General features: G+C 37.9%; 1 protein-coding gene across 1 annotated transcript; it reads right to left on the bottom strand.

Annotated features, from left to right (window-relative positions):
• Positions 1 to 17,130: 17,130 nt before the first annotated feature.
• MCHR2 (melanin concentrating hormone receptor 2) lies at positions 17,131 to 65,819 on the bottom strand. Its single transcript, XM_069852053.1, is given in 7 exon segments — positions 17,131 to 17,215; positions 17,217 to 17,450; positions 18,568 to 18,662; positions 19,788 to 19,912; positions 19,915 to 19,968; positions 19,971 to 20,002; positions 65,653 to 65,819. Coding segments are annotated over 7 exon segments (792 nt in total).
• Between the last annotated feature and the right edge of the window lie 6,270 nt (positions 65,820 to 72,089).

The following is a 72,089-nucleotide window of genomic DNA, read 5'->3' as shown; positions in this document are numbered from 1 at the left end:
AAGCAGGATGCATTTTTAATAGATTTATGCTTTATTGAAATGCAGATTTGTCCAAAGGCATGCCACCAATTTTTAAGCACGTTGGACAAGAAGTTGTAGCAGATCCTGAAATTCCTTCAAGGGGGCTTTTTTCCTCAACATTAACTTTGATTTGGCATTTATTTGATCTAGATCAGTTCACAGTTTAGCTCTCTTTGAAAATCGAAAGGATATTAGCTCTGTATGATGCATATTTTTTACTGTGTGAATAAGGAGACTTCCAGACAAGCTATCGCAATTTGTGCCAGAATGATTTGAAAAAATGTGATCCTCAAGCTTGCTTTCATTTGCAGAATGAGTAGAAGCAGATATATGCAAACGCCTAATGCTCCATGGGTCTCAGCCTGACTGTTGCGGGAGTTTAATTAACTCTGGGAAATATGATGACAGAGAAGTGAACAGAGATCTTGTTTTGCTGATTCTGAGAACGTTAAAGGAAAAACTACTGGCAGAAGAGCAGTAGATATCACCTTGGAGTATATTCTTTAGCTAGCCTGGCTCATCGAGTGACACTTCAATTGTTTGAGCAGTTTCAGCTGCCAAAGAAAATATCAAATAATCAAGGTAAACAAAAGCCTCAGTTATTGTAAGCAGATTCTTTCATTTGGTTGCAGAGATTTAGCACAAGAACTTCCCACTGCTTTCATGGTAGTATTCCTGGTGACTTCTGTGGGAGGAGAAAAGCTCCCAGATGGTTGTTGCTGTATTTGTTTATGCATTACACAGATCTCAATCCTAAGTAGGAACAATTTTAATCTCTTTTTTACATTTAAAGCCTGATTTTTATTGGTTTTCTTTAATTGTTTGATTGACTTATCAGAAAAGAAAATCAGGTATCATCTTTCTAACTTTCACTGCTTGTCCTGCAAGTGATTTTCATACATTATCTATGATATTTACATTAATATATATCAGTCATATAATAATCAACTATTCATACAGTCTGCCAGTTATTGCATGGATTACGAGTTCAACTTCTGATCTCATGGGTAAGAATCTTCATATATAATATTTTACTCTACAAAAATGCTGATTCAACAAAACTAAAAAAGATCTTGCAGGAACTTAATGATGGGGTAAGCGATATCTCAGAGATACTTCTTAAATGTGCTGTTCCAGTTGGAAAAAAAATGCAGCTTTCAGATGTTCCCTTCCTGAGCAGAGGGCCTGCTTTCCCCAAGATTTTCTGTACTGCTTCTGGCAATTTACTTTAGCTAATATTTCAAAAAATTCAGGCCACTAAATGAATTACCTGTAGACAGCTAAAGTTCAAAACTGAAACATCTTGAGTCCGAAAACCAGACATCAAACTAAGTGAACTAGTTTTGAAAATTAGTTCATGAGTCTTTCTGTATATGAAAGTGGAGTATGGACTTAGACATTTCAAAGAAAGGAGCTATAAATATTACTGTAAATTTTTGAATTATTACTGATTTGTTTGTTAATGTTGTTAACAGATTTTTTAAATTATTTAGCTTAGGAGAATAAAAAGAAAAGCAGTTTTGATTGTTTCATAGATATAGATGTTTGTCCTTTTTATTCTGCCTTTGTGTGGCACATATAAAATATTACATTAAAAACTTTGTATGAAGTGAAGGTAGCTGGAGCTCCATAGGTCCTTAATCACTGTTAAAACACTTAATTTTTAATTTTGTGTAGTTCTATGCTTTGCATAAGAACAAGTTTTATTGCTCATAAGCAGTTTTACACTGAGTGGAAAAGATTTTTGCATTTGAAATTATATCATCACAAACACAGGAAGAAGCATAATTTATATTAAAATACAAATGGAGTATTTATTTTGTTTAAACTTTACCCTCTTCCATGCAAAGCCAGAAAAATACACCCAGAGAAAATATTTTACCAATTTTTGTCCTCATATTCTTTCAAGAAGGACAGAGATAGTTCAGATAAAAATGTCATTCTGCTGAAGGATAAAAGATAGTCACATCACTGCTGTTTGCAGTAGTAATAGGCTCATGGAGGTGCTGTTGGCATGTGATGGAGACACAATCGTGGTTCAGTTCTAGCCATGGAGCAGTTCTGGTCCGTTTCTGACCATACTGGTAACATACAGTTCTATGTCCACATGACTAGTGGAGAGTTGGAAGAATTAATCAGTGTGCTTATCATAGTGTGCTACTAAAACCAGAGCAGCATTGAACCACACAGTATGGTGTTAGAAATGCTTCCTGGTCACAGTGTTACAGACACAAATCATAATTTTTTCTTCTGACAGTTTTCTGCCCACCATGTTTTTATAAGAACTCCTAGAACCATATAACTACTATAACTAGAGAAGAGGAACCTGCTGACTGTTTCATCTCCCTATTAAGCTGTCATCAGAAGAAATGGTTCATTAGTTTTTTAAAAAGCAGTTTCATTTTCAAAATGCATTTTCATATCTACAAAATTATGAGACTCCTAATGTTAACACTTTTGCCCCTGGGGGTAAGTTTATGAAGTAAATGCATTATTTTGCTGCAGTTGGTTTCAGTGTAGTAATTTTAGCTTATGGCTTCTCTGTCACATAGCCTGATCGATCCCTTCCCTCAGGCTGTGAAAAAAAAATCTTCTGTAACTTTGTCAAACCAATCTGGAAGCAAAGAGCTTAAGTGTATGCCACATAATAAGTAACAATTTGCTATTTCTTTTTGTTTTGTCAACATTTTCCATTAAAATAATAATTTCAAGTCTATAAAAAAATTGACAAATGTTATTCAGCCAGCTCTTCAGTGCAAAACTCACACTTGCCTAGGTTTTGACATCAAACCTCTCCCTTTTATATTTACAACACTTCACAATGTTTTTTTCTGACACTTGTCCCCTTGAAATGCTGATCTGTTCTGCCAAATAAGTTTTCCAAAAAAGAGTCATTCCAGAAGAACTGATCATGATTAAGTAGTGCTGAGATCTACCACTTGTCACTAATCACTTGCAGAACTGTTTGGTTGAAGCTAAGGGGCATTTGAAAAGTCATAAAACCAGACCAGGTAACACAGTGCCAAGATTTCTGCATTCTCATTTAACTCTCTTTGATTGTTATGGAAAGGCCTCATCATACAGCTATAACTGTGCAAGACGAGATTCCGTATGACTTTTCTTAAAAAAAAAGAAAGTGCCAGAAAATCCTATTCCTACTGAGAGGGCATTCTCAGATTGGCTATTTCTTCCCAAAGGATTTCTGCTCCCGTGCCTTTACTCACAAAGAACAGGGAGATGGGAATTAAAGTTTATTTGCTTGGGATTAGACAATCTTCCCTCAAAGGGAATGTCCTGACCAAAAAGTTGTAGGCTGTTTCTGGTGAGCATGGGTGTAAGGAAGAGAAAATGGAGTTTCAAAAGTAATAAAGTTAGAGACAAAAAGAAAATGAGCACAGGCACCAAATCCGGTGGCTTCAGAACAGGTTAGGCCAATGAATTTCTAAATTTGTTTAACAGAAAATATACTGACAGTTCCAGAAACAGGTGCTAGAATCTAAAGTTTCCCTTCCAATACTGGTTCCGAAACACCTGGCCACACATTTCTCTGTGGCTGAGGGCAGCTTCATGTGTTCCATGCAAGTAGAACTCTCTAGCAGGAGTGTCAGCTGCTTACCTGTCTCCTTTTTTCACATGGAAGTTTCTATGTGCCTCTTCTGTGCATGCCCAGAAGTGCTTGATTCAGTGCAGAATTCACCCCAGGGAAGTTTAGGGCCCTGTCCTGGAGAGCTGGTGGTAAACCTGTCAATTGGATGTTCTTCAAGGGAAATTCAAAGAAAATGAAATTAATCTAGGAGCTAGGGCACACTTTAGTTAGGGGAAGTTGTAGATCAAGTCCCCTCAGATGGAGAGACCATATTTTCCACTTCCTAGTAGGTCACCACCTCTAACAGTGTGCTAATGGGTAAAAGTGTCAGTATTTTAATGGGAGAAAATATTCACTGATAAATATTATGCAAAAATCTTCAAATGTTTCCAAAATGGGACCATCAAATATGATACAGAGAAATACGCCTAAAGATACCCATGCCAGCTCAGGCACACCCTGGTTTTGATAGAAACTGAGTGTGCCTTTTCAGGATGACACTTTTGAGAGTAAATATCTAGATTCCACCTAAATACTTTATTGCATCTTCCAATATCCTGTCTTGGATTTGTGCTCTCAGCTCCATGTTCTCATGAGTATCTAGAAAAATAAATAAAGAACACAACTTTTCCAGGTACCTTTGAGACATCATTTATAAATCCGTCCTCTCTTTTCCTCCTTAATGATCGTATTTTGATGTATTAGTTGTTCTGGACTGGAGGTGAAACACTTGAACAACTTAAAACCAGTCTTTCATTCATAAGCCCTAGAGTCAGTCTGTACACCACCAGTGTGTCTATATCAGTGTTGTCTTGGTAGTAAGGTTCCTTACTGGACCTGTGGCTCATACAGAAAAATGGGCTCAATTTCCAGTACACTTAACAGTGACTCCAAACTGCATAATCTAGGAAGGCAGACTTTTTTTACTACTGCAAATCATGCATCCCCTGATTCTATGATTCTGTGTCCACACGGGGGTTTTGTTAACTTAGCGGGATCACTAGTCCTGCTAGTCAAGCTGTGCAGTGGTGTTGTAGACAGTCAGTACACTAACTGGTTGAAGGTGTCAGAAGTCTTTACTCTTAAAAAGAGGTGGTTATTTTGCCCTTGCAAATTTGGGCATATTTTAAATGTCTTGACCTCCTTTTTTACAGCATATCATGGATTTTCTCTGAGATAAAAACATTTGTCCAGGCTGAATGGTCAAGATGTAAGAGCATTTACCTTGGATTCAAATTGCTAAAATTTCCTTTCTTCCAGACTTGCAATTTTACAGAGAAAAGATACCCTGGCCAATTACCATTAAATGACAGGTTAAAATACTCAAATCTGTCTGATTTATGACAATCCTGTTCTGTAGATTTGGGTACAGATTTCACAAAGCATGATAGCAAATGGACATTGTGAAAAATGGATATGGCAGAAAATGGATATGGCAGACTATGAGAATTAAAAAGGACAAGTGCAAACCGACCTGCACTTTGATCTGGTGGGCTCTGCCAGAGCATTCTGATAGCAGAAGGTAGCCCCAGCTCTGAACAGTTGTTTATTGACTGGTCATTAAGTGGGATGAAATGTAGCTGTGTACAATCTGATGTGCAACATTCTTTGCAGCTGCATGCCAGGTGTTCCTTGAGATGCACAGGGAAATCTGAATGAGGTTTTCCTGTATACTGAATATCCCACTGCCAATAAACATTCTTCTCTTTTTACATGTCTTACAGGTTTGCCATAACAATCTGCTCAAATCTAAATGCTCATTTCAAACTGTCATTGAAATAATTACCAGACTTTTCCAATATTTACTTTCTCATATTTTTTAGGAACACTGAAGTAAGTCTTCTGATCCTTCACAGTGCAGGTCACCTCATATTCTGACAACACTTATTCCATCTGTCACTGAACAGAGTTTGCTTTTCATACGGTCTTTATTAGCATTAGGATTTCTTTTCACTTCACCAGCTTACACTTTTCAACTGGTTGCAAATATTAACACAAATTAGATTTTTAGTGTCTTTCTCTAGTTCATTTTTTTCTTTACCTCATAAATCTGTAATGCTGCGCTTCATCTGCCCCATGGTACAAGTAGCTTGTTTCCCTTCCCAGAAACATACATGCTGGATTTGACCAGCATCACCTGACAAAGGAGAGAACCCTGAAGAACATGCGGGCTCTGAAGCATGTTAAGCAGCTCCACTGAAGTCATATGAGTAACAGTAAGCATATGCTTAGATTCTGCTTTGGGATTGTACCAGTAAGTTCAGCACTTTGAAAGACCAAGTCCAGAGCAGTTCGGTTTACAGCACACAGGCAAAGGGGAACAGTTGAGACACAGCAGAATGCACAAGTTGCGGAGTTAATCTTGACTTCTGCAGGCACTTAGGCACTTACACTTTTTGTAGGGAGCCTGGGTGAAAGAAGGAGGGAGGGCAAGCCTTTTGCTTAACCTGGCTTCCAGGAATGTGGAGTCAGAGAAACCACTGTCATTGTCACTGCTAGAGTCTGGAAGAGGGACCCTAAAAAGTGATCTAGCCCTTAAAACAATCTCCTCTGACTGATGAAGTTCCCTCCCCAACCTAGCAACCAATAAAATTAATGCTGGATCTCACAAAGTGTGGAAGAGGCCAAGAGGTGCTTATAGTTTCTCCCAAAGAGCTGCAGAAAAAGATTTTTACCAGTCCAACAAATAGTTCAGTATTCAGTGCAGTATGGCTAATGCTAATATGCTGCTTTAGTCTGTTAACACAAGACAATTTCATCGGCTAGGCAGACGGAAGACTATCTCTTCTCTTATTCATTGTTGTGATCATGCGATGGGGAGAAAGCAAAGACCAGAAGTGTCTGAAATTCACAAGCTCATTGGGCCTAACATTGGACCTCCAGAAAATGTGGATTGATTTTCAGGTGTGCTATGGTGCTGAAACTACTGCCTGCAATACAATCTGATATTTTGGGTTTAGTCATGTATTTCTTAGTCTAGACATAGGAATAGATCCTGATCAACAGCAGAATCTCTCAGAGGTCACCTTAACTAATAATAAATACTAGTGTAAATAATCAGACACTAAAAATCAAGTTATTTTTTGGTTAGTCACCGACTATAGAAGTGCCTGTGTTTTTCTGAAAAGAAAAATAAAAAAGATTTCTGTGTCCTTTTCTCCAGTTACAGTTCTGTCCATGTAAATTTATGCAAGCATGTAAGAATATACAAAAGGACAATTTTGAATGTACTTCCTAAATTTACATTTCAGTCAATCCATTATGTCAATTAAAATCAATTATTTTATGTTAGACAGTACAGGAGTTAATTTGAACCACTTGATTTTGTATTGAGTAGATTCTTCAATGACATTTGCTTAATCTTTGTTATATTCATGCTGAAATTCCTTTCACAAAGTGGCATGCAATATTTTAAGATCTGCCTTCCCAAGCTTAATTCCAATTCTAGCCTTCAAGGGTCTGACACAGATAAGAAATCAGTTTTTGTTTTGTTAACTAGATTTTTTTCAGGACCCCAAAACATGCTTAAAGAAAAGTCATTGTATGATCGTAACTGCATACTTAGTATAAATTCTCTTTATTACAGTTTATGGTATTCTGATTTCAGTGTTATCAAGATAGCACCCAGATGATAGTAGTGCAGTAAATGGCATAATATTTACTACATATGGGTAGTCAATACATGTTCTACTCCTAAGTAGATGAATCAGTTTTTATTCGTCTAATCAAATGCTGCATTTCTGATCCATATTTCTAATCTGAACAGGCTACTTACACTCCTTTTGTAATCAGTGGAAGAAGAGTAAATGGGTATAATTCATCTTATTCTAATACAGCTGCCTATAATAACATAGATTTTTCCCTCCTTAGCTCTAAAGGTTAGCAGAAGAATGACAAAACCTTATTGCCCATTTCACCACAAATCTTTTACCATAGTATGTTAAATTATGTGTTGGTGAGGCATGAAATGACAGATAGTGGCTTGGTTCAAAGTGCAATGCTGCTTTTCTATACTAGCAATAATGGTAGGAGCAAAAATAATTTCCCAGCGTTACTGACTTTTAGTAGTTTGAATAGACATTTAATACAACAGGGTCATTCCTGTAACAGAGTATGAATTGACTTATGGCCAGGTATTGTATCAGGTTACTCACAAAATATTGCTGAGCTGCAGTTGAGAATAAGCTATATATTTGCACTCATTATTGCTGGTTTAGTCACCCTTTTATAGGGGATAACACCCTGGTTCAACTCTGCTATGTAATGGCAGTCACAAGCTAAGGGTGGCTTTCCCATGGTCCCAAGGGAATCTTAGGAATTGATTTACAAATTCATATCTCCTTGGGAGAAATTAAGTGTTTAAATAGTGTTCAGACATAAAGTAGAAGAGGCAGACTCCCTTGATCACTCAGTTGAGCTCATCATGACAGATCTCACATTAAGATTTTTCACAGACTTACTGAATGCTCATTTCCAGATTGCTCACTATTGTTGCTTGCAGCTTGCACTTATAGCAAATTTCATTACTACTTGTTTCTTTTCCAAGAAACAGATATTTTTTTTCCAACAGAAATTAATTATCAGTTTTTGGGAACCTGTTCTACTGAAACAGAACTGTTGTTGAACCTAGAGGAACTTCTCACTTTATTTATTGGAGTTTTAAGCTAACTTACTGAAAATATTCTAATTTTTTAAGTGTTTTCATTCATGTTGATTTTTCAAGAAAACCACTAAAAACTGATGACACCAAATTGGGCAGGAGCATTTATTTGCTTGAAGGCAGGAAGGCTCTGCAGAGGGACCTGGACAGGTTGGATCGATGGGCCAAGGCCAGCTGTATGGGATTCAAGAATTGGGTTCTTCACTTTGGTCACAACAATCCCAAACAATGCTACAGGCTTGGGAGAGTGGCTTGAAAGCTGCCTGGTGGAAAAGGACCTGGCAGTGCTGGTTAACAGCTGGTTCAGCATGAGCCAGCAGTGTGCCCATGTGGCCAAGAAGACTGACAGATTTCTGGCTTGTACCGAAAATGGTGTGGCTAACGTGAGTAGCTAAGTGATCATCCCCCTGTACTTGGTGCTGGTGAGGACATCGAATACTGTGTTCAGTTTTGGGCCCCTTAGTACAGGAAAGATATTGAGGTGCTGGAGTGTGTTGAGAAGGTGCAATGAAGCTGGTGAAGGGTCTGTAGCACAAGTCTTATGAGGAACTTAAGGTGAGGGAACTGGGATTGTTTCACCTTGAGAAAAGGGAGCTCAGGGGTGACTATATTGCTCTCTACAGTCACCTGAAAGGAGGTTGTAGTGAGGAGGATGTTGGTCTCTTCTTCCAAGTAACAAATGAGGGAATGAGAGCAAACGGCCTGAAGCTGCACCAGGGGAGGTTTGGTTTGGATATTAGGAAAAAATTCTTTACCAAAAGAGTGTCAAAGCATTGGAACAAGCTGCCCAGGGAAGGAGTGAAGTCATCATCTGTGGAAGTGTTAAAAAAATTTGTAGACTTTGCACTTTGGGACATGGTTTAGTAGGCATGGTGGTGTTGGGCTAAGAGTTGGACTGGATGACTTAGAGGTCTTTTCCAACCTTAATCGTGCTATGAGTGAGGCATTAACCACGAGTTTTGCCCATGTGATGGATCCTCCACTGCAGAAGATAAATGCTGAGAAACTTGTTGTAACAATCTCCTTTAAGATGTATGAACTCACAGCATCTAGATCTGCAATGAATTTCTAAAAATGTATTGTGCTGCTTTCGTAGTTATTTAGATGCAGCTCTGATAAATGGCTACTTATCTTACTAGAGGTGAATTAAATGTACTGCCACAGTGATTTATTTTAAAAAGCTCATATTTCAAAATTCACTTGTGAAATACTGAAACTTGGAAAAGGGGTTATTAGGACATTTTCATTTGTGGTTTATGCTGGTGGCAGCTGGGTAAATTCACAAAGTCACCCTATGCTATAGAAATGTAGTGAAAAGGAGGGGTTTCTGCTGGAACAGAGAAGTCACATGAATTTTGCCCAATACATTCTGTCGAAGCTGGTGTTTAAAGTAGTGTAGAGGGCTGAAAGGCACAGTTAATATTCTGCTGATGAACACAGCTCATGCTGCTACAGCTGGTCTAGAGCTGGTAATCACGTTAGTCCAGTTATCTCTAACTGTAACACAAGCCAGAGTGTAGAAAACTGTAGCAAATGTGTTCACAAGCATGTGTGAGGAAATGCCAGCACTGTGTACATTTTTTTCAAACATTGATTATAATTCAACGATTAATTATTTTTCCTACAAAATCAGATGGAAAACCTGCAAGGTTAAATATTTTGTTAATGCTATTTTAGATTTATAAGTATTAGACTTTACAGTCTGAATCCTCACAGGTTTCTTGAGCACCAAAATCCTGAATGAGATATCATTACAAGAAAGTAAATGCATTTGTCTTTCTGTTTGTATAGTTTTACTTCCAAAGCAGGAATATTGCTAAATATAGCTTAATTGTGGGCTTTTTTTAATCCACACAAGCCAGAAGGTGCAGAAAGCAGTGCTGAAGAAAACAGATCCTCCCCTCCTCTCATTTTACTTTGTGCCACTAATACTTTCTGAATTTTAAGACTGTACATACAAAGTTTAGAGAAAATGGCTTATTTCCCAGAAATGCAACTGTTAGTTCTCTTTCCAGCTAAAAGCAAGAGTTTAATTAAATTTTTCTGGTTTGGGACACTTTACCCCAATTTGTTTAAATAAAACAGCTTATGAGTCTATTCAAATCACTTTTGTTCTCTTTTGCCGCTAGTCTAATGAATGGCAGCAGTTAAAAGCATCAGTAATGTAAAAATGGAGAATGCCTCTCCTCAAGTTTATATGAATACATTTGTTAGTAATTATTTTCTCTCTGTTTTTCACTTATTAGTGAAAATGCTTTCAAGGAGACTGTCTCTTTCTTCAAATATCAAAGTATTTAATTTTCCTCTTTCGTCTTATCTGCTCTTGCCTGTCCTTTGCCATGATTTCTGAATCACAGAAAGGGAGAGGGAGGTGAATTTTGGGAGCTGAACCTAAAAAAAGAAAGGGCTGAACTAGATGCATTTCTCTTTGCTGAATTTCAATCTGCTCCCTTTGCAGACCTCAGGGAAGGGTGCCAGCCCTTGGCTTCTTCCCTACCCAGCCCTGCCAAATGCTGATGTTTCTCCTCACCTCCTTATTCCCACCCCAGAAACCCTGCACTACCCCTTGGTGTCTGAAGGAAATGCTAGGAAGGTCTCTCTGCCTGGGATGCAATATTATTTGTCCTCACTTGTGCTCCTCTCCCTACCCCTCAGTGACGTTGCTTTTAATTTCTTGACAATGGACTCTATTTAAAAACTATTTTTCTCTGAGATGTTTGTATGTGAAGGAATTGGAAATCCAGGCTTGCAAGCAAGACTACCGTTTTGATCCCAGATCTGCAGACGGACAAAAGGCTTGAAATAGGGTCAGGCATATCTTTGTTTAAATGTCAACTTTATCCTACCAATTTACTGAAGTGATGGGTGCAGGTTTAAACATCCTCATTCTTCCCAGTTATCTTGTGGCTACAAGGCTGGCCAAAGCCACTGCAAATCTCAGACTATGCAGGAGACAAAACAGAACATCATATCACAAACTGAAGATAAAGTTTTATTGTCTTCAAGGAAAAAGCTAAGAAAATAGCTCTGATATTCTCATTTCTCTGTAGGAGACCAGAAAATAAGCCCATCAAAGTATTCAAACATACTCCTAAATCCAGATGAATTAAATAGTCAGAAGCAGATGCATAAATATTCTGCTGAATCATAGCTGAAACTACAGTATATTTAGAACAGATATATCTGTAATATACAAAGATCTATTTTTTAAGAATGGCTGTGTCCACATAAAAGTAAAAGACATCTCTGCACAGTCTGTAAAATGATTTATTGCCCACAGAGACTATCACTGCTCAAGAAAACAAGGAAGTGCAGAGATGTTATATGAATCCCATGTAGAAAGACTTCTTTAAAATGAATACCTTGTTGAGCAATAATTTCAGAATTTGTCATGATAAAAGGAAAAAAATGACTTTTATCTTAAAGACCTTATTAAAAATATTTTTACTAAAGCTTTTAGTCTTTTTTGCTTTTCAGTACAAATAGCTTAAACAAAACACAAGCATATGATCCCTTATATCCCTCCTTTTACACAGAATATTATATGAAAAAGGCATGTGCATGAAGTTTAAAGCTTAAGCTGAGACTGAAGTTATTTGCCCAAACAGTTCCCACAACTATGGCGTTACTTTCAGAGGTTCTCCTTTTCAGTTTGTAGGGTAGGATACACAATTAAGAAATATGTTCTATTATTAGCATGGCTACCAAAAAGAGAAACAAGTTGTTATTCTTTTATTTAGCATCAGGAACAGGACTGGGTCATTGACAGCAACATGATAAAGTTTCAGTAGTATGAAGTCAATCTGCATAAGGAGAAAACCAGATTATTTTTCGGTATCAGAGCCTTTTTGGTATACATCCTACAGGTCTTGGTGATTAATTCTAATTCCATCCTTTGAAATGGGAAAGTGCAACGGTAACTAGTCATTCCCTCAACTTCATCACCTTCCCTAGAGTAATGGAGAAGGTAGCCACCTACGATACTGTAGTATGGTCCGTGTTAGAAGGCATCATCTACCTACCCACCCACCCTCCCACCCACCAACCTACCTACCTACCTACCTACCTATGTCTCTGTCTGTCTGTCTATCTATCTATCAATCTATCTATCAGTTGAGACAGTACATACTTGGATGTAGTCTGTACCATTTCACGGTATGTGTGCAAAGAACTTGCAGCACAGCAGTGTGTAGAGTGGTAAACACCATATGAACAAAATGAGGACTGGCCAGTCAGTACTGGGTGAGAAGGCAGGAAAGCAATTTTTAAAAAAGGGAACAAAACTCACACAAAAAAGGTGACTTGTGACCTTTTTTGAACAAAATCATTTTAAGAGAGCTTGTGGAGTGTGTTAGTGTGGAGTGTTCGTCCAGTTTTCCAGTGATGCCATAGAAAATGATTTTCTGTTCCACACAGTCCTGCAAAAATGCACCTGAAAGATTAAAAAGTCTGACTAGAGGCATAGTGTGATTGGAACCTAAACGGTTTGAATATTGGAGTCCAGGCACTGGACCTGAGGTAACAGAGCCTTGGATCTGTGGACTCCCTCAAACACAAAGTCCTTTGGCAGTTTATCTACTTCTACTAAAAGACTAGGAATACACTTTCCTTTGTTTTCTGCTTCTTTTGAGGACTCTGAAGACTTCAAGACAGGCTTTCGCAACACCTTTTGAGAATGAAGGAGAACTGGGAGTGTACTTAGCAGAAGCTGCTTGGAAACAGTGTGACCCCAAGCTCTGTCTGTCAAGCAACTCTCAGTTCTAATGTTTAAAATAATAAAAATTTATGTGCAAGACTGATTAAATAATTGCGGAGATTGCCATTGCCGTTGGATCAATACTACATTATGCATAGTTTAGCTGAATTATTGAACAGAAAACACACTTTTAGCTTACAATATACATTTAAGTGTGTGGAAAATTTCCCTACAAATCTTCAAATACACAAATGTGTTGTATGCATAAACAAAGAAGAAATCACTGCTTTACCAACATTGCTGTTGATTTGGATGGGGTTGTTTCCCTTTGAAGAACCACCCAGGTGATGCTGATTTTCTTTCAAGGCAGGAGGGAGCTGATGGGCCACACAAGGCACAGAAGACACTACTGCTCTACAGCAGCTTGGCCATGATAGTTGATCCTGGCTCAAATGCATACATGGCTATAAACTCAGCCCTGAGAAACTCAGCTCTAGGAAATATTTCTGAAGGTGAGAATAGTCTTCCTATCAGATCACCTCTTGAGTGCTAATTATATCCTTGACTATTTCCAAACACTTACTTGTTAGGAACTGTACACAAACACCCTCTCTTTCTGCACACACCTTTAAGTAGAGTATGCCCTGTATTTTCTCCTCCATATGGTAGTAGCATTTGGACTGAAGGTTTGGGCCCCAGTATAGCAAGTAATGTAGTCACGTGCCTACATTGACTTCTGTGAGATTACCTACATGCTTAAAATGCAATAAGTCTGTTAAGTGCTTTTACTGGGCAGGGAATGCTGCATATATCATACCATTACCAACTCCTAAACTATCCAATTTCACTCAGGCATCCAGTTTACTCATTCAGGCAGCATTTTAGACTGGATGCTGGGATTACAGTAGTCATCACAATGTACATAACAGGTGATAGGTTATTAAATCCCAAAGCTTTGACATTTAATTCTCTGGAAGCAGTTTCAGGTCCACAGTGCCCTGGAGTACAGTCAGGACTAGCTTCCTGGTGGTTTGAAAACTCTCAGCTGGAACACTCTGATTTATTGTCTGAATATTCCCCCCACAACCAATCACCATAAGCTCAAATACAATAAAAATTTCAAATGCTGAACTGGGTGGTGGCTGCAGTACAGTGGTAATAGTTCTGATCAAAATTGCTCCATTTTAAACAAGGGTTAAATGCAAAATAAACAATGCAAAACTTATCTGAAGGTATGAGTGTACCACTTATCTGTACGCAGATATGACTCACCAGATTGCAAGTAAATATCTTGAAAGAAAAGCCTTGAAATTGTAGGATTTTTGTAGCTTGTAGTTATGTGTGAAGACGCAGTGGCAAAACTACACAGAAAATACACATCACCAGCAGGGAATGGACACAGTGCTCCGCTTTGAATCCAGCAGTACTTTGCCTTTACACGGACTTCTATCATTTTTCCCTAAACCCACAATAGCATTCTTCCTTCAGATCCAAATTTTCTTCATCACTACTATTTCAACTGAAAGACATACTAAATTACCTCCTTTTCAGGTTTTATAGTTGCTTTAAATTCAGTAGGTCTGCAATATCTTCCTTTTTTCCCCCTATCTGTTGCCTGTTTTTATTTTCCAATGAATTACATAGTCTAGTTGTGTGGGAAACAACATAATCAAGATCAGATTCTCCAAAACATTAAAGGAAAAGAATTATTTCTATCCTGTTTCTCTATGGACTTCCATTAACATAGAGAATTTAGAAACTAGTAAATAAAAAGTTGAATATTTACATACATTTCTTGTAAATATATCTATTTTATTTTTGGATACAGAGAATTAAAGCAATAGTGAGAAAATGAAGTTAACAGTGAACTGTAAATTATTTTATTAGTGCTCCACACAAGAGGACATTCAAAGTCCTGTTGGCCATGTTGTTTTTAGGATAATTTAATGAAGTTGTGCTTCTGTGATTCCGTTTCACTGCTATGACCTCAGAAGCTCAGAAACTTTAAAAGTGAAGGTGTGACAGGAAAAGAGAAAAATGCTAGGGTTATAAAAAAGACTAATTTATCATTGTTTTAAGTGTTAAATGTCATATCCTGAGTTACTATGTAACTGATGTACCTCACTGAACAGGTAAACAAGTTTGAAAAAAAAAAAAAGTCTCCTTTTGGAGGAGAACTTGTATCAAGATGTAACCAAAATGCCAAGCAAGGACATTAAAAAGTGCGGAAAAAAAGGAGGAAAAAAGAGCTGAAACCTGTAAAGTTGCAGTTGTAACTCAGAAGCAAAGGTGATATGCAGACACAGACTGGAACAGTGAGCTAACAAACTGGCACTTAGTAGGCTGTATTTCTGTGATAGTCGATAAGCCATCTTGTGTGCAGACTGTTGAATGAATGAATTATTTTTTAATGACAAGGCCTGTAGGTAGAGATAAGACTTTTAATAGACTAATATATACAGCCGAGAAAAGTAGATAACCTTTTCAGATCTGAACAAATCCTTTCATCTTGACATCTTATGATTTTGTAGCTATCCCATAGGTTTTAATGATTCTACTTCCCCACTCATAAAGTTTGAGTATTTTTCTTTAGACTATATGGTTACAATAACACCATCACAAATGTTTTATGATACATTTTCTATTTAAAGCTTTGGCTCTACACTATGTATAGTGATTTTAAGTCCCTCAAACTCCTTTTTCTGTATGCATGAGACCTGTGGGACTGCCAGTCACCACATGTTGGCAGGAGCAGACAGGGCAGTACCTCAACCCACTGTTTGGGAATGTGTAGCCCAGCCTCCCCTTGGTGAAAACCTTTTCCACTTTGCTGCATCATGTCTCCTGTAGTGGGCTGGCAGATCATGAAGTGGGATGAATAAGCATGTCCTCTGTAGTTCTGTAAATAAATGAATAAAAGGCCCTTTTGGAACTGGACAACAAGACAAGAGCTAACTGCAAGCATGAAAAGGTGTATCTTAAGTCTTTCAGATTCATCAGCTCTCCGAACAACAAAAATACTGTGGTCATAAAACCTCTGGTCCTAGTGAAATATTATCTTCATCCAATGAATTGGTAAGTGAAGTCCTGAGATAAGAGAAAGTGGTCTTCGAAGAGAATATGATGCAGATAAACCCAGACTGTAGTGAACATTTCTCAAGAAATTTCAGCATTTTCTTAAGATTTTTCAACATTTTTTTTTCACCAATTTTCTGTATTAGCTGGCAAGGTCCTAATAATATTGCTTGATTAAATCCTACTACTAGAAACCTTGTGGGTTAAGTAATGACAATAAGCAGACATTCTTTTACCTCTCTTGAAATGAGGGAGTGTGCATCCTGGGCAAGCAACAAGTTCCTCTTGGCACTTGTAGTGAGACCAGCACTGAGTTCTTTCAGGATTGAACACCCTTCTTGGAGCTGTTTTGGAAGTAGGGATTTTGAGAAAAGAGAAGCAAAGACATATCCCTGAAACACACAGTTCTTTTCAAAACTTAGGTTTAATAATTTCCAATGATGTGGACTGTGATTTCAGTTCTTTATTTGCAAGGACAGGTACAAAGGTTAATTCAAAAGTAGTTTTCTTCCAAAAGGGACTTTTATGTTTCTACTCTGCCTTTAATAGCTGCAAAAGCAAGTGACATATGAGACAGCTGTAAATGGGTTAAAAATAAATAGTTACCCTCTTCTGAGTCGTCAGTAACAAAGTCCTGGGGTGCATCATGCACAGCATTGCTAGCTGATTTAGGGAGGTGATTGTCCTGGTGTACTCTGCCCTGGTGTACTTGAGTACAGTGTGCAGTTTTGGGCACCGCAGTGTAAAAGGGATATCAAGGTACTGGAGAGAGTCCAGAGGAGGACCATAAAGTTGGTATAGGATTTAGGTGGGAAGTCATACAAGGAACAGCTAAAGTCACTTCGTGATCAAAAAAAGCACAACGGCACAACAACAAAGAAATTTTGCAGCAAATCTCTCCTCTAGGAGCTCTAACCTTTCAAACAGTGGTGCTGATCGTGGTTCTTGCATCAGCCTGACACTGGTGCAATTCCAGCAACAAAGCCACTTTTGAGTTACACTTTCACAAAGGAAGTGAAGTTGGACCCTTCTACTGAAATCAATAAAATCTACACACAGATAATGCATATTTTTTGGAAGAAGACCTTCCTTTCAAAAACTTTACTTGAGAGTGTTTTTGATGACATTGACATCCCATTCTACCATCCTGACTTCCATGTCTGTGCACTGCTGGAGACACTTGGAAGTTCCCACTATGCAGGATGTAGAGAATGTAGAGGACGCTGCTGCTGGTGTGGCTGAAGCAGATGGAGACACAGTAGCTTATGTAGAAGGTCAGAATTGGCTGAGAAAACTGGAGATTCACAAACTGGATCTCATTGAATGGGCAGTGCCTAATAAACACACTGACCAGAGCAAACACCATCTTAGTGAGGCTCATAGCTTCTTGCCTGTGGATAATAGTGGTGCACCTGCAAAACAAAGAAGGATCCCTATCATGGAAAATCAGGGTGTGAAAATGATGGCATGGGTTGAGTTTACTAATGAATGGCACTTACTTGAGACCAAATTCACCCTCAGTGCAAGCAAAAGCCAGCTCTCTACAAGTTCACTTATTTGCTGTTTGTGCATTACTGTTTCTTCTGCTTAGGCTGAGTTGATCTTTAGCCACACACATATAGGAGTCATTGAGAACTGTTTATGCACATTTGATGAAATGCTGACAATTATTTTTATTTAAAATGCTGATTCATCTTTCTACATGGGAGTTACACAGCTTTGCACTCCTTTAAATCTGTGCCTGTGTTTTTTTACTAGCAACTGAACAGAAATATCGAGGTAAAACATGGTAATCATGAGCTTAAAGAAGACTCAGAGCAAAGGAGTAAATGATCCTCTTGCTTGAGGAATTAAAAACCACACCGGAATGGAAATAAATTTCCTTTTGAATAGAAAGTTTGTACAAGCAGAAATCCAAAGCACTTAGTCCTAGAACAGAAACATGCTGACCAGATACTGCTGTCACGGAAACTGGGAACTTGTCTTGTGTCTGTTTCATGTGTCAATTTTCTTTTACTGCCTGGACTTCCCCAGGCTGTGGACAGTGGTGAGGTATCGTTCTGGGGCCCAGAGTCCCCTTGCCACAGGAGGGCAATGCAGCCTGGAGGCACCCAACCTGCAGCTGCCTGAGGTACAGCAGCTGGTGCCAGACCTGGCACCTACCTTCTTCCATGGTTTCTTAATTGCTGAACTGGAAGCTTGGAGCCATGAGACTCAAATGGTCACGTGCCCTCCTGCAGCCAGAAGTGCAGGTTTGTGTTGTGCCTTTTTGACATCCTCAGATAAACTGAGGACTTCAGTCATAACTTTCTCTGCAATGTTTCCTTCCAAATGGGTTATCTTGCCCCCTCCTCTGAATCCCATCTATAGTCTGTTCCTTGGGAACCGAGTGCAGTGTCTGAAGCACTGAAAGTTATATGATGCAGTGCCTAAATGTTGTTTCAGGACTATTCCTTTTGGTCTTTTACATATAAAACCTTTACAGTATAAGCAAACCACATGAAATAAGAAGCATGAATAATACTTTACCTTCTTGCTTTCTTGTTTTGCTGATATACCTTCCATGTGTAACATAAAATTAAAATGCAACAAACGAAGATCGATGGTAAAGGGAAAAAAAAGTTGTTACAGTAAGACAAACCATCTACCTGAAAAAAAATGCAAAAAGAGCAAACAAGGTGATTACACAAAGACCATCTCATAAATGTAAAGAAAAGATAAATGATATTTTTCATAAAATGGTGTCTGATTTGTGTGTCTTGATTAGAGATACATGAAGCCCATTTAAGATAGCAGCAAGTACTTTTAAGTACTGAAATCTATTTTCAGCACTTTAAATGTAAAAAGTATGTGTCCGGTCTACAGAATAACTCTTGTAGACTACAAGAGGATAATTACAAATAATACCTCTTAGCTTTCCAAATTCTGTATGCGCGTGCTTTTACCAGCATTTGTATAACTAATGAAAATTCTTGCAAGCATTTATGCAGGATGCAGACTGCTTAGTCCCCTGATATTTTGCTAGTTTGATAATAGACCATTGATGACCACATTCTGAGCATAGTTTTTTCAACCAGTCTTGCATCTTTATCATAATCTAATCTACAGCATTTTTCCTAGCTGTTTTGCTGGTACTTTGTTAAAGTTCAAGTTATTTTGCTTCTATTTGCCCAGGGAGGTGGTTGAGTCACCTTCCCTGGAGGTGTTTAAGAATGAGTAGATGAGGTGCTGAGGGACATGGCTTAGTGATTGATAGGAATGGTTGGACTTGATGATCCTGTGGTTCTTTTCCAACCTAGTGATTCTATTATTCTATTTTTTCTTTATCTTCTTGGCCATGAGATACTGTAAAATCACATATGCAATCTGGGGAGAGTTTAATCTATTCTGTGATCTATATCTCCCAAATATGAAAGCCTACCGAGTCAGTAAGGGCAATGAGATGCCATCTGTGAACAACAGTTACCTAAATGCAGCAAGAGAAGATAAGGAGAACCAGAAATCCTTCACTGTTACATTTGCTATGTGGGAGCTGTATTGCTGATCTTAATCACACTGGGGCTGCCTCAATATTACCAACATAATCTGAGATGCAATGGTTTGAATGATACAAGGCTCACCGTAAGCCTTTAATTCTATTCCTTTGTTCATTCATTCCTTCCTTCTTTCCATCCATCCATCTATCTGACCATCTGTCAGGGATGTCAAAGACAAAATCGGTGGTATCCTCAACACCAGCTGTAAAAAATGCTGCTCCAGGCTTTGAAAGCTCGCCAGAGAACATCAGGTGAGGTTAGACCAAAAGCACAGCTATCCAAACCGTCTTTGAACTTTATTACTTTTGAGTAGGTCCACACAGGGAACATCAGAATAGTGACGCTACCCATAAATATAAATTGACTCAAATTGCCTTTGATCTTGTTCTCAGGTTGTTAGGCAAAATGGCTGGACAAGAGCCAGTGACCTGTAAAAGCAGGTAACAGAGCAGTACAATAGAAAACCAATAAAATATTTAGGGCAATACTGTTGACTAAAATGAATATTCTATGGGAAGGAAACTGCATTTTTAAAAAGTTGTCTATTACAACATGCTGGGTGGCTATTCAAGCAATTCCCTTAACATTCAATGTGTTATTGTAACTGATCATGATCACAATGTTATTTAATTAATATGATGAGAGTTTTAAAGAAATTATAGTAGATTAGTATGTAGGAGATAGAATTTAGAAACTCAGACATAGAAGAAGCAAGCAGAGATAAATTCTGAGATTAAGTTATTTCTAAAAAAGTTTAGTGCAGGCAAGACTGCTATTTAAAAAAAATAATATTCTGATATATTTTACATCTAGGATTGGTTTTCTGTTATAGCTTTAATGTAAATGTTTAGTCTCCACAGAACTGAACATACAACTGAAAGAATTCACTAGAAGTAACCTTCAGTTAGCAGCAGCTTCTGATGCAAAAAAAAAATTCAGCTTATTTTTCCTGACCTTTACATTTTGTAAAATATTAGGGTGACCTTTGTCAGATCAAAATAGATGAAAGTGGGCAATCTTTGAACAGAAGACAGACTATTAAATGCAACAATTCACATGTCATAAAAAAGAAGGGGCTTGGTCAAAAAGTGCTAGATGCAGACAGTACGCAATAGGGGCTGAAAATTTCCTATGCTCTGGGTTTTGGTACTGTTAGCGGCTGTCAAACTCACTGTACTCTGTACAGTAGTTTGAAGAGGGATTCAGCATTGCTCTGTGATTGCTTTGAGGTGCTATAATCGCATGAGACAATGAGAAACTAGCATTGGCTGATATCACTTTGGTGCTGCACAGGCCAGCTGCTGCAAACGCAGATGTCATCATCTGGGTCTCATAGTGGAGACCTTGGCAGAGGGGTGATACTCATCACATTGCTGTCAGCCAAGGATGTTATCAGTTATGGTCTCCCCTGACATGTGTTCAGAGGTCTGTCTTTCAGGTCCTAGTCCTGATAGTGGCATCTGAACCTACTGCCACCCAGACTGAAAGCATCCAGGTGACTGGATGCTTATGGTTCTGCCTTGGCCCCAAGTCCACCAGCTTGTTCCCTAGAGCAGAGAAAAAGGAAGGTGGAAGAACCTAGCCTCTAGCAGTGGGAGTTGGCGGGTGGCTGAGGAAACATAATCCTGAAGAGAAATGTGGGAGTTTTATGGAGAAAACTCAGTTCACCCATTTATCAATTCATAATTCTTCGATTAATAACAAGCAATGCAGTCAATGAAAACCCCCGAATGACAACATTTTATACAAAATGGGAGAGATGAAACTTTGGGGCATTAATTTTAAAAAATACCTGTTGTATTTTATGGCCAGCCTCTTCAAAAATGGATCAAAAATTTTGTTCTGTCCTATTCAACTATATCACACATACATTTCTTTTTTCATACAGAATGCTGGAAGAGTTTTAGATAGTAGCGGTGAAACACAGCTCTTTTGTTGGAGTTAGATTGGCTCATTTTCTGTTAAAAAGGTTGAAAACTCTGAATCATGGTCCCAGAAATCTTTTGAAACTGTTTTCTTAATTTTAAATGAGTGATTTACTATCTGCTATGAGAAAGGCAAATTATTAGGAATCTAATAAATAATTGGAAATTATTTTCTTAGTGATTAACTATTAGCAACTTCTCTGCTATACCAAATTCCACCCTGTTGATTTCATGACAGAATATTCAAAACTTGTACAAGTTGAAAGGATAAAACAGAGAAATGTTTAAATACTGGTGAAATTTTCACTGAATTTTAGTGCTTGTAGATTAGAAAAAATGACAGCCTGACAAAATAAAACAGTCCAAGCTAGTGCAATATCAACGTTAAGATGGTTTCTGGTACTGCCTAAGGCACCCTTATGCTAAAGTGTTATCTATACATGGAATCCCACAGTGCTTGGGTTCAGCTATTTAAGAAAGCTGGTTTGGAAAGAACATCTTTTTTGAAGAAGACTTTTTTCCGCCAGAAACTAGTGTTTTCAGTGTGTTCTGAAGAATGTCTATTAAATTGATATTAATGTAAGAGACCAATTCTCTATCACTGTCAAGCTGCACCTTAACTAGAAATGACTATTAATGAACTCTTTATGTTGTTCACAGATTATGTGAGAAAAATGCACAAAAACCCCCGATAATAAAAGCCTGCAAGGAACAGTCTTTATAATAACACGATTCCTTCTTAAAAGTACTCTATGAAAGAAATTGGACTGTGAATTAAATAATCCAGTACTGCTTCCAGTAAATAATTTGAGATATCATTGACTGGGCAGCAATAACTTTTAAAACCCGTGATTCCTTTGCTGTGTTGCTGTATCTGAATGAATACATAGTTGTACTTGTGTATTTCATACTATGCAAATATCTGACACAAATCAGAGGATCTTTGTATGTAGGTGTTGCCTGTATAACCCTGCAATATTGGTCAAGGCCCTGTATTGTTTTTTCACAGATCAGGTTCACAAGCCTGTCAGAACAAGGTGCCTCCAGAGTCTCTGTTGCTTGGTATTTTGACCCTTGGGATGATGAAGACCGTAAGATCAGGATAGATTCATATTTCATGTGACAATAAATTATTTTCAGTCTGTCTTGAATGTGAATATGAAATAGATTTCTTATATTATTCAAGCTTTAGAACAACCGTGTTTGTTTTGCTAAATAAAGTTAAACTAATGATCATTCTTGCTGGAATCAGCAGAAGGTTCTTCTGGCATACGATTGTCTTAAAAAGCTATCTCTAATTTCATGCAGTTAACTCTAAATCCTCCTGATGATCACAGAAAGAACAGAAATTCTCTACATTTGCAATGGTAGAACTGCTCTGTACCACTCTCAGTACAGCTGTTTCTCCTATTTCATTGGCTTCCTCATTGAAATAGCTTCTGATACTGATACTGCTTACAGAATCAGTGTAATTGAGAATAATTTACAGGCTTCCCAGGTTCATAAACTTGTGATTATGCCTGCATTACACAAAATTTGACCTCTTAGTCTCCATGTAAGCATGATATACATTGTACTTGCTTCCATTTTTCAAGTGATGCAAAACCCAACATCCCCATACAAAGCAAGGGAATAATATTACAAGTCTTTTAACTCTTTTTAGAACTGGCTGCAGAGATTTTTCCAAAGAACAAATATTGAAGAAAGATATGATGGACATTGCAAAAAAAAAACCCAAAACATCAGGGAATAAACTGTGAATTAAAGGTAGTATTTGTGTGAAAATGAAAGTGGACAGGATGGAAACAGGGCAGGTGAGGGAAGAACAGTAAGCAAGAAGTGCACCTAACCAGGCCCTCCTCTTCTTGCTGGCTTAAAGGAAGATGATATGATATGATATTTTATGGTGTGCTGTGTTCTCCAAACACCTGTGGATCACCCCTTAGACACGCCTGCTGCCTGTCATTAATGAGAGACTGAACTTTAGCTGGTGCACACATTTTGGGTAACACAAAATTCCTTTATGGTTTCACATACTCTCCTTCTTAGGAAGGTTTCAGTGCAATTTCCATTTTGACTCAATCAGATAAAGCTCACAAGGCTTCTAATCACAGAAACACTGATTACTTAGTCTTTCATTAAGAAATTTGTGTTACATAAATGTTTTCAAGACATGTTCACATGCAAAGAGATTTATTAACAGGGTCTGTAGCTGATGGCATATAGTTGCTGTAAGGAAAAAATCCAAATGAAAGGAGAGACAGTGGAAAGTGAAATCTGTCCTGAGTGGCTGAAAGGAATGAGAGCAGAAAGGGAAAGCTGTCCTGAGTGGCCATCTGGGAAGAGAAACAATGGGAGGTCTCCAGAGATACATCCCTCTCTAGGGCTCTTCTCCAGTGCCATATGAGGTTCCCTCGGTAATGCTTTTTCCACAGTATCAATATAGTTTTCATCAGGACTCACTTCTTACCAGCTGCTCCTTCCTATGGTGCTGTTGGTGCTGCTGAGAACATGCTTTGCAGAGGCTGCATGCTGACTTGCTGCTAAGTTTGGGACATGCATGTTTTTGGGTCTACTAATATCAACCAGAAGTTTTGACCACAGGGTAGGAAAAGGGAGGGGAAGAAGGGGTGATTCTCACGCTAGTGGCAGTCACTTCCCACGAGAACCTACCCTTAAAATGCAGTTGGGTCTGCAGGTGCAGGGCCAAGAGGATAACCGTGCAAGATCCTCAGCGTGGGAACAAGGGAAAAGTACTGCCCCCAAGGCTCCGGGAAAGGATGCCACAGCAGCTTGGGTGACTGGGCGCAGAGCTGCCAGTAGAAAGCCAGCTACAGAGCTTCAGAGAGAGGGCTGTTAACAATGCAAAAGCCTGTGGCTCTTAAAGCACTGTGTGTTATGTAGCTTAAGAGATAATATTGCCTTTGCACAAAGAACCAGAGTCCAGCGCAGCTCAAAATTTGTCAAAAGTGAATGTAACTCATGTTGACAGCAGCTGCAGTCCACTGGCTATCAGACTAATGTAGTCTGGAATAAAACTATGTTAATGGGCATTGAAGGAATTGCATATCCAAAGGAACCCTGTAACGTGGGATGGGTGCTGGATCCACATCATCCAGCTCAAGAAGAGCATATCACTGCCTATGTATTTGCAGTCCTGGCTCTTTTTGCTGCGTGGACGTTGTTTACCTTGATACACATCTCAGTTTTCATAGTTTTCTCACAAAAGTAAAGGGAAGGTTGCTAATAATGCCTTAAAATCTCTCCTGCATATATGCGTATTTCCCTAAGTGTGGTTAGAAGACTTTTCATAGTTTCTGGATCGATTATTTTGCTGGCCATTTTCATATGCTGATATGTGACTAGAAAGAATGATTTCCCTGGGCTTCTAATTCTCATTTTTAATATTCATTTGAGCAAAGGAAAAAAAGTAATTTAACGAACTTAAAGATGAAAAGGAAATTATTAGACTGGATGGAATGGAAACACCACTACAAATTCAATTTAATGTAAATGATTCCTTTTCTTGATAGAAATCAAACTGTTGGTATTCTGACTTAACCTTCCCCAGACGGTAAGATATTAATCTCACCCTAAACACTTGCCAAGCAGCTTTTGTCTCCATTCTTTTGCAGCAGTGGGTTTCTATTGGTTGTTTTAGTTTGGATGTAATTTTCAATCTTGTCTATTGTCCGATGACAAATTTGGGAAATGAAACATGAATGGTGCATTTGGGAAAACATGCTGTTTTGAAAATAAGTTGTAATTTCCAATTCAAACAGAGAGTTGAACTTAAAGGCAGACATGTGTCCTCATCTGACAAAGTAATTATCTGTAATAAAAGAGTCTTTTGTTGGGAGAAGTCTGAGGAATGCTTACCTGAAACAAACAATAATAGGCATGTCTGAGCTGCATCTCTGACGCAGAGAGCTGGAGAAGGAGGCAGCGATGGAGCCTGCAGAGCTCTCAAAAAGTACAGGGCACCAAGTGTGTGGTGCCTCTTCCCCATGCCTATTACTACATTCCTTTTTTGCCTCTCTACCAAACGTGCAGTTACAAAGCTGCCTAGAGGAACATATATGAGACCAGTCATCACTGAAAGCCAAGATGACACTTTGAAAAAGGAAATATTGTATCATCGTGTTTGACTTCTATCAAAGACATAAACCTGTGGTCATACTTCTGCCATGCATATAGGACAAGGAGAGGGGAAATGTGTCTTAGAGCTTGGATTTTTCCTCGATTTTTTTTTCCTGCCCCTAGACATAACCTATAGTATTGGAGAACCTATGGTCTAATACTATTGGCATGTATTGTTTATTGTTATAACATTGTATACTGATACTATTATTATTATTGATATAACTAATAAGTATAAATTATATGATTGATGTTATTTATTAATATATTATCTGAATTGCCAGCCATATCCTGTGCTGCATCAGAAGAATTGTAACCAGCAAGGCAAGGAAGGTAATACTGCTCTTCTACTCTGCTCTCGTGAGACCTCACCTTGGAGTATTACATTCAGTTCTGGAGTCTTCAGCGCAAGAAGGACATGGATCTGTTAAAGTGAGTCCAGAGGAGGGCCACAAAGATGATCAGAGGGCTGGACAGTTTGGCTTGTTTAGCCTAGAGAAGAGAAAGTTCTGTGGAGACCTTATAGCAGCCTTCCAGTACTTAAAGGAGGTCTATAGGAAAGCTGGGGAGGGGTACTTTATCAGGGGGTGTAGCAATAGGACAAGGGATAACTGTTTTAAGCTGAAAGAGGGTAAATATTAGGAAGACATTTTTTGCTGTGAAGGTGGTGGTGAGGCACTGGAACAGCTTGCCCAGGGAAGTCATGGATGCCCTGTACTTGGGGGTGCTCAAGGCCAGGCTAGATGAGGCTATGGAAATAGATAATCTTTAAGATCCCTTCCAATGCAAGCAGTTCTATGATTCAATGATTCAATGATTCTATTAATTGGCTTGAAATGTACCGCTGTTAGGATTTCCTCAGGAGGCAACAAAGCGCACTAGACTCAAAGGCAAATCAATGGCTGCTCGGGAGATCGAGCTTTTAAAAGGCTTTTACCTGTTCCTCTGGCTAGGGTGCATGTGACTGCATGTGAAACGAAGCAAGGAGTGACAGAAAAATGAGTGTCAAGAGTGAGTAAATAGGTTAGTCCATGACATATCAAGTAGTTCTGTCTTTAAACAACTGAAATCCCATGACTTTCATAGAGAAATGGCCCCACTCTGCCAGAGATACTGCCTCAGTAAATATTTCTTAGAGTAACATTACAACAAGGGGTAAATTAGGAACAGATTTTCTCATGCCTGCCAGTCTTGGCTGCTGTAAATGCCTGGAACACCTGGCAGTTTCTTCTCAGTCATCACAAAGCTACTTACTCTGAATTTATATTCCCAGCTTCACCTCTCCAGTTATGTGCCTGAAGCCTATAAGGGGATAGGCTAAATAAATGTTTATGCAGCCCTCAAAATTGATTGGTATCCTGTGCACCTCAGACTTCAGGGAACTTTTCGCATGCACAGAGATACTTTGCAAACAGAGTGTCCACAAGAAGCATAATTTTTTTACTATTATAATAGACAACAGACAGCTACGACTATCAAGCCCCTAGGCTGTGTACGAGTATTCTTACCACTCACGTATGGTACCATTGGCTTTTTACCAGACAGTTGTCAATGGGAGTAAAGGTGTATCTTCGGACTCCCTGATTTTCATTAGGATTTTATACCTCTTTATGTGAGCGTTTCTCTTCTTGAACCTTTGAGCTTCTAACTCTCCACTCCAACAACCTTGTCTTTGGCTTCAATCTATCTCACCTATCTTAGCACACATGGTTCTACTCTGGGTACTTTTGTATAGCTCAACATTTAGCAAATATCTTAGGAGGCCGAGACATGATGATATAGCTGTGCTGCACCAAAAGTATGCCTTGGATAATGAGCAACTGCACCCTTATTGAGAAGATTATGTCTTTCTCATAACCAAAGTTTGTAGAAGAAGTAGTTAGAAGTAGGTGTACCCTGTAAGAAGGGACCCAAACAGTGGTATTTTCCTGCGACATACTCCAGTGGTTTCATGTTCTAGGGAATGAGATGTGTATTACAGCTTCCTGTTGCAGAAAGAAAGTCTGACATAGGCTTTACCAGCTGCACCTAGTGTGCCATGAAGAAATAGGGAAATGATGTGACTTCTGAATCTGAATCAGTTATTTCAGACTTTTAAGTCTTGACTCTTTTTTTTTTTTTTAATGTTGCAGGCCAAAATGTTCTTATGCCATTTTAAAGAAGTCACTAACATAGTTAATTGCAATTTTGATCTTCAAGTCAAGTGACTTATTGGAATATTTCAAGTAACAAAGTTAGTGTAAGACATCATACTAGACTGCCTCAACCCATCTCACCATCCCTCTTGTCTCACCTGAGAGTGCCATCATAAAAGTATACCAATACTTGGACTCCAGGAGATACTGACTGCAGTATACAGAGTTCTGGCCAGATTTGCACAGTGATATTTTCGCTGAACAGTTAGATTTACTCTTCATGTACATGTGGGTAAATTATATGAGGTTCAACAAGGCCAAGTGCAAGGTCCTACACCTGGGTCGGGGCAATCTGCACTTTCAATAGAGGATGAGGGATGATGTGATTGAGAGCAGGACTTGGGGATGCTCATTTATGAGAAGCTTGACAGGACCCAGCAATGCGTGCTCATTGTACTGTGGGCTGCATCAAAAGAAGCATAGCCAGCAGGTCAAGGGAGGGGATTCTGCCCCTGTACACTGCTCTTGTGAGACTCCACCTTGGGTATTGTGTACATTTCTGGAATCCTTAATATGAGAAGGGTATGGAACTGTTAGAAGAGGTCTAGAGGAGGGCCTTCAAGATGATCAGAGGACAGGCTGTTAGAGTTAGGGCTGTACATCTTGGAGAAGAGAAGGCTCCAGGGAGACCTTATAGTGACCTTCCAGTACCTGAACAGGATCTACAAGAAAGCTGGGGAGGGACTTTTTGCAAAGGCATGTAGTGATAGGACATGGGGGAATGGCATGAATTGGAGAGGGGAAGATTTAGACTGGACATTAGGAAGAAATTCTTCATGATGAGTGTGGTGAGGCACTGGAACAGATTGCCCAGGGAAGTTGTGGATGCCCCCTCCTGGAAATGTTCAAGGTGAGGTTGAATGGGGCCTTGGGTGGCTGGATCTAGTGGGACATGTCCCTGTCCATGGCACAGGGGATGGAATTAGGTGAACTTTAAGGTCCCTTCCAACCCAAACCATTCAATGATTCTATGATTCTATGATTCTATATTAGGATTGCTCTCTATGTGTGCCTATGTGCATCCCTGTCCAGAGAACGTATTCTGTGCATTTCTTGTTACAAATATGTCTTTTAAACAGTAGACAAAAGTTCTATTACCAAACTTTCATCCAGGTTTAATTTATGTAATGTCTGTCTGTGGCATGAACATTAAACTGAATTAATAAAATGTGTTTCATGTCAGCGTAGGAAACATTCTCATAGATTTTAATATGCATATTCGACTTGTATGGTTTTCCTTAATATTTTCTCATTTCTTATTAAAGTGAGTAACGAAAACCAAACTTCTATAGATTTTACCCTTCATAAATTTACCCCTAAAGCTCTATGGAGAGGACAGCTGATTTTGCCCCTTCTCAGCAATATGACAGACATTAATTTGCATATGGTAGTCATTTTATCAGCTCTGGCTTCTTCTGGAAGTGCCTTCTCAGGTCTGACCTGTTCCTGTCTTCATTTAGAAATGCTTTCATTTTTGAGAAACGTGAAAGAGAACATGAAACTGTCCAACACTGAATTAGCCATTGCGTTCTATCAGCGAGGTGGCTGTTGGCCTCTTCTTCCAAGTAACTAGTGATAGGATGAGAGGAAATGGCCTCAAGCCGCATCAGAAGGTTCAGATTAGATATCAGGAAAAATTTCTTCACCAAAAGGGTTATTGGGCACTGGAACAGGCTGCCCAGGGAGGTAGTTTAGTCACCATCTCTGGAGGTATTTAAAAGACAGATACATGAAGAGCTCAGGACTATAGTTTAGTAGTGGACAGATATGGTTGGTGTTGACAATATCGAAAGTCTTTTCCAAGCAATGGATTCTATGATACTATGATTCTAAATTGTGCTTTTTCTTGCTAATTCTTGCTTTTATTGTGAATGTGGGATGATTTTTGTATCCAGAATCTTGGTATAGAAATCACCTTACCTAAATTTGCTTACGAATTTGATGTCTAGTCTAAGCTTTTTTTCTAGGCTCTCTCTCTCAGTATCTCTAACAATTTTGTTTTCAGTATACTGCAGAGACACAGAAGAACCTGCAGCTTGCAGGACTCCACCTGTCCACCCACAAACCACATTTGGAAGTCAAACTCTACCAATCATCATAATTTCCTAGGAGGGCCTGTGTGAGAAGAGTTTCTAATTTTATGTTTTTCACGTTGCCTTCACTGCTTGCTACAAGCTATGAAATAACTGTTTCCAAAGAAACAAATTTAAGCTAGAGGGAACGAGCTAGATGAAAACATTTTTTCAAAGATTTTTAATAAATTATGAAGTATGATTCACTGTCATCTGGTTTTGATGATGAAACTAAATCCAGACATCTATAAAGTGTATCTGCTGGCACTAATGACTGGAGCTTGCGGAGAGAATGTCACATATGTGATATTATTCCTCCAGTACTTTTAGCTTTGATGACTGAAAATTCTCCAGTAAAAGAAAAGCTCCAAAGTGGGTTTCCTGCAAGGCACCGAATGCTCAAGCAGACAGATTCCAAAGCATCTGAAAACTGCTTGTACACATCATTTTACAAAAAAGTTAAAATGGTCTCTTTCTACTTTATTTCATTGACATTAACAGGATAAATCATACTAAATCAGAAATTATTTCTGGACCCAGAACAAAAATCTCAAATTCTAAACTTGCACACTCTGTACTAAATTTAATCATCAAAGATTTCATATTGAACAGTTGCCCCTTGGCTGATGTAAAGGGAAGTGTAATATCCACTGTCTCATGATTTACACTGAGGTTCAGAAAATGATGATCAGTATCCAGAGGCCAGGACATGTATTTTCATACAGACTTTTGTATAGTTTCCCATGGTGGCTCTGAGCCACAATATTTAAATTGCAACTTACACAGTAAACTTTTTGATCTCAAATAATTTTGGCCACATTTTATAGTTTATAACATTCTTGTATTTTATTAAGGCAGTGGTGCTTCTCCTCTGCTAAAACTATCACTTTACAAAAAAAAAAAAAGGCAAATATTATAATAACCTTATATAATTTTATATGCTGTAACCTCTTCCTCCTTTTTCTTAGCTTTTATTGCTGAGCAGACATCTCATGGTGTGGAATATCCCATAGATCAGTTAGGGACCACTGTCCTGGCTGTGTCCCCTCCCAAGATCTTGTTCGCTCCCAGCCTACTGGGTGAGGCAGGAGGCAATGTTGGAGAGAGAACGTGCTGTGGGAACACAGCTTAGCAGTAGCCAAAACACTGGTGTGTTATCAACACCTTTTCTAGCTACCAATACAAAGCACAGCACTATGAGAGCTGCGAAGGGGAAAAGTAAATCCACCTCAGCCAGATCCAATACACTTCTCTTCAATTCTACTTCTACAGATGAAACTAATTAAAAATTGGTTTGAACGATCCAAATCCATTGAAAAAAGAAGTGTTGAGCAGTCATGACAATGTGATAATCCGTATACTGGCTACCACTCCAGTAACAACTTCAAGAAACATGGCAAGTGCATTATATGTTGTCATCAGTCGTTATTTATCCCCTCTGACTGTGTTACATGTTGTCATCAGAATTTATTTACACCTTCCTGGACAGAGAGTCTTCATTAACTAGAAATGCCAATGTTAAGTGTTAACTTAGAAGTAATCCTTCAGGTCAAAGACAAGGTGATTTATAGGTATCACACATTTAAAAACAAAACCACATACTCTTTTTTCAAATAGAAAAGAAGATGGCATCCTTTATGGGCTACATCTGCAATGGCAGGTAGCACCATCTTTGAAGTCCTCACACCTAGACTCCTCCTCCCCTATAAAATCTAACTATTCCCAGCAAACCAGCTTGAGTTGGAGGAAGCTTTTTAAAATTCCCAGCTCTGACATTAACCATAGTCCACTTCCACTCTGCTCTCACTTGATCCTTGGTCTCTGAGAAGAGCAGGTCCAACAGCAGCAGCCCTATACCTACTGAACACTACTCTGTAACCCTTTCATGCTGGTAAGCAGAGACACTAAGCTTCCCATCTCAGTGAGGAATAAAGAACAGAAGAGTTGAGATGTGTTGTAGGGTACTGGGTATGTTGTTCAACGTGTTAGGGTTTTCTTTTGCTAGATTAGGCAAAGCAGGAACCTAAGATTGAAAGATGTAACCATGGTCACGTAACTGAGTCAACGGCTGTCACAGGCAACAAGATGAGAAAAGCTGTCCTTATAGCACACTGATTTTTTTTTAGAAAGAATGATTTAAATTCCAATACTTTTAGTGAAGGCTATCACAGGACTTCACTGTTCTGGAAAGTGAAAAACACCTTCCATTTATCAGTCTTTAATACCTCTTGACTGCTGTCTATCTGGTTGCTCTTGTACCAGTTTTGGACTTTGTTTTAAACAGACCTTTACTCTTTCTGCTGTATCTGATCCTGATTTATAGAGAGCAAGCATACAGCTCTGAGATTTATTTTTTTTTTAAAAAAAACCAAATCAGGGTGAATTTTCACAGCTCTCCATTCCTCTGGTTCTAGTAATTCTTCTTTTCTGTTCTTATTCCAGTCTGAATACCTTATCTTCCCTGGAAACCGACGGTGAGAGTTGTATTTCAGGCCTTGTTATGAGCCTGGAGAATGGCATTAATTTCCCTTTTTCCCCCAGAAAGGCAGAACATGACATGTATTACAACTGTGTGTGCTTCTCATGCAGCGCTAGACTAATGATAGTCCACAGCATTCCCAGGAGCTTTTCCTCTGTTGTTTTCTGACTGACAGAAGTGCTTCCTATTTAATAATAAAAAATAAGAAAATAATCATACGGCTTTGTGCTTTTAACCTTACTGCATTTCTACTGTTCTAGGCCCTCCTCTATTCTTTATCTGGTTCTTTCTATATGGCAGCTTCATACTCCTTCAAATCAGCCATGTCTCCCTAACGTATGTCATTAGGAATACTAGTGACACACTCCTACACCTTGACCCAGGTCTCTGAGAGAAAATATTAAATCTTGCTTGCCCCACAATCAGTCCTTGGAAGTTCCACTTTAACCTATTTTCTCCTGAAAATCTTTTAATAACAGGAAACATGTTTGTTATCAACATCACTTAGATCTATTAGCTATTTTTTTTCTCATGTTATAATTTTTGAACTCATTAGGTTGTTCTTTAGCTGACTTACTAGCTTCCAACATTCTAATATACAAAATATAATAACATATAATCTCTGATCTGTATAGACTAGTTTTATGTAGCAGTTTCAAGAATTTTCTGATGGTGATTCTAGATTCAGTTGCAAATACAGCAACTCTAGATGAAGACTCAGAACGCAAGTAATAATTGTTGTGACACTTATTTTGAAGTCTCTGTTTTAGGAAATGCTACTTTAGTGCTTGCTATTAGTTTCCTTATGAAGAATCAAGTTAATCTGAAAAGATGTGCTTATAGATAATTGAAATAGTATTGGATTCCTTTTTCAAGCAGTGTAACATGTTCTTTCTTAAAAATTTAAAGACACTAATGCAGCTAATTGATGTTGTCTGGATCACATTTTCTCCTCTCCACACAAAAATATAGCCATTCTTCCAGCAGATGGTCCACTAAAGTCAATAGGTTTACATAAAGTACTTGATAACAGAACTTCAGTTTTTAAGTACCAGGTTTTCTAGGTTGCTAGGATGAAGATTATTGGGTATTTCTGTTTGACAGTGAACTCCTGCAGCATTTTCTTCACAATTTCCTTTTTAATTAAATAGCAGCATATCTCAACTCCCTCTATTATTCCCTAGGAATGAAATTCATTCACTCAAGAAGGGCCAGCCAAAAGTTGTTGAGTCAGTAATTTTAAATTAAACCTCATGGAACAGGCTTATCTTACATGCAACTTTCATTAGGACTTTTAGTTATTTTCTCCCAGTGAACTACAGATAATATCGCTTTAATTGACACTTAAAAATGTTTGTCCCTAGCTGTCAGTTTTGCAAATGAAATTGGGGAGCTGAAATTCCAAGGTTTGTTCTTTGTCATGTTCTACCATCAGTAAAGCATTTTTCTACTGGAAAGTAAATACTTCTACCTTATAAGAGAGATAATCTGGCTTCTTTCTTAAAAGAACTCTTAAAAGAATTGACTCTGTAGTGCTAACAAAAGTGAAATGTATGCATGAGAAAAATTGTTCAATAAAGAGAGAAGATACAACTCTGAAGCAGAGACATTGGGTAGAATCAGATCTGTTTAGTGGAAGGTGAGAATTTTGCATTATAATTTTTGCAATGTAGCTTCATTTTAAACATACATTCAGCTATAGAATCTGAGGTTTGTGGCAGTCTTTCTTTAGTGTTGGTAACTACTACGTTAACTTCTTAACACACTATTTCCAAATTCCTGTGTATTCATGACCATAAATTTGAATGCTTATAATTTTCTCAAGAAAACATGGTTTAATTTTTTTTTTTCAAGTCATTGTCTCATTCCCTCTGTCTCTCATATTTTTATTTAAGTTAGACAAAGACTTTTCACTAAGGAATAATAAAAATCTTTGTTCCTTCTAAGTTTCTTTCCATTCTATTATTTTAGAGGCTGTATAACTTATTTTTTAGAAACTCAATGGTTTCTTTTTTCCTTTGCATTCATTGATACATTTGAAAAGGCATATTGCCATTATGTTCACTTCAGACACTGTTTCTCCATTTGTTCCTTTCTGCATTGTAGATTATGTGCTACAATATTCTTGAGTGTATGCGGCACTGGATTTCTGGTAGTTTTCAGGGAAGTTTACTAAAACTCAGGAGCTTACAGACGCTTAGCCCTATGCTGGCCTTTCAAAATCTTTACTTTAAAAGCATGGTATGTTGAGGTGGTCTCTATCTATTAATCATTGTAGTGTATGACTTATATTAGCCTTGTGCTGTCATACCTTCCCTGGAGGTGTTTAAGGCATGGGTGGATGAGGTGCTAAGGCCATGGCTTAGTATTTGATAGGAATGGTTGGACTTGATGATCCGGTGGGTCTCTTCCAACCTGGTTATTCTATGATTCTATGATACTTTATGTAAAATTTGTGCTGCAGAGAAGAGCCACTTTTTCAAGATGTATGCTTATGGATTTAGAACTTGTAATAACATAAACCAGGTGAAAACAAATTCTTTATTATATAGAAAAAGAAATATCTTGTTAAAACTAAGAGACTAGAAAGTATTTTCTGGTGTAAAAGTTGGTTGTGTCAGACTTTATGACCCAAAAAACTTTAGCAACTTGAAGAATTTTACCTTCTCACCATACAATGAAAATATCTTGAGGTACTAATTCCTATCATGTGAGAATCCTCAAATGGCACTAAGGTCCTGTTTCTAGAAGTAAAGTGATTCTGGAAAAAAGCAACGAATTCTAGGAAGCCACTGTAAATGAACAAAAGTTAGGTAGAGCTCCATTATTAAAATAATTTGAGGCAGAATTTCAGTTTCCAAAGGAGAAAAACACTATATTTCAACTGATCTTAAAAGAATTCCATAAAGGATTACAATGCCTCTGTAGCAGCACAAGTAATGTTTAGTCTAGCTTTTACTTGTGCTAGTGGGAAGATTGCTGGCAATTATAAGAGAAACCAGGGAAAAAGGCACTTATTTTGGTTTCCTTGAATACGTTTAAAGTCAAACATGCACTTAAATATTTTTTGATAGCAGAAAAGGCTAAGCAGCTATCTACCCATACGGTCAACTTCATGAAGATAAACAAAAGGATGTCCTGTCATAGGCTCCAACAATTGAGTTATATAACCCTTTCTTGTACCTCACTTCCTATGAACTCCAGCAAGGAAACAAACTCCTGCACGTATAGTAAGACCTATGATGGCTCTGTAAGTTGGAGCAACGTGCTGATTACTGAAGCTTACAACCTATCCTGTCCTTTCCTCTATGACAGGGCAAGCCACTGTCTACAATAAAATCAACAGAACCCTGTTGCATGAAGAACTATAACAATGAGGGGAATTCCAAACAGGATTTTTTTGTCACTTGAGGTCACAGAAACCAGCTGCACATAAATTCACCATGACAGTGAAATTTATTTCAAAAAAACCCACCCCAAAAGCTGAGAAAAGAGGAAATAATTTTGGTTGCTAAGTACAGAAGAACAGATATTTACAACATGGAGTAGGGTTTCTTCTTGAGGTCTGGATAAACTGGTGTCTGACACACTCAGATTTTGTCTGAGAGGCATGCTCATATCTGCCATTGCAAGGGTTGGCAGTTCAGTACTGAGTTTAGTATTAACTTGGAATGTTTTGAGTCAGCAGCTTATCTTTTTAATTGAGGAAAGGCATCTTTTGTCTCATTGCTTTTTGATCCTTTGTCTTGTCCTTTTCTCCATTGCCTTTATTCTAGGAAAAACTAGACTATGCGGATTTAATTCTTGTTTCTGCTACTGATTCAGTGCATGACCTCAGGCATGTTTGTTATGTCCTTTGTTGCTCAGCCAGTCCATCTGCAAAATGTGGACACTTAGGAAGTTTTTCTTACATCTCAGTAAAGTGAAAAAAGATCCAGAGGCAGAAAGTGTTTGCTATACTGCTATTCAATCTATATCGTGCAAATACACTATAGTTTCAACTATAATGCTGCTTAATCATAATGAAGAGTGGAAAAATCAGAGCATACTGGGTGCAACCTGTGCTTGTATAGGGCAACCAGGAACTCTGATCAATGTTATTGTCAGTAGGAGATTTTACAGTGCCTTTAAATGCCTTTAGGCACTTTTTGCATAGTCACAGACAGTGAATTCTTAAGTAGTTCTTTGATTTTTCTTTCTTATTAAAATAACTATATACCTACATGACTGTTTATGCTGTTCTGCTTGATGACATGGCAGAAACACTATTTACATTAGTGAATTTATTGATTCTTTTTCTCACAGAACTTCTTAAAATAAGTGTGAGATTAAATTCCTGCCAGCTTCTAAGACATTTGATTGAATGTGTCCTTTTTATGCATGCAAGAGTACCTCATGGTTCTTGAAAGCGAGACTTCTGTGCTTGAACACACCTAGGATTAAAAAGAAGACAATAAAAGAATCTCTGGTGATTTCTGCAGCTCAGCTGAGACAGTTTTTGGCACAAAAAAAGAGCTGTATCCAGGAAAAGACAGAGGTAACCCTACCAGAGAAGTCATGAGATTTCCGCCAGATGCAAATACAGCATAATTAGCTTGGTTTAGTTAATTTCTTTCTTGTGCGACAGATTACCTCCTCTCTAGTACATTGTATCTCTCTAGAAATAGCTATTTATAATTCTAGTTGACTCTGTCTAAACTAATACATGACTTGAAAGTATCTCTATCAGAGCACAGAGAAGAAAATAAGAACACGTAGATCGGAGGAGTGCAGCTGATAATCAAATAAAAATAAGATTGGGATGTCAGAATAAGGGCAAACTTCTTCACATACAGTATCTTGGACAAGTATCTCTCAAGTATTTATTATGTAAAACTAGGTACTAATTCTGATTAAGCTCCTAGATTTTTATTCTTTGTTCAATTATAAAGGACTCATTAGGACTAATACTTTGATGTTTATTGGAAAATAAGCTTATTGCTTTTAGAGTGACCTCCTCAAGTAATTAAATTTTCTCAGCTAGGAATTACTGTCAGTCATTTAGTAATTTGTGTGAAGTAAGTGTATTTCAGGAAGTGCAGGATGCTGAGTATGAGTAGGTAGACGATGATGTTCAGCATCTCTTGGGAAGCTGGAAATGGAACAGAGTTATTCTGATTTTGAAACATATGGCCAAAACTTGGGGAATAATGATCTGTGAAATTACTCCTTTTCTAAAATTAATTCTCCACTGCTGAAGTGTGTTTTGAATGGCAGTCAGTAAAGCCTTGAATTCTGCAAATAACTGATGCATTTTAATCCTTTTTATTGCTTTGCTGTCGTGGAAAGAAATTATTTTACACAATACAACAGAAAAAAAAACTTACAAGAGAACAAATGAAGAAGAAAGGAGAAAGAGAGATTTGGGAAAGGAAAAGAGCCTTGAGCTGACAAGTCTAAAGACCATAACTCAAAAGCAGAAATTTGAGATTTATGCAAACTTGTTTGAAGCAGTTACAGAAGAAAGTGGGACATCCAGAAATCCTCTTGGTTTCTGAATCAGTTCAGAAACCTTCTCAAGGGAGCAAGTGAGCATGCTGACAGCATTTACTATATTGATTTCAATATAAGATTGCTAAACTCTGACTTTAGAAAGGCTAAGAATTACCCTTTGCTTTTTGTTGATGTGAAAAAGGTTAACTGGTTATTTGTCTAAGGTTGTTGTCCAAGGAATATGGTTTGTGCTGAAATACGTTATTCATTCTCGCTTTGATTAACCTTTTCCATTATCTGCTTCTGAAATATTGAAACACCTTAACTAGTTTCCTTCTTGTGTTTCCCCTGGCATTTCACTGTTAAAGCTTCTTAAAAAAATCTGCTTAAAAAATTGTTAAAAAATAAGTATGCTCTGAGCACTAACCTTGCTATCTTCCACCTAGATAAAATCGTTGCCTTGTATGATAAATCAGTTTGAATAGTTATGCTAGCACTCTGTTGATGCTGAGACACTAAGTTAACAAGGGTGTGCTGATCATGTTTCCCTTGGAATATCTGCAGTCTGTTTGCTGTGTGCTGTGTGCCATATGTTACATGGCAAGGGGTTATCTAAGCAGTCAAAGTGAATAGCAGCTGTGGAATGGGTCAATTTAATTTGCTGATCCGAGTGTGAGAGAAATACCAGTTTACCTGCACATCAGCCATATCCTTCTGGCACATGACACAACTTTGTTTCTGATTTCTAGGAAGAAACAATCAAATCAAATCAAATCAAATCAAATCAAATCAAATCAAATCAAATCAAATCAAATCAAATCAAATCAAATGTATGAGATTGTTCATAAACAGGGCAGGGTTGTACTAAAAACTGGGTGAGGGTGGCTGTGTTGAAATGGAAAGCAGGGAAGGAAAGTAATTAAAGATCTAACTTCTTGGCCTAAGAGCAAAACAAGAATATATGCCTCAGTTCTGTAAAGCAGGGCTGAGACAGGTCCTTCCACCATCATGCAACAACCCCATCTGGACCATGACGGCAAGACTAGTGCTGAAAATGCAAAGTAAAGATTACTGCTTACATTATGCCTTGACATCCACTGAGGTTAAAGAACTCGAGGCAGCACATAAATTTAAACGTTTTACATGGCTTTACATTAGAGTGGATATAGGATACTTTCCAATACTTGGTACCAAGTTTCAGAATAAGCAATGTACTGGACATCAAGTTAAATGAGAATGCAGAAACATTAATCTCTGGCCTGCTTAGGATCTGTTCGGTTATTTTAACCTACTGGAATGTTATCAGAGACCCGTGAGAATTGCTACTTGTGCTGCTTCCATATTTCTGTTTCACTATGGATACAGCACCGCTGTATCTTTGCCTCCACAATACCAATCTGATGGACAAAAAGTCAAGACCAAGTCATAGCCAAGTGATACCGCATTTCTTCAACAAGTGCAATCTTCCTTGGTCGTTGTGTGTGGTGAACTCCATACTAATAGGAGATATAAGAAACCTTCTGAGTTCTCCTTTACTCACAACAGACTTTCTTTGCACTTGTTTGGCTTCTCCTGGAGTCTGCCTCCCCCACAGTTATATAAGAGATAACTACAGGCGAGCTGGGTTTATGTTTTTCACAAATATTCATACAAGAGAACAAATATAACTTTCCAAACCACTGTTAAAATTTTCATGTTGTTATCAAAATAATAACCCTGGATTACAAACCACTGTGGTGCAGACAAACATCTACCCTTTTGATAGTTTGCATTTTTTTCAGTTTTTTTTCAGAGGGATGGGGTGTAACAATAGAAAACTAGAAAATACTGAAAATGTTCCCCAGTATATGACAATTTCATAGAGTCATAGAATTTTTACGACAACATAGCAGAAGTTCTGCTTGGAGATTTCTATGGAAAACTAATATAAATTGAATATAAGAATGGCTTCCATAGAATTCTTTTCAGTGAATCCCTGGTTACTCCTTAGCTGGCTTTACAAAGCAAATGTTTATTTCTGTAATGCTGACAAATGAACCTGAGTTAAACTATAAGGGAAGATATTTTACATCACATAGTATGATGTGACTTCATATGAGTCTGATATTGAAATGCAAGATAAAAAAGGCACAGTGTCAGAAGAAAAACTAGATAAGCTCAATAGCTCCATCTGATTTTTGACCATGATTTTAATGCTTGAATATTATGCTGTAAAATAGTCTTTAAAAAAACCCTCTAGGTTTCATTTTTGACCCAGTTTCCACTGCAAATGAAAGATGTTTGTGAGTTTTTCAATGAACATGGGGCAATGTATGACCAGCAGAGAAGGTCATTCAGACTAATTCCAATAAGTAGGAAAGATTGGAAAATTATAATTACTTTTAAAAAGTTGAACTGTTGACTTAAAAAATAGCTGTCATATCACACAAATCTTTTCTTAGCTTTCATGTTTTCTTCTTATAAAACCACCATCTGAAGGACTTTGCCTTAAATTAACACCATAGCATCTTGCTCCACAAGACAGACTTGGAGAGATACTGACTCCCACTTTTCTCCAGCCAGTTAAACTTCTTCAACGCTTAACTGAAGGCACACTCACACATTTCCACTACAGACAAGCATCCATCCAAACGTGGAATCTTTTTTTTTCATTAAAAGCCCCAAAAGGAATAGGAAAGAAATCCCTTATAGCTGAGAGTGGACAGAGTACAAAAGTTTGGAAAATTGCAGCATCCTCAGTTATCATCACCTGCCTCCCTCTTGCCCTGCACGCTGCTCCTTGGGAAAATGCCTTCCCTCTCCCCTGACCAACCCGTGGAGCCCCCTTTCACCCCATTCCCATGGTGCCCCACTCCCTCAGCCCTGCTCCCTGGGAGCTGACCAGTTATTCCCTGGCAGGAGCATCCTGCTGTCCCTGTGAAAGAGCTTGCCTGTAGCTGGGCTCTGCTCCAAACCTACTGCTTTGTCAAACAATCTTTGGGGGAACATGAAGGAAATGGCATGTTCCCCCTAAGACACAGTCTGCTGCTGAGCCCGTCTCTAAACGCTTGCAGAAATGTTAAACATAAACCCCCGACATGCTAGTTACACCAGAGAAAACAAAAAAACCAAACCCCCACACTCCGAAAGAAGTTTGAAGACCATAGCAAAATACGATACCTATTTTACTGCCTACTCGACGCTCCACAGCTCTTACATCTTCACAGTTTTAAACTTCCCTGATATTTCACAGAATCCCTCTTAAGAAACAGGAAAAAGGAACACAGAACCAGCCATATCTGCATATGATATAATAATTGTCAAAGAACCCTGGCAGCTGTTCAGCTATATTAAAACAGAGATGCCAGGCAGCTGTGATTCAGGCTTTTCAAATTATAAGCTCTGGATCTGATATACAAAGGTAGTGACCTAAATATATTTTTTTGATTCCCTGTCTCATGCAAGTGTATGATAACATGCTTTGTTTTAATTTTACTAGCTGGACCACTTAAGTCAAAATTTTGGTACTATACATTTTTGTACTATACATTTCTGTGAATTTTTGTACTATACATGTAATAATACTGGAATGGAAGACTTCTGAAGCCAAGACATTGCAGCATTGTGATGCTGACAGCAGATTACTGTCACAAGTGCCTTTTACACTTAATTTTGACAAAAGTATTTCAAATTTGATTGAAGTCTATTTTTGCTGAAACAGTCCTGACTTCTCTAATTTCAAAAACCCATCTCAGTTGACTAGATTCAGAATCAACACTATCATTTCAGCTCCTGCAGAAAAGAAGTCTTGCCCAAAAGTTCTGAGCTGTCTTTAAAAACCAGACACTCCCCCTATACTCTCTCAGAGAACTGCAGCTGTGTAAGAAACATGAACTGTTTCAGTAGACTGGACACATGAGAAAGGCTACTAGGAAAAAAATTATTTGAGAAAGAAGTTTTACATTCAAAGGAAAGAGAAATTCTCAGTGGTATATTCCTTAGTGATACGCTTCTTTCCAGCCCTCAGCTGTGGGAAATGGAAGTTTCTTCGGCTGCCACCAGCTGTCTTGCACCACCAGTGGCTGAGTTAGTGCAATTGCCTTTAGCTGCCCTTGACACCCTTAGCAGAGATTTCTTCTTTCTCAGATCTATGAACATTAACTGCAGGTTTCATCCCTCTCTTACCTGGTTCTTGTCAAAAGATCAGGGTTAGAAAAGCTTGCTATTAAAAGAACTTAAATGAATCCATGTGAATCTGACAGAATCAGCTGAGACAGGTAATAATACACACAGCACTTACAAACCTGTGAGAAAAGTAATCTCTGGCAAAAACTCCACAACCCCTGCATCAGTCAGAGTCTGCTGTGAAGAAAAGTTCAAGTAAAACTGAGCAAAGTAGAGTCAGGCAGCCAAAATCAAGAACTGTGGTTAATATTTGGAATGGAGGCGTCTGCCTCCGGATGTAGCATCTTCATAAACGATTACAGGGGATGGGGGGAGAGGAATGTGGGTTGTGAAAAATCAAGCAGACACAGGCTGTCAGGTGAGATAATGCAGATAAGTGGGTAAGTCCTTAGATGCATAAAGACTAATACCAATAGAAGGAAGAGAAGGAGAGCTACTAACTTTATTTTGTGCAGGGTGTACTGTGCCCTGTTCACATTTTTACAGCATAGCAGAAATCACAGACAGTTTAAAAGCAAGATGATATTTTTAAGGCTGGAAATCAGGCAACTAGAGAGAGAGATGAGGGGGACACATATGACAGAATCTCTTTCCTTGGCAAAGGAAATATTAGAAGGTTTTATTAACTTATGAATATCAAAGTAAGAAAAAAAAAGAATTTTGGAAGAAAAAGCTATCTGTCCAGCAGATGGTAATAGTATTAAATAGTCTGAAAACTGAAATAGAAAAAAAATATTGTGGAAATAAGGCAGCAGTTTATAGGTAAGACCTTGGCTGTTAGTAGCTGTTGGAAAAACTCACCAGGTTGAAAGGTGACTCTGCAACAGGGAAACAATTCTTAAAGCAACTCAGATATTATTCAGGAGCACACTTCCTTGCTCAAATGGGAATTACTTACAAACAGAGCATTTTGCAATATTTTACAAGAGGGCAAACAACTGCTTACAGTTTGTTCACTAGTTTTCTAGTCCATGGAAAGCTGGTACAGTAGTCTGAAAGTGTGATACTTATCCTTTTGGATGAAGCTTTGGATATGGCTTCATACCTTTTGACTTCGCAGATACAGTGGCAGAATGAAAATCCTGGAACTTTTGATAATTTGTGATGCTGAATACTTCAAAGCAAGTAAGGTGGCAAATATGAAAATACCTACTGAGAGGTGAATTTAGGCCAGGCTACCAGACAGTCTCCACGTCTTACTGAAAACTGTTACTACTTTGCTTTTTTCTCCAGGCATGCTGTAACTTGAACAATTCTAAAAACGTTTTTCCTTTCAAAAGGAAAGTTTAAACCCCTAGAAAATTGTATCAAGGTAAAATTAAGATCTGTCAGTCTGTAAAGGCAGTAAACGCATTGTTTATTTTTTACCGTGGTAAAGCTCAAAATCTGGCAGCTTAGTTTTGGCTGTGAAAACTTTTATTTTCCTGTCTTAACCATTATGTGCCCATACTTTACTTCATTTCTTTCTATTCTTAATCTTTCATAGGGACAATTGGCAGTTGTTTTTGATTCATAACAGCTTTGTCTCACAATTTGTGACATGTTGTAAGTCAAATCTTAAACTGATCTGAGCTGCTCACAAGCATTGTATACGGTTTGGGACAAGTAAGAAAAGAAAAAGAAGAGCTCTCAGATCATTTGGGGGATATTTACCAGGAAAAGAGCAATAAGAGGAGTAAGTACTTTGAATAAAGTTTTCACTGGAGCAGCGATTGTTGCTCTGGACTCTGTGTCCTCATTCTTTCTTTTTCTCTCCTTTTGATACAGTGAGTTTTAATTATTTCATGAGAACTGAAAAAGCATGAGGAGGAGATGGCAGAGTTCCCAGCTCAGATTGCACATATGGTTACACCACGCTCATCACAAACATCCTCGAGCAGCATAGATCAATTTATTCCAAGTCTACCAAATCCAGGACAGTTATCCAGCATCTCTGTGGTCATAGGAGTAACTTCATGATCATCATGTCTGTTTTCTAAGAAAGGCAATTAAGCCAGAAATCATTGCAGAAGTGAAGGGAGAGGAACAGACTGCACCAGGAATATGCTTCATGGATGGAGGGTGCTGCCTCCCTCCCATGGGTGTCGGGAACCTCATTTCCTCAGAGAAGCATGTGATAAGCCTTTTATTTTAGAATGTCTGGCTTCTGCAGTTTCTAGGTTTTAGCACAGAGGTTTTGTCATGTGGTGAATGGAAATCTTATAGGATAGTCTGTGAGGGAAGTTGTGACCTTTTTGTGAATAATCCATTTTTGTGAATATATTAGCCTGAGAAATGCTTAAGAAGAAAGTTAATTAAAACCAAACCAAAACCCACAACCAAAAGAAGAGTTTGACTTAGAATTTTCCCCATGGCTGAAGTTCAGCTAAAGGCTTCCATATTCTCTAAGGTTATCTACTACTGTATTGATAGAATAGCATCACATATATTTGGGTTTAATGTTATAAGCTTTTTTACCCTGTCAAAGTAGTTTCCCTTGAAACAACATTTCTTTCAAAGAAAAGTGATTTTCTGTGGATAATCTTTGGTCTTGGTCCTAGTCTCTAGCTCGCACTCACTGGCATTTTAGAAGTCAACAGCAAGCGTCACGTAAAATTCACAGGAATTTAGCTTGCTTATTTTCCCTCCCAAGGTGCTGAAAGATTCCACATTTTACTTCTCTGAAAACACTATACCCTTCTTAACCAGGATTTCCTTATCAGGTTGGAGAATAGGGTTGAAACATCTGCTTTTCCTGAAGGAATGCAATGTTTGACATCCTGTTTCTTTGCGGACTCTTTTCTACACAGAAGGAGGCTCTGTTGTTTTCTAGAATATTTCAGTGCAAATTCTCAAATGCCTACATTTTTGTTTTCCCACTTCCCCACGGAAAGGAACTGCTAAGAGCAGCAATACAACTCTGCACTCTTTCCATCTAGTGCCCTGTATTTAATTCCCTTCTGACCTGTGCAACACTGGCAGGATGCATCAAAGGTTTACACCAAGAAACTCTAAGAAATCAATGCCACCAGATGGTGCTGCAGAACATAGTTTTCTACATCCCTTTTTTGTCCCTCTGAGAGGTGAAGTAGTCTAATTAGAGATCTACCCAACAGCTGGCTCAGTTTTATAAAGAAGACATTCTCTTTGGGGAGGAGAGAGTAGAAAAGAGTCCTCTCTGCTTGGGTACCTGAGAAGAATTGATACCTGAGCCAAATTGCCACATACGTGAGCATTTTGAAAGCCGGGAAACGCACATGTATTATAACCACCACTCTCACAGACAAAGTAGATACATCTCACTACTACTTCTGCAAAACCAAGGCAATGTGCACCGTTCAGCCATTGCCTTCTCTTTGGCAGAGAATGAGGGGTATCAATGAGTTTGAATATAGAGTGTGGAAAAAAGGATAATAAAATTAAATATTTGTTAATACGATCCCCCTGTCCAGGTAGGAGTGTTCCAGGTAGATATGATTTAAAAGCAAAACCAGAGAAACTGGAATAAAGGCAATAGTTCCTCTTGCTAGAGAGAGCACAGGCTGCACTTTTTTGACTGTGCATTCTTGTATGATTCCTTTAGATATTCTTACTGCTCTGATATGCCTAAGAATGAAAAAGCTATATAGTCCCAGTATTACAAAATAAATGTCTGATTTGCTCCCCAAGCTTTTTCTGTCTGCAGAATACCTAATTGGAGGGAGGTATTATTTGTTCTGAAGTGTTCTGAGGTGTTCTTATTAATGAATTGTTACTTCAAAATGTCTTGTCTCATTTGTACCTTTCTTGAGGTAATGTTTTCACAGCAAGCAACTGTTTATTGCTCGAGTCTGCCTTTTTCATATTGCATTGGCTAAAAGCAAGGACATTTTATACATAAAACTAAGTCTATTTCTAGTGATCTTTTCTGAGAGCAAAGGTTTCTCTTTCAAGTTGACTTTTCTTATTCATGCTTTAGATCATTTACGATCTTATAGCCAAAGAACTTCCATGTAGGGTACATGGAAATTCATGATTTGAGACTTGATGAGGCTATTTTCTTTGCTGGCGTGGAGTTGAAGGTATAGCCTCAGCATTTATTTACGTATGTTCCTGCACAGCAACAGTTATTTGTAATGTAACTTCAGAGCCAAATACTCTGATGCTATGCACAAGAAATATTTTCTCCCCTTTGTAACTTTTGGTTTCTTTTTAAAGTTATAATTTTTTTCATTATGTCTCTATTTGGTAGTTTCACCGACGTTCCTTCCCAGAAATTCTTGATTTGTTTGTCTTTTTTTAACTTTTGATTTTTATTTAAAGTGGCAGCGTGCTACTACTTCACCTTAGTCAAATCAGATCATACATAGAAAATAAACAAGGCTCATGGAAAACAGATTTGCAGCCTCTAGGAGAACCCTGAGAGTCAGAACCCACTTTATTTAACCATTTATTAATCTGCTCACACAGATTAATGATCTTGGATACCAACTCTGGCCAGCTGACTATAGGCAGTGGCAGCAAACTAGAATCTTCAGGTGTGCCCACCCAAAATAAAAATGTACAAGCATGTCTACCTGCTCACAAACCTAATGAGACCCCCATCTGCAACCATGACTGTACTGTCCTGGTGGTGAGAAGGTTTAATAAACAGTGCCAGTGTCAGTTGTGCCAATAAGCAAATTCTTTATGACCAAATTCATGATCTGTCCTCTTTGTTTTAACCTTTCTTAGCTTTAGGACGTCTGTGGAGCAGTTTTCAGATACTGTGCTCAGTCAGCCCCTGCCAGTGGAAACCAGTGTGACAACTGTTCAATGCATGTGAACAAGGTCAAATGTATTATTATGGGGGCTGCTACTTGGCTACACAATATACACAAGTATTTAAGTCTTTTTAATAAAAATAAAAGAAAGTATTTCCCTTCAAAATTCTTAAGTACATACTTGCTCACACTATAAAGGAACTATGTTTTGTAGTCACACCAAGGTCTTGACTATGTGTCATGGAGCACTCACAAAAAAAGACAATCAGCCACTCACAATGAAGATTCATTATGAAGTTACTTAGCACTCCAACAAACCAAAGTAAACCTCAAATTCAGGTATCAGACAGGAATATTAGTAGACAATTCTTGAGTTTTGCTAACAATTCTAGTTATAGAATTCTATGATTCTATGATCCTACCCTCTAGTAGCATGATCCAAAATGTGTACAATCACTTACTGACGAGATGAGTGCTCTCGATCCCAGGGAAGTTACCTTCAGTGGCTTCCTGATCTAGAGAGCGAGTCCTGACTGCACACTCACTGTCCCAAGGAGGACTGACTCAAATAAGTTGTCTGCTGGGCCACTGTTTATACCTAGTTGAGTCTGATTTGTGGTCAATTTTAATGGGCTGAGGGCCCCATCTTCCAGGGACTTTGTGCCTGGCAATATTTACTGCAAGTGCGTGAAAAAGGCAAGGTAAGTACATGAAACAAAGTAAGCAGGTTTCAATGCTGGAAAGACCACATTTTTGTTGGGTCTTCAGCAAGCCTGGTTCTTTGTTGGATCTGTGTTAGGGTGGTTACATTTGTCACATCATGGTGCAGGTAAGTTCTTATCAGTTCCCATGACTGACATAGCAATCACTGATACAGCAGAACTAGTATAGGCTACAAATTCAAAATGGGAAGGCTTTCAATGTGAACCAGTAGAGAGTCTGAAAAGCTATGCCAAGTCAATCTTTTTCAGATGCATTTGCCCAGCTGAAACTATAAATTTGTGTATATCTAGATCCTCCTTCTAGAGTATGCACCTTGTGTCTTTAGAGATGTGTGTTATTAAGCATCGATTCCTTTATACAAATATGTCTTTCTAATTGTTCTGCATTTAGTTTTGTCCTATCAGCTTTTTCCTTCTAGATCACTGTTTTTCTTCAAAATGTCAAGCTACCACTCCTACTTTAAGTTAGACTCTGATGCAAGAAAATTTTGCCTATAATGAATAATAGCATGACAGCACTCGTATGACCTCATTAATTAGAAGAAATAATCAAAAAAGTTAGGCACCAGCAGTTATTTTTAAGCACTTAAAAATGGGTTCTTCAAACCTAAAAAACAAATGTCAGAAGCATCTCCTGGATTATGAGAACAGGAAAAGTACTTCTTCAACAGCAAAGTTCTGTTCTTGTAGTTACTGATAACTAACATAAAAAATAAAATACAATTGTAATCATAAATACATTTTTGCATTTCAAACTCCGTCTTGATGTGAGATCTGTAAGTCTGAGCAGTTAATAAGATTCTAGATTTTTGTCCGCTGGAAACTGGAAGGTATTTCTTTTGAGTTCAGTGGATTTCTTCAAGCTCAAGGTGAAAATTTATTTTAAGAACAGTGAAATGTTTTCTAACAAGTAGTACATGCTTGGATAGCTCTGCAGTCATTTAATTTTGCTGATGGATATTAACTTCCTTGAAAAAGAATTCAGATTATATATAAATCTGGTAATGCTAATTCATATCACTTCTAGGAGAAAGCAAATTGTTTCAGTTCAGGAGCAATATTTTTTCCTTAGACTATTTAAAATAGAAATATTTGGAAATCAGTACTGTTTTTAAGAAATCACATCATAACAGAAATATTTCAGACAAGTAGTTCTCACACCCTTTCAGACTCCTAGAAAGTTTAAATAAATTTCATCATCCCCATTTCTTTATAATACATTAGATGAAATATAACATTTTTAATAGTCTAATGTTAAAATATAAAATAAAAACCACAATATCTCAAGTTCTCTTCAATTATTTTGGCAGCTTTGATTGCCATGACTACTTACAAAATAGATTGAGATTACAAATGATTAATTTTAGTTCTTCAGCACAACCAAATATATCCTTATGACTACTACTGTATTAAAATGGAACAGAATAAAATAGGACAAGCAAATACAGAGAACAAATATGGACACTTAACTATGCAGCTGTTTTAGAAGAGTATGAAAGCTGTATGCCTGTTAAGGGTTAAAGGTATGTAGGATATTTGTCTATAGATTTAAAATCTTATTGAAAAGCAAAAGAAATTCTTCAGTAGCTTCCTTTACCTTCTGCAGCTGTGTACTTCTCTTGTACACTGCAATACCTGCCTCTTGGGGAAAACAAATCTATTGAGAAGCCCTTCACATATCTGAAGATCTGTATTAAGAAATCTTTCATTGGTTGGACAAATCTAGTTCTTTCACTGAACCTTGTTCACCATGTTTTCCAAGCTTCTGTCACTCTAGCTGTTCAATGAATTCCCTCCAATGTGTGCTGCCCCCTTACTCTCACTGAATAGAGCAGAAGGGGGACAATACTGAGAACATGAAAGAAAAATTACACTGTACAAAATACACTTTTTGCAATTATACTAGGGAGATTCTATTTAAACACTAGAACAATCTGTGATTTTTCAGTTCTACATATTTTACTTTCAATATAATTAAAAATAAACCAGAGTTCTTTATTCTAAAATGAAATGCCTGAGTGTTGGCAGGTAGGTGAGATTTAAGTGTTCTGCTTTAACACGCACCCTAAGTAGACTGAAGGCCCACTTACAGCACAATAAGGACAGTGTGTACACAAAGATTAGTAGAAATAATTAATTACAGTGAATTAGTTTCTTATTCTTATTCTTATTCTTATTCTTATTCTTATTCTTATTCTTATTCATTGAATCAGCTGAAGTATGAGCCTGACGTCTTTTATTATCTAGAGATAACAGATCATTCTGTGTTTCTCCCTTAATTTTAGATCATCAAAGCTCTGACTTTTTACTAACTTTCTTAGTTCAAACTGTATGTAGCAGCCACTGATGTGTTTTGTTTGAATGAAGTATCATAACCAATTTTTGTATAAAAAAATTCAAAAGGTCCAACACAAAGAAGCCAAGATTAATCCTGTAGCTTGGGAACCAAGAGTAGAAGAGAGAGACAAAGAGATGGCTATAGAACATATTCTAACCTGTCACAGTGAGACAAGGCTCAGCTTGATTACTTCACTTAATACTAGCGGACATGCACCCTAATATAGATGTTTTCTTAACCTCAGTCAGAAAATGTTGGTGTGCTAAGCCCACAATGCTTTGTCTGTGAAGCCATTTTGCTGCTAATAACAATATCACTGTGCTTGAGCAACTACCCTATTCACCAGACTTAGTTCTTTTCCAACAGATCAAGTTGGTGCTCAAAGGAACCTATTTTTTGTCAGTAGAATATATGAAAGCAAAAATGATGGAGATCCTCGATGACCTTTCTGAAAATGATCTGTGGAATTGCTTTGAATGTTAGCAGCACTGCATGCAGACGTGTGCCAACTCAGAAGGGAACTATTTTGAAGGTGATCATAGTTGTTTCTCTTAATTTGTCAAACAAAAAGTGGTACAGGCACCATCTTGTGGGTTTTTTGTGTTGGACCTTGTCTTCTCTGGCAGGGAAAGTCACAGAGCTTAAAAAAATGATGACATGAATTGTTACACAACCAACATCAGCCCTAGAAAACATTTTTCAGATGCAACAAGTTTTCTTACTGAAAACTGAAATGTGTTTATATGCAGATTAATGCAGCCTGGTCATAACTTACTACAGCAAATTAATATATTCTGTGACACTAGCTAATTACACCAAAACTTGTGACCTCCTCATAATTAGGAATTGCTATAAGTTCAGTGGTTTCTGAACAACTAAACATAGCTACAAAAATCAGGAAACAGTCTATTATAGATCTTCATTTGATACATTACAACCTGATGAAGCTTTTAATGGGAGCATTCTAATTTCTGTTGCAAAACCTAGCATAATCTTATTAGCAGAAACTATGATCAATAAATTACAGCCAGGGCATTGAACATGCTTCAGAAGATACACTTGCCATTTTAGGGCAAATAAAGCTAGACAAGCAAAATAACAAGATAATTACCAAAACCAGAGTGATGTTTTTTTAATTATCTTAAAAAAAATCATAATTAGAAAGACTTGATTTTTAAACAACACCACATGTGCTATACTATTCAATTAGAAAATGTGAGACAATATGATGTTTTGTCCTATGTATATTTGATTTATAGTGTATCTTGAAGTATTGTGGCTTTACATGAACCAAGAAAAATTTGAATGTAAGAATAGATGTTATCAACAGAAATGACGAAAGTACTGCATACTCACGTAAGAACTTTATATGTAGATGATGAGGAAGGACATTGTCATCTTTTTGTTTAGTCTTCTGCAAAATACAAAAGGAGGGAAGTAGTTTCCCTGCCATAATTGTGCAGACTCCTGTAAAGGTGTGCAGCCTTCCCTATCATCTCTGAGCTGAATCATCTCTCTTTAGTAGTCCAGAGGCAGATACAGGATATCTTTCACATATTTTCCAGTGATGCTCTACTGTGATGATCTCTTTATATTGATGGGATGTTTGACCCTTTGTATAATGGCATTAACTAAAACACTAGATAAGGAAGAGACAGCCTGGTTTCTGAGCGTAAATCAAATTTAGCAGGTAGATGCCCACAGTACTAGGAAATTGTGCTAGTCATCAGTGTGTAGAAGTGTGGAGCGCTCCATAGGCTAGTGCTGTTTGTGACGTTGAGTCACTGTGTCATTAGGAAAACAAAAATCATGGAGCAGGAATGTGGGAAAGAGGACATCTGGTTCTTACCATTTCTTCAGGGTTCTTAGACAAAGTAGGAGAGATCTACTGTTTTTCCATACTCTTAATAAGTTTTTCAGAATTTATCCCACAAGACTTTAGGTGAATGGACTTCCCAATAAAGGCTGTGAAGGTCAAGTGAAAATTAGACTCCACAACACTTTTAGACCAGATGCAGAGTGACCAGCTTAAAGAGATGGTGATTGAGACAGCTAAGAGTCCAAAACAGAACAGTTAAGGGCAGCTCCTAGCAGATTGCCATAGATGCTAGGGTGTAAGAGACATTGATTTTACATTGTTTACCACAGGTGGAGATCCTGCAGCTGAAAGTCTACAGTTCCTAAGTAAGTCTTCTTGTAAGTGCTTCTTCTGAGTCTTTCTTCTATTGAGAAAGCCATAAGGTGCACCATTATTTCTGTTACTGAGAGTTAACCATGGTATGAGTTAACTCTTAGATATTATTTTAGAATGGATTAGTAATACTATATAGCCTGGATCTCATGTAGCTACAGCCAGTTTAGGCTTTGCTGTAGAGTTAATATACTGCCAATTGAAAGAGGTGGATACCTACATTAAGAGATCTGGATCGTCCCACAGGTTCTTGATTTTCCTAAACGCATAGTTAAGGGAGTCCTTTGATGGGTGGTGGAAGGCATAATCAAAACCTCCTTCATCTCTCCAGTGAGTATATAAAGACTAGTGACATTTATCCTTTCCTTTTACCCTAGGGTTATGTATCTGAAATACAGATTCATTCCTGTTGCAGAATATATGCTGTGTGTGGTAAGCATTTTGGATAGTCTGATTTTTTACTGTTGGGTCAAAAGGAAAGAGACTGTAAAAAAAAAGAATAGGATTTATAGTGTGGTTATTTAACAGCTCAGTCCAAAGACTACTAAAACTCTCGAGGGTTTTCCCATCAAAATATTTGGAATTTGGCCACTAATGACTACAGGGAGGGGAATTTGGAACATAAGCCTATTTAGTTGAATGTTATTTGAATCTAAGTGCTGTTGGATGCAAATTAGTACTCACCAGTATGTCTGGCTCTGCAATAAGACTTTTTGCTCGGGGAATTTTTTCTATCAAGCATCCAGTGTACTAGAAGAACAGAGTGTATAGGATATAGCTACAAGTACCTAGTGAGTTAGGCAGATAAATGTAATAGATGTGTTTTGGGAAAATATGCATGCAGAAAATGACATGGAATGTTTATTTACTTTCTAATTAGCATCGTTAAATCTTTGTCATTCCCCAGCAATAAAAAGACAAAAAATTGAAAAGTGACAATTTTTAACACTGACTTAGAACCTAGTGCATCCCATATGTAATTAGGTAAAAGTGTAAGCCAGTACCTGAATGCTTTTTTGGGCTTGAATTTTGTACCGAATGAGCAGAACCTGTATACCAAGAATACCAATGATATAAGGAATGGAATTCCAGAAGACTATATTAAATCATAGAGCTGTGATTCTCTTATATTTTTTTAAATGCTTATTTTTTCTATCAAAATTAAGTTGTTTTGCTTATTTGTTTGCTTGTTTGTCTGCAGACAAAGGTTTCAAGGCTGTGATTTCTATAATAAGTGAATACTCTGAACCCTACCAGTAAGCCCAATACTCAGCCCAACACTTATTACAGAGTTCCAGTCTAGAGATTAATGAACAGCTCACTATCTTATGTCAGATTTTAGCAGTGTGGGGATTAGTGTGTTGATAGACTCTGGATTAAATTAATCCTTTTCAGATGTAATGAAAAGCAATAAACAAAAAAATGAAGATTTTTCTGTGGCAGAAACATTAAATTTTCAAGAGAAAATTTACTGAGTAGAAAAAAACCACCAAACCACATCATAAGTGTGTTCTAAGGCATATGGAAATCTATCTTCCCTGGATTTTTGATCACCATCCACAGAAAAAGAGAGAAGTAGACTAGCTCAAGGACAAGGAAATACTGTTGTTGCATTAGCTATTTGCTCAAGATAAAGCATGCTTGAGCTTGAGGAAGAGGAAAGGTATGCAAACAGTTTGTGACAATCTGGTCACTGGAGTGCAGAGTATGACAGTACACCCAGATTTACTACAACTCGCACGTAATTCATGCATTATGCCCCATCAGCTGATGAGCCTCCTGCCTACATTGCCATAAATTTGGATTGCTTTCTGGGAATTCCAGATGATTATAAAAGGTAATGTTCTCTCTAGTCACCTGAAAAAAATAGATTCCAGATTTTCTACTTATTCATTTTACTACTTGGCAGTAAATGCTATTTTTGCTCTGCAGGCTATTGCAGAAACACCTAAGTGATTCACTACCATCGGTGTGTTACATCATACTTAGCAATAAACAGCTTGATTCCAATCCAAACCAGCTTTTGTAGCCAGTATACCAGAAAAACTTCTGTGAAACCATCTGTGACTGTCAGAGCTAATGGGTTAGAGGCATGCACTGGAAAAGTGAGCAAGAGTTATCATAAGCGAAGGCTTATGCCAGAGTGGATAAATTCTTGCAATTCTGTTAGGCCAGCAGGTGACTTTATTTGACTGGTTGCTCATCCTCTGTACCTTTGTGGTGAACTTTGTCTACAGGGACTGCTATCAATGTAAGCTAATATTGATTGGTTAATATTGAATGAAATTAATATTTGAATTTCTCCTTTGCATTGTTTATTGATCTTTGTGATTAAGTTAAAAAAGTGCACAACCAAACCAGAACTTGTGGCCCTGAAATTTGTCAGTTCTTTCTGATATCCTTTGTGATATATAGAGTCAAATTTTATGATGTCCGTCTGGCCAAACCAATTCACAATAAGAACACCACAATATAAATAAGTTCCTTGACCAAGTCAGCAAGTATTATACATTTATTTTGGTATTTTTGAAGCCAGATCTGAAACTGCCTATTAAAATATTCCTTTAACACGATGTGTACAATTACACAGTGCCACATTAAGCAACTTCATTATTTTTGCATGATCACATCTTCAAAGGTAGAAAATACTAGAAAAAATTGTGAATATATACCATAATGAATGCTGCACATGTTATGAATATTCATATGACGGAATAAATATTATGAACTTATTTAATGAAACATGCATTATGAATACATGTGTATTATTTTTAGATGTGTGTTGTCAATAATATTTTCAGGAGTCAGTGAATTTTGCTACTAGTCTCTAGGAATGGAGGTGAGAACAGAGAGCTTGGGAGATAAGTTCTCTTTAGTTCTTACCGGAAAGATTCAGGGAAAAAGTGCTGTGGAAATACATGATGTGAGATGATGCCACCAATAAGCTGTTGGTTTCCTTCATCATGTGGCAATATTGTGTTGACTAAAGGTATATTCTGCCTCATGAGAAAGGGGAAAACCAACGTTGTGTATCTGCCTGCTAATCTAGTGAGTAATGCTTTCAACTAGGAATAGAGAGCAGCATCTGAAAATCCACGCAACAGCTTGAAGGGCATAAGGTCTAAAACTAAGGGAGGGTGATCCACTGTGCTCTTTTTTTTTATACTTTCTCTCATTGCCATATCATGATTAAACTTATCTATCAAACTCAAATGCCTGGATAGCAACCCAAGAATTGTGAGAATTAGCAAAAGGCACTAGGATGCTTGATGCATGACCAAAACTACGAGTGAAGTATTGCAAAAAGATGGTGGGTAACTGATGACTGGTTGTTTCATAGAAAATGTATGGTTTGTTTAGAATGACATGTGAGAGAGGAGGAAATGCAGAGGTCAAACACTTCATTTGAGGTACACAATATTGACAGATCTAGAGTTGCTGACGTTCTCCATTGGAAAGAAGGGGTTGAGAATCAAAAGTTAAGAGCAGTTTAGGCAACAGTGATGATGAATACATTAAGAATTTATGATTCACAGAAACTGGCAAAATGAAGAACTGCATTTCAATAACTAAGAGTAATAAGTTACTAAGAGTAACTAAGAGTAATATTTCAATAACTAAGAGTAATAAGTTACTCTTAGCTCTATGTTTCCAAGAATATTCTCAGAAAAAGCAGCAGTGCACCAACTGGAACTTCTGTTTTGAGAGTAAACATATGGGCTAACACTTCTTTAAGGTTACAACTCAATAAATAAAGTTCTTTTGAGGTACACTGTCTTTATTGGCCTTACTACTAATGTATTTTGCAACCTACACTGCCTGTTTATACATCCCAGTTTGATTTTTCGTTTTAATTTCTTTTTTTTTGCAACATCAGTAGCATAACATTGCACAACATAACATGTGTTGAAATTGTGAACCGCTATGATCTGCATATTCTTTCCTAAGTACCATCTTGGCATCTTCTCCCACTTTCCTGCACTGCATATATATAGATTATTATTGCTCATATGTGATGTCTGATGGAGCACAGGGCAAAAAATCTATGCTTAAAGGGGAGAAAAATAAACTTTCTTAGTAAAAATTTAATCTAATTCTTCTTCAAGCCATGCTTCATGCTCTTACTGCAAAATGGAGGTGAGCTCATCCATGAAACATACTGGTAGGCTGAGATACAAGTTGGTCAGCAAGGATGGCAACCATCCTCTTGGAGCTGTCCACATGAAGGGGAGAAGCAGCTTCTGAATTTATGAGTGAAAAATTTAGCCATTCTTTTGTGAGAATTGGTTATCCTCTAAGAAGAGGAAGCTAAGGGGAGATGTTATTACTCTCTATAGCTACCTGAAAGGAGATCGCAGTGAGGTGAGTGTGGGTTTCTTCTGCCAGGTAATAGATGATAGGACAAGAGGAAATGGCCTCAAGTTGTACCAGGGGAGATTTAGATTGGTTGTTAGAAAAAATTCTTTACCAAAAGAGTGTCGAAGCATTGGAACATGTTGCCCAGGGAAGTGTTGGAGTCTCCTTCCCCAGAAGCATTAAAAAAATGTGTACTTTGGGACATGGTTTAGTAGGCATGGTGGTGTTGGGTTGACAGTTGGGCTTGATGATCTCGGAGGCCTTTTTCCAACCTTAATGGTTCTATGATCCTGTAAGACACGTGACAACAGTTATATTGACCAGACCAGCATAAGCTACAGTCAGAAATGACCAATGCTTTTAGGGACTTACTGTACTTATTGGGTAGCCACGTGCCTATAAAGCCTGTTTAGACACAAGATTATGTGCATATCACTTAAAATGATTAGTGTTGGTGAGTAAAGCACAATATGATTCAAGTGCATAACCTCTGACCTTCATTTGGGTGTTTTCATACAATTGGGTATCCAAAGGTGTCCTCAGTGCTCATTCCTGCCATAGGGATCCTGCCATAGGATTGTTGAAGAGTAGCCACCAACAGGTTGAAATCTTGTGGGTCAGAATAAAAGAACAAACAGGAACCTTGTGGTTGGTGTATACTACAGGCCAACTGATCAAGGAGAGCCAACCAATGAAGCCTTCTTCCTCCAGCTACAGGAGGCTTCACTCTCAAGCTCTCATTATACTTCAGTCTTCACTGACAATCACGCTCCTCACCCCTCCTGGGTCATGGGACAGCAAGATGGTGACCAGGGAGTAAAGGCCTTACCACTGTAGGGGAGGATCATGTTCATGACCACCTGAGGAACAGGAACATATATAAGTTTAAGGGGCCTGATTAGATGCATCCAAGAGGCCTGAGGGAATTGGCCAGTGTAGTTGCCAAGCCACTCTGCATGATATTTGAAAAGTCATGGCAATCCGGAGAAGTCCTTGGTGACTGGAAGAAGGATGAGTTCGGGTAAGGGTCCATGACAAGTGGTGTCCCTCAGGGGTCCGTACTGGGACCAGTGCTGTTTAATCTCTTCATCAATAATATAGACTGTGAGATTGAGTGCATCCTCAGCAAGTTTGCAGATGATACCAAGCTGAGTGGTGTAGTTGCCACAACAGACAGGATATCATCCAGAGGGTCCTCAACAGGCTGGAGAAGTGGTCCTACACCTGGGTCAGGCAATCTGTGGTTTCAGTACAGGATGGGGGATGATGTGATTGAGAGCTGCTCTGCAGAGAAGGACTTGGAGGTGCTGGTTTATGAGAAGCTCGACAAGAGCCTTCAATGTGTGCTTGCAGCCCAGAAGGGCAACCGTCTGGGCAGCTTAAAAGGAAGGTTGAGGGACATGATTCTGTCCCTCTACTCCTTTCTTGTGAGACCTCACCTGGAGTATTGTGTCCAGTTCTGGAATCTTCAATATAAAAAGGATGTGGAACCATTGGAATGGATCCAGAATCATAGAATTGTAGAATAGTTGGGGCTGGAAAGGACCTTAAAGATCATCTAGTTCCAACCCCCATGCCATGAGCAGGGACATCCCACTAGATCCGGATACCCAAGGCCCCATCCAATCTGGCCTTGAAACCCTCCAGGGACGGGGCATCCACAACTTCCATCTAACTTCGTGTTAGGTAGGAATGAATTCTTAAAACCATTTAATTTTTTGTATCAAAATTTTGAAAGTAATTACTATACAGTGAAATAGTTATATGAAGAAATAAAATTATCCTGGACCATATCTCATTGGATATGACCCTATATATACAGCACATAAAAATAATAGAAGAAGACAAAGTTGGAATAAAAACTTGATATAATTACTAAAAAATTTATATCAAGGACTTGTAAAAAAATTATTTTGCTCACTTTACTGGTTATTGGATAAATGGATCTAAATGAACAAATTTCTCCATTTCCAAGTTAAAAAAGAAAGAGATTTTATTGTAATAGTCATCTTAGCAATTATTTGAATCTGTAAAGAATCCTCACAGAGCGCACTGTCAAAAATGTGGGCAGTATGAAGTGAATTCCCAGCTCCACCATTTCAAAGATTATCTCGGCATTGTATCTTTACTGACAATTCTATTATTCTATTGCATCTTTTTGCTCTGAAGATTTTATGAGCAAGGGCCTACTCTTGCCATGATCTCACAGAGAGAGATCCCGCTGTAGAACCACAGTTGTAATTCTTGACTTCCACTTCTCTTGTGTTATTTAGTTTGTGTGTTTAAAGAAATTTGTTTATGTGAGAAATGCAGGAAACCAGATATATATCAGCTGTCTCAAAAAGAGTCCTACTTTATTTTCTGTCATTCTGCAGGACCTGATTGATTACCAAAAAATCTTGGAATTCCAGCTACCTGGGGCAAATAAGTACTCAGTAGAGGGTATATAATAAACAGCAGCTAAAAATAAAGTGACAGCAATCACTGTAAAGCCTGATAACTGAATCTCTAGTGTCTGACATAAATACTAGTTTTAGGTGCCTTTTATGCATTTTACAGCAAGAGCCAGATGCTTGATATCTGGTACGTGAGTTTATATAAATTAGTTCCTTACTTGGCTGACTTTATGACACCAGTTCATCTTGAATTTATACTTTGCTTTAAAAGGTCATAATTACAAAATAAACCCTGCAAACAAGATATTGAGATCTAGCCTTTCTGTTTCTGGCAGTTTTAAATATATGTCCTGTAAATATTTTGAAATACATACTTGCAGATTTTATGAAATGCTCCAGTCTTACCTCTGTGTATTACGTGAAACCTGTAGAATATGCCTAAGTTATGAGTAGATAAATATTTCCATATGTGTATAAAAGCACGTCTAAGTAAGTTCTTTCTCTCTCCAGATAGCTATGACTTTAATTTCTCAGAAATGTGCAGTATAAGCACCTGTTTATTTCATCTAATAAAATTATGATGATAATGTGCTCTTAAAGTGTACTTATGATTTGGGACAAACTGGAACCAAAATTGCATACTACAGGTAGGAGCTGAGACAGCATTGCAAGGATATGTGTTTGTATTACACTGAAGAAGACAGCGTAGTATCCTTTGTCTACGGCCACTACAATGTGCTGAGTTCACTAGGAAATGATATGCAGCAAGAACCTATAGGCCAACTGTTTGTGCCGTGGCTTGGCTATGCTCCACTGTCCTACTGCTGTCCTTTGTCTTCTCCTGCCTTTTATTGATATATTCTGAAATGAGTTTGGATATACATGGGCTGCTAGCAGTAGGAAAAAAAAGGTAAAAGGAACTAAGCATAGAATCATAGAATCACCAGGTTGGAAAAGATCCACCGGATCATCAAGTCCAACCATTCCTATCAATCACTAAACCATGCCCCTCAGCACCTCATCCACCCGTCCCTTAAACACCTCCAGGGAAGGTGACTCAACCACCTCCCTGGGCCGTATGATACATTTTTATACTAGGGAAGTCAATCTTTTATCCTTCAGAAGGTGTGTGGTCTGGGACTATATGAAGGACGAGGCCTTATGGCATATGAGGTAATAAAAGCTGCCATGGCAACAAGGAAATGTATTGTATCAGTAAAATCCCAACAGAAGTCAGTGGGAATTCTGCCACTGATTTTAATGAGGTCAAGATCTCACCCCACAAACTGGACTCTTTCCATCACTAAATTCTAGTTTGTGTCTGTGAGGAGTGTATCAATGTATTCATGAGAATTTACCATTCTGTGTCTCCATTTGGGCTGTAGTGCTCTAAGTCCTGCATGTCCCCAGAGACTATAAATTAGCTTGAGATGCTGTACTGACCCACTCATGCACTTAAAGTAATGGTATCAGTCTAAATTAGAAAAAGAGTCTGGACATTTACAGGAAGGATATGGATCTGTTAGAGCTAGTCCAGAGGAGGGCCGTGAAGGTGATCAGCAGGCTGGACCCCTCTCATATGAGGACAGGCTGAGATAGTGTGGCTTGTTTAGCCAACAGATGGCTCCAGGGAGATCCTATAGCAGCCTTCCAGTACTTCAGAGGGCCTACAGGAAAGATAGAGTTTTTATCAGGGAATGTAGTAATAGGATGAGGGGTAGTGGTTTTAAGCAGAAAGACAGTGGATTTAGATCAGATACTAGGAAGAAATTTTTTACTGTGAGGGTGGTGAAACACTGGAACAGGTTGCCCAGAGAAGTTGTGGATGTCCCATTCCTGGAGGTGTTCAAGACCAGGTTGAATGAGGCTCATTAGTATTCTATGAAGTTGGAGAAAAATACAGCGATCAATAACAAAGAGGTTTCCTTCCTGCAGTTTATTCACCTAGCCAGTATTGCCCAACGCTACAATTTATAAAATAAGATAAAATTTGAACAGTTTTAGAATTACAAGTAATTGCTCATCAAGAATACTTATTTATTATTAACATGACAATTTTATAATGTTTATTAACATATTATTATTAATATTTTCTTATTATTAATATTTTCTTGCTATTAACATACATCTACATACATCTACAGGCTGTAGAACCTTCCCATGGCACCGCACTGGCTAATATTCAGAGAGGGCTACCATATCTCTAATTATCAGTGAAATTACCTTTTATTTCCAGCTAGAAAATGTAATGAGAAAAAATTTGAGGACTTCTGGATAAGTATTGAGATTTTGCCTGTGTGGCTGTTGTCATCTCAGTCTCTGCAAGTCAGTACAGTATTCAGAAACCCCAGGTATGTTCCCTCCATGGGTGAAGTTCATTAGTTTTCAACAGAGATGCAGCATCGTAGATGCAGTGCCTTTTAGGTGAGTACATGTACCTTGACAGTAAGTACATGCATATTCAAAGAATTCAATTGGCTCAAGATGTTTCGGACTTCATATGTGAATGGTCTTATATTACAAAAATATCTATGGCTTCCTAGATATACGGCAACCTTAGAATCAATGAGCATTACACCATCAGTGAATGCATGACAGAGACTGGCAAAGACAGCTGAAAAGCCCAACCAGAACAAAACAATTTTTTTTGCTTACTCCCACAGCTGTAAGGGCAGATATTGAAGGCCCTCTAAATATTTATGTCCTTTCTGCCACAGGGGGTTTTTCTAGCTGCAAATTGTGTTATTAGCAAAGACTTGCAGCTCTGTAGGCCTTTCTAGAGCTTTTGAATAATGCTTTCTGGAAAAAGTAGCAGACAACAGAAATGCCACCCATTTAACCATGAAATCTTATGGGCATTCAGATGCTGTATAAAAGTCTCTAACAATTTTCTTTCCAACTGTTTTGACTTGGTTGAGGTATTCCCCTTGCAAATATGAACATGATTCTTAACACCTCACAAGAAGAGCAAGGACTTATTTGCTGCCTTCCAGGCTTCTGGTATAAATAATGTTTTACTTTTATCTTCCTAACTGTTCTGAAGTCTGTTTTCAGCACCTCCAAGAGTCTTAGCTAAGCTTTATTTGGGCTTGTAGAAACAGCCAAATTCTCAGACTACTCACTTCAGACTTTCTTTATTCAGGGTAACCATTTCCAAGTGTCTCACAAGCACCTTAACTAAAGTAAATTACACTGAAAACTTCCACAGGTAGACTGGCTGCCACCTTGAATAATTCTCAACACGTAAACATTAGGGATCTAGTTAAATTGGTTATCCTCATGAAAACTCTAAGACTGCCTATTTAGATACTGGTTTTATGGTCAGACGAGTTTCTTTACAGGGATGTTGTCCTCATCTCCTTGTCTTCCCTTGGCCATAGTGACAGCTGAACCTACTTAGATGATAACTGACTTTGCAACAGTTGGTGACCTAATATTACCTTCTCTACCAGCTCCTCTTCTTTGGTTTCATGGCCAGCTTAACCATGTCTGCCATGCCAAGGTCACAGCTTCTGACTACATACTAGAATGATCACAGTAGTAGTCAGTAATCTTGTACCTACCTTCCTTTGAGCAGAGCACATTTTTTTGCTTTTGCTTCTTGTATTCCAACAGGTGGACCAAGTAGAGTTAACATAAAATAAGTAACCTTTTGGTTAATATTGACAAGGACATATATTCTGTGCTGCCTTCAGTTGCCAAGATTTGTAGAAGTATCATTCAGAATCTAAACCTCATGAACCTGAATTAAAAAGATCTATTGTTTTTAGCTTTCTTTTTGATTTGTTGTGGTTTCAGTTGGTAGAAAACAACAGCAGCAGCAACAAGTAGTAAATTGAGAATTCTTTTCTATAACTCTACAAGCTCATACTTAATGATCTGACATATATCCCACACATCTTTCATAAGAATTGGCAGGAATACATATGTTACAACACTTTTCAGGAAGACTAATACTGTGCATATGGATTAAATTTAAGATACTTTTTGCTTTTGTTTTTGTTTTTTTTTTCCAAATGTTTTTCTATAAGCACACCAAAATAACTGCTTTCACACTCTCTCCTTAGTTTTGATAACCATTTTTTTCACGCTTCCAGCCACCTCCTTGTGTTGTGTGAACTCCTCCTCTTATTTCTATTTCATCTGTCAAGATGTATTTGGCATTTTTTTTGGAAAGGTGCTCTATTTCATTTCACTAGGAGAGGAATATGGAAGGTAGGAGATGAAAAGCAGGCTGAAAACCACTTTGTCTTAGGATAACTTGGTAGAGTTTTACCAACTATTCTCACAAACATCCCTCCCAAGTCTTTGGACTGGCAGTAAGCATCGGATATTTAATCCAAATTGTATTTTTCATCTGGAAGTACTAAGCCTTTGAAAATGGGGTTTTACAACACTGCTGCTCAGTCATACTTCATTCTTCCAAAAGATTTGGAATTTAAGTTGAAATTGTTCAATGGCTTTGCATTACATGCTGTCTGAAAAAACCTCATACTTGATTCCTTGTACACACTGGATGACCAGGTAAGCTGCACATTATCTGCTTGGTCCCTTCTGAATTACTGCTTTTGCAGCTCAAAGTGACTGACAGAAACACAAGGGCTAAGTGTTCCAGAAGAGGAGAGACTGCATTTATAAATTGCTGACTACTGCATCAGTATGAAAATAAAAGCCTTCCAGTGAAGCTATAATTACTCTGAAAGAAGAGGGTATTTCTAGGTCTTTGGTATTGAAGACCAAAAATAGGTAATCTGGAAAAATTTCAGTGGACTGAATGCATCCACATTCATTTTCACATATATTCTTCTGTGTATATAGGATGATTTTTATCATCCTATAGCAGTACCTTTCCTAGATCTGTTTTTCTGTATTTTTAAAAGATTACTTTCTTTCATGCCACTCTGCATCAGGAAATTAATTCAGAAAGCAATGAGTAGAAAAATCACTAGAACCCTGATTTAAGAAATATACAACTTCATGCTTAGTTCTTGAGAAAGTGGTCAACTGATATCAACTGCAAAATATTACTTTTGTCTTGCCATTTGCTTGAAGGATGTTAAGCATAATTTCCATGCTTAAGTTAAGAAACAGACTTACATTAGCTTTAGAAATAGACCAACTATTTTACTCAGGAGGATAAATTTGCTTTTAATTATTGACTTGAGTCTAGCATTCCAGTATCTACAATTCTTTCTTAATATTTCAGTACATGTAAACTTTTTCTGAAATGTTGCAGTTTTAATATAAAGATAACACTTTGATGGTAAACTGTATTAGATCCCATTCTAAACAAAAGATTTCCATCAGAACCAAAGATTATATGGAAAAATTCCCCCTGAATCTATGTTCATCTGACAACCAAATTATCATACTATACTGGAGCTATAATAGTAATGTTGCAACTTCCAGTGAGGGATAGGGCTGTCTGCATACCTTAAAAGCAAATGGAAGAAAATGTTTAGCTCTCTTTTTGTCCTAAAGATAGTGAAAACTAAGGTCTTTCAAGAAAAAACAAAGAACGTGAGCTGCATTTATGGCTGATAGTATCCTGGAAGAAGAGAACTATGCTATCAACATGAAATATTGCAACTTTAAAAAACTGCAGAGTTTCTCTGGCTTTAGGATGAGGCTGTAGAGGTTTCAAGATACTAATCTGGCCTGAGGCACTACTGTCTGCCTCGGTTTTACTTTGCCTTCCTAGAGGATTTTTTTTTAATGGTCTTAAAGTTTGAGTACTGTTACATGATGCAGTGTGTATGTGAGAAATAAGAACCTGGGATGAATTTATGCAACTGGAATTCTAAAGAAAATGCATTTTCGTTTCTTTAATTGCCCTTTTTTTCTTTGCTTGACTGAATGGGAAGTTGTAGAATAATCCTGGATCAATACATCTCAATCTCTTCAGAAGAAACAGACAAGCTGTGATCAATATTCATGTGCTTTTCCCCTTTGTAAGCTCATGTTATGATAGAAAGAGATTTATTGTCTTTTGTCATGACCTAAGGGAAAAATCTGACATGCTTATGGCTTCTATTTATTAGTTAGCCCACTTAGGTATTAATTTCATTGGGTATTTTATTTTGAATTTTGCATTACCGTAGTATCTATCAGACCAAAGTCATACCATGGTTCTAACATAAGAAATACAATATGCAGATTTAGTGAGACAGTTAAATCACCCAAGAAATCGCTCTTAATTGGGAAATCCAAGAAACTGAGTAAGAAAGCATAGGTGAAGAGATGTAAATTAAATTGCTTGCATTCAGACTGAAATGGTAATAAAGATTAGAATAAGTCCATTGTCTCTCAGTTCATAGTTCATGGGACACTGGTCATGGTTTTTCATGTATTTCTGCCAATGCAGTTCAAAGTTTCTATATACAAAGTGAAAATACTATTTTTAGCTCCTGTTGTTAACTCTGAAATAATTAACAGAAACAAGTATAGAAACTTTTTTTCCACCATAGCAATGTTGGAGACAAAATAGTGTCAAATCAGGAAATTCTGTTTAATTTCATTTATTGCCAATTAACAGAAGCGGTCAACTACTGAGTTGGGTACTGAGAAATAAAGAAGAGAGTAAATTGAATGAACACTTGGGTGACAGCACTTTCTTCCCCTTTACCCAGGCTCAGCTTCAGTCCACGTGTGTCTCCTCCCTACTTAATCATCTTCACTCCCCTCATTTCTATCAGAAGTTATGGTTAGGCCCCTGGGTGAGGTGAGGATTGCATAGGAGGCTGGTGGCTTCTTCCTGCCTCTCCTTCCTTCTTCCATCTTGTGCCTCCATTGTGGCTTGTTTTGTCTGCTCTGGCATGACTTTCCTCCATTGGGTTGCAGTCCCTCAGGATGTCCCTGTCCTAGTGTGGGTCACCCACAGCCATAGTTCCTCAGGGTGTGCCTGTACTGGTGTGTGTTGTCTGCCATCACAGTCCCTTGGAGATGTACTTCCACCAGCATGGATGTCCTCCTTCCAAGACTGTTTCCCGCCATGCCCCCAACAGTATCTGCTTCTATATGTCTCCTCCTGTATTTTCCTCCATGTGCATCCTCATGGCATCTCCACTTCTCCATTTGCGCATCCTCCTGCCCGCAGCAGCTATTGCTTCTCTTCTTCAGTCAGTTTGAACAGAGGTGCCACATGCTCCTCTGATGGGCTGGAATCCTGGCAGGTGATGGGCTACATCATCACTGGCTGTGACCAACACGGCAGATTCCAGCTGCCTCCTCAGAGATGCCTGTGGTCCCCATAATTGAAACTCCACCGTGTAACCACAGCATGAATAGCCATGTGCTACATCATGTAGCTAAGATTAAGAGGCTGATTAAGAAGATATACTTTGAGACAATATGCTTTTTATATAATGTGACAATTATAGAGTATTTTAATAATGAAGCTTTTAATTTGAAAATGACACGTGAATAATCGTGAATTACCACAATTGTGGTGGGTTCTAAATAATTGCAGTTTCCTGCGGCACTGAGTTACAGGTCGTGTTCATAAGTGGTTATCACTGTATTCCAAATTTTCAGATTATAAATTCTGCTTCATGAGTTTTCACTGATGGGCAACCAGGCTGGGGTTTCCAATGCTTCCCAGGTTGCAGTAAAGGGTTTTAGAGATCAGGGATAACAGTACTCATGTGATACATTCACTGACTTTCCACTTTCTGCTCCTCCATCACTATGCACTGGTATGTCAGGAAAGCACATGCTCTTTCTTGCTCCCAGTGCTTAAGTCTGGTAGTTATCCTGGCATGCAAATTTGTCATTTCTCCCTCTATAACTAGGGCTGCTAACATCTTCTCTTTTGGGTTTAGCATTTTTGCTCATTTGTTTGTTTTTATCTTAAATGTCTTTGAAATGCTGGAACACTACTTTTCAGGAGATTTTCTGTAGCATGAGGGCTTTGTTGTAGGATTTGCAAGAGAAATTTTTCGTTTAGCACACTCTGTCTTCTTGCTTGCAATAATTCTTGTATTTTTGTCTTTGAACAAAGTAGATTATAGCCAGACAGATAGGTACGTGGAAAAAAAATTGATTTTATTTCTATGTTGCATTGATTATTCCCATGTATGCTACCATTAGTCATACCCAGGAATTTCCTTGCTGTGAAATGGCACGACAGACTGGTTTAGAACTGCTCTGCAGCTGTTCTAAATTACACTGGGATAAGACTGTGAACCCTTCCAGTTTTTAGCCGTCTGAAGGTTTAGCTTTTAGCGTGAGACCAGATCCAAACCTAGTCTTGGTTCTCTGTTAAAATACTTCACTGTTTGTTAATGTTGGAATTAGTGACTTATAAGGAAAATTACCACAAAAACCTAAATCTCTGAAAACAGAAAGCGAAAACAGAACAGTGCAAAGAGAAGTACACTAGCAGGAAACTTTAAAATATGCACAATATTAAATGGCATCAACCAAAAGAGCAACAGATGGCTTCAGCATGAAGACTAGCAGTGTTTTCTAGCCTTTATTTATTTCAGAGGCTCAGTATAAAGAGGTGCAAGTTTCCATCTGGTAATAGAATCACACAAATACTCTAAGATGAAAAACATAACGTGTTTAATGATACCTTCACATTGTTGATCAAAGTATTTTTTCTGAACAATTTTTCCTTCCTAGTATTATTTTTCTTCTCTTACCCATTTTCTCCAGCCTCTTTCCCTTACCCATTTTCTCTAATCTTTCTACCCCTCCCCAACACTCATGCTGCACAACTTTTCTAACTTTTACTATGCCATTATGAAGACTGTATGTTATTACTGAAGGCAGGGATACTTCAGTGATTCTACTCCTCATTTTTTTCCATTCTTGCTGTCCTCTCCTTCTCCAGCATGCCACAGATTTCAGAACTGGGAAGTTGGATTTCATCTGTTTTGTGGATATTCTCAGTGTTCTTCTTATCCTAATTCCATTAAACTTGGATATTTTGTTTATGGTTGTATGCACTCAAAGCATATTGGACATAGCCTCCTTCCCTAAATAAGAGTGTGTCACTTCACAACTTGACAGCATGGCACATAGGACAGCTGTGGCACAATGCTATCTGGGGACACATTTTGTGTCTGTGAGGAACCACAGAATGCAAGAAGAAATAGGTTAGACAAGAGAAGAAGAATTACAAAGGTTAGAGGACCTTGGTAAGACCCTTCACCCCTTCATGTCTCATTTTCCCTCTCAGCCACTGCTTTATCTGTCTAAAACATGTAGTTCCAAGCACAGCTATTTCTTTGGGCTTTAAGCTCTGCTTTTATGTTAATACATCACCTATTTTCACCTATCAGAAGTGCTGATAAATTAATAGAAAATTTCACAGAATTTTGGAAAGTGTCTGTTTCGTGATGAGCACCCTGCTTGGGTGTTATTCTTGCCTTTACCTGACAAGAAGTGGAAGATACTAAGGGATCATCCTATGTCCATTGCAGATAGTTAGAAATCTTCCAGTGAGTTTGGTGAGACTTGAATCAGGGATATTAATCTGAGATGAGGCAGCATGCGCCTACTGCAATTCTTCCTGACTTCATCTTCCAGTGCTGGCTTCTCATTAAACACAGCAGGAAGGAAAAAGTGGCTCGGAGCCTTGCTATGCGCACACTCACTTCCTGTGTTTTTCTCCTTTATTAACCTCCAATTCATAAGAGAATTTAGAATAGTTTAGCAATGTTATTTGCAAAATTCTATTGGCAAATACTTCAGCTCCAGTAGCTTTTTTATTCAGTGTTGAAAACCTCAATCTTTTGACTTTCGCCGTAGCAAAATGTGGTCTCTGGCACAAGCAAATATCCTGTGGTTGCATAGCTCACTGCTCTGATATTTTGATTGTTTCCCCTATTTTCATTCGTTTATGTGATTCAAGGCGAAAGAGGTCAAATAGCATTCTCTTTGATGCCATCTGAAGACATTAAGTCTTTTCCTTCCATACATAAGATTTGCGTGAATTAGTATTGCTGATAATTACACCGTACAGATAGCTGCAGCTGAAGTAACTAAATTATTAGTTGCAGCAGCCCTATCTGCCATATACCTTGGAGACCCCACAGCAGTGTTACAGGATAATGGTATCCTGTTGCTATGAAAATGGGAAGTCAAAACAACTGGGAACGATGACATTTTATAGAGTAAATGTAGAACTGAGTCTACCTCTGATTAATATTTCATAAAAAAATATTTCCTTTTCCTAAGCAAGTGAAATTAATACTTTCTGAGGCAATACTATGTTGTAGTTGAGAATAGAAATACAGCTTTAGCATTTAATACACCTAGTGAGATGTTAGAGTTATCCTTTTTACAGCTTATGTGCCAAATAACTAATTTCTCTCTTTGATTTCAAGACCAGCTGGGATGTTACCTCTCTTTTAGTCTTCCTTTTGACTGCTTTTCATGTTCCTGAGCAATTCTTCCTTGTTGTGCAACAAAGAGCTTTCTAGCTAGTGTTTGTCATTTAGGATGTTGTTCATGATATCTACCAAATACTTTTGGGTCACTTTTGGTTTTTTTTTAAAAAAAACATATTTATACTATTGAATCAGAGCCTTTACTTCACATTTGTTACTCTGGGAACAGAAGGGAAGTTAAAAAATAGAAAAAGACAAACGAAAGAAGATTCTGTTAGGAAACTGGTTGTGGCTTCCTGATCTTGTTTAAGGACCAAACAGAGCAGTCAATGTTCTTGTTCATCTTGGTCTTGCTCGCATTGGGTCTCTAGAAAAGAGATGGACATGATTGGTCTGAAGCTTGGCAACCTCACTGCAGTAGTTGACTTCTCCAAACTTTACTCTGCCCTTGCTGATTCTTGACAGACTGTGTGCATAGCAGCTGGAGGAAATTCGTGGCTCATCTCAAGCCTTCTTATGCTGATATTGGCTGTTGAAGAGGTGTTCCGACTTCAGACTGCATCATGTTCTTCAAGCTACATTTATTCAACTGGTGCCCAACATAGACAGGGAAAGGGGAGATGGAGAAAGATTTGGAGAAAAACCACACAATAACCTGTGAATTGTAAGCAACATACACAGAAGCAGCCTGAACTTGAAGGGAGCTGCACTTCCACAACACATCTTTCTACTTAAGAAAAGATGCACTGTTCCACTTGGTTCCCGATTAGAACACCATCAAAGAAATTACTAAGATAGACCGTGCTTTCTTATCATTAATGATCTTGCTTTTTTCTTTTGATCAGTACCACAATCTTTTGAAGATTAAGACCAAGCCAGTAAAGGTTTCAGGATGCTGAGCGAGTTAGGACTAACTAGATGACCACATTTGCAGTCTGAATGATCTGTCACAGCTCATACTTTGCCAAGATTTTCCTCTTTGGTAGATGAAAAGGAATCCTGCATGCCTGCTGCCCACAGCTGGTTCAGAAATTACACAAGAGGAGGCTAGTCTCTTGGGTACACATTTATTTAGAGCCTGAAAGGTCAAAACACCCAAATGCCTACTAGTAGCCAATGGAGATCATGGCAAAAGTGCACTGAACTCCATAAAGGCACAATACTTTCTTAGAAGAGCATCCACGTTCGAGACAGACAGATTTTACACTAGCCTTGATTTCAAGATGGATTTAAATAATGCAGAGATTGTGAAAGGATTCATACCTTGTGAAGGCAAAATCTACTCTCAGAGAATGGGTACAATCACATGGATGCATGAATTTTTAGAGTATGTGGGTGATATCAAAATGAGTTAGAACAATTTTCACTGTATAGTTGGAAGCTGGGTATCAAACGAAAACTCCCCATTTAAATCATAACAGCAAATAGGAAAAACACATCTGTTCCTTGAACCAAGAATACTTTCCTTACCTGATTCATTAGTTAATTTCCCTTCCAGTCACCTTTGCATCATTCCCTAGTGAACTAAGGCTCAGCCACGAGTTTCTATGTATACAATGACATCTCCCAAACACTAGATTTTTATTTTCTAAGTGTAGGACAGGAGGAAGAGAAGAAAGACAAGTAGGTCAGTTACTTTTTATAGACAGACAATGAAGGATTCAGAAAAGAAAATGACCTATAGCTCTGTATGTTCTCAAATACTACAATCCCCACATAATGTCCAGCTGTGAATACCAGTTTTACAGTTCCTTGTTGTCCATCTTTCCTCTGTAGTTTCAGTAACAATAAACATTGCTAAAGATATACACAGCTCTAAGGGAGGCTTAAAGTATAACACAGGTGCACAGTTGTCAAAAGAAAGGTTAGCGTAAATGGAGAGTGTTATGTTTGAGTAGTCTTGATGGTATACACCTGTGCATATCTAGCAGAAGTTCCTGATTTCTTCAAGTTCCTCCCTCTGTAGAAATATTCAAACTTTTCCTTGGCTACCATTATTCTAGTCATTTTTTTTAGTTCAGCAAACCCCTTGGCTTATAACTTATTTGATGAGCACAAGAACTGTTGGATCCCATAACTATTGCAGGTAAGTATAATTTTATGGACAGGTTCAGTTGTTGAATTCAAGAACTCTTCTTTTTCTCAGGATCTTGTTCTCAACCAGAATCCAGAATAGATTTTCAGGGTCCTTTATATTCTTTAGAAGTTTTTCCATAAAAGTTGAAAGAAAGAGAACTTTAAATTAATAGAAAATTTTTCTGTACCCAAACATACGCTGAAAGGTTATGAAGTTCTGTCTGCAAGATATATTGGATGAATCACTACTCAGTGTCATCTGAGTGGCACAATCTAAAATCAAAAGAAAATGGGATTTGCTTAAAAAGTTGTAAGTTAACTGTATTAGCTCTTTTGAAAGGCTCAGCATAGATATCATATATCAAAACCAAAACAGCTGCAAAGAAAATTAGTTTTACAAAGACCATTAACTCTTAGTTACCATCATTATTTTAAATAATAATCTAAGTACAGAGATTCCATTTAGTTCAAGGCCAGGCTGGACGGGGCCTTGGGCAGCCTGATCTAGTGGGATGTGTCCCTGCCCATGGCAGGGAGGTTGAAATTAGATGATCTTTAAGGTCACTTCCAATCCAAACTATTCTATGATTCTATGGTAAAATGCAAATTCTTTTTCTGTTGCTCTTCATGTTTACTTGTGCTACTTTCCAAATATTAATTTTGGAAGATAATCTTATTAATATAGGAAATAATATTACATGAATTTGCAAATCTGACAACATTCAATGAAATTTATCCTGTTCTTCTTTCTTGTTAATTTAAAGGTTAATAAAGAGCTTCTTTTTAAAGCAAATACGTCACAGAAAAAAAACAGTATTGGAAAAATCTCTGTAGGAAATGTTACCTGTCACTCCTGAGTCTCATGTTCAGCCTGTTCTTGAAGACTTCCAAAGTCAAAAGCACAGACATGGACTCTGAATAGTCCAGGGGT

Source organism: Phaenicophaeus curvirostris, chromosome 2, assembly GCF_032191515.1.
Source record: "Phaenicophaeus curvirostris isolate KB17595 chromosome 2, BPBGC_Pcur_1.0, whole genome shotgun sequence".
Classification (NCBI taxonomy): Eukaryota; Metazoa; Chordata; class Aves; order Cuculiformes; family Cuculidae; genus Phaenicophaeus; species Phaenicophaeus curvirostris.
This window is presented reverse-complemented; position numbering and strand designations above follow the sequence as displayed.